Raw genomic sequence first — 72,089 nt, 5'->3', positions numbered from 1 at the left:
TTCTTGTGCGTAAAAAAAAGTAAAATAATATTGATTGTTCAAAAGCTTGTGCCTGCCCTTTCTGGGTAGCAAGTCCTATTAAAAACCCCTAATATCAGTTGCCATACATTCATTTTGAGGCTATAAGTCTTAATATTCCATTATGCACATTTTTTGTGATTTCTAAAAATAAAGTCATATATATATGTGTATATATACATAAGACTTAGAAGTCTGTAGTCTAAACTCCATCTACTCAAGCCCTTAAAATTTAAGCAGATAGGCTACTAAAGAAAAGAAATTTTAAAAACCTCACTGTTAGAGAGAATTCATAGATGGTAATTACTATGCTATGTTTTAATAAAGGTACCATGCATATCACGTTAATTGTATATCAGGCACTTTCAGTACTGATAGGAACAGGCAAGAATTGTACAGAGCTAAGTCTCATCTCCTGTATGTCTATAGTTCTTAATTGGTATCAGTGACCAAAGGTCCATAAGAATCTCTGATGAGTACAACATGAAAAGGAAAAAAAACTACAAAGCTCATTGTTACAGAGATTTTTACATTATTAAAGGGTTAGTACTACTTGGGATAGTTAATAATATACATAATAGGAGCAGGCAATATAACTGATTTAGAATTTCAAGAGCCTTTTGAATAAATTCTTCTTTTGAGGATGTTAAGCAATGAGAGAGGATGATGCACAGTCATGTTATGGATTAAAAACTAATTAGGAGAGAGAAAACAGAGTAGGAATGTATTTCAGCTCACAACCCAGAAGTGAGTGTCTTTACACAGCAGTGCTAGATCAAGGCTTACTTGCACCAAACTGCATTTATTCCTCTTCAGTATCCTTACAAATTTAAGGAAAAACAAATCAAAATGCTATGTCAACACTTTCTTCTTTCCTTTTTCACTGGGACTGGGTATACAATGATGTTCTGGTCTGAAGGATACAGTGTGTTATAGTTTTGTCCTTGACTGTTTACCTGGAAGAAGTGATAAGGAAATGACAACATTCACATAGTCTTTCTACCTGAAGAAAACTGATGGAAACCAAAGGGATGTGTTCAGCTCTGAAGTGGCTTTTTTCTCTGCAGAGGCCACAGTTTTCATTGACTGTAGTTGGCATGCAGGATGATCACTTGCCTAATTTAGCATTTATGTCAGGTGCCTACATTTGGTAGGTTGACAATCTCAGGCAAATCAAAGAAGAAGACTGGAGAGCAATTCAGAGATTTAGACCACCATAGATCCATGGGGACCCTCCAGGGCAAAATGTGCTCATTACATCCATTTCTAGTGCTTCATGGGGCTCTCTTCAGTAATGATAATTTGCTGTTAACCAGAACCTCTGGTACCCATTTGCATATAGACATGATGAAGGGATAGGTGATCCCCATAACTCTGTGCCAGCTGCAGAGTACACCCCCATGAGAACTCATAAACTCAGTTTAGTTCACAAGTCTTAATCTGCTGGGCCCTTGAGGATACCAACTGCAGTTAGTCTCCCAATGAAGTCAGGAGCCTAAGGTAACTAACTTCTCTACAAAGTAAAAAGCCTTCTACTGCAAAGGAATTGACTACCCTCCATCTTTTTTAAATTGAATAGAGCCTGATAAGAGATACAGTGAATATAGACTCAAACGGCATCACATTAGGAATATAATTAAAGATTTAGTATCAACTTCAGTCATATTTTTACAGAGAAGGGGCTTCACTGATTACCACTTTTGCAGTAGCATTTTAATCTTTGGACAGTATCTATAAGATACATCAAAAATCATCCAAATGAAACACAAACCAAAATGTTAAGAAGGTTTTTGAGGTTGGTTTAGTTTTAAACCCAGAATAAATAAATGGTTTGAGTGAGAGGATTAGCATACTCAGAAAGTTACACTGTGTTATAATCCTCAGGTAGAGAAATAAAACATCAGAGAAGTAAAATCGTAACATGGATGCAAATTAGTTGACTGAAAATAAGATGATGGATAATAGAGGTGATGATGGTTTTAGGGAATGAAAAACAGCTAAGGGCTGGAGTTTCCTTGCACACACTCTTATTCCTTGAGCATCCTTTACATGATTATGACTGTTATGGCAGCCCACGTGTTCACTCATTTGCCTCTGTGTGTAACCGTGAAAACTTATTCTTCAACCATCTCTACCTGAAGAACTTAGCTTTTTTGCACACAAGATATCAAGTATTAGATTTTTTTATATTGAGACATATTGAGGTATTGCATGCTTGGGGGTGAATCTCTGCTTGCAAACAAAAAAAGGTCAAGTGGGGACAGACTGTATGCTATGGAGTGCCTATGGAGAGGGCTCCAGTACTTTAAAGGATTTGACAACACCCACTTTCTCAGAGAGATACTCAGCTCAGAATAGGCTTTGGATCTGAATCAGGATTGCAATTGTCATGTAATAATAGAATAAGGCAGTCACAAAACTAGTTGTAACTTCACGAGAACATTTCTAAGCGTATATAGCAGGAACTTAGTGTCACTTCTTTACCTTTCAGGAGCAATCCAATGATGAGTTCTTTCACACAAGTTTTGCCCAAGAAGGAAGGCTGTATCAATTACTGAACAATTTAAAATGATATACTGTGAAAGTAGGAAATAGCTAGAGGAGTTACATTATACTATGGTAAAAATATGTCTCCTTCTATGTAACAATGTGCTTCCCGAAAGCACTTTATAAGCTTGAACTAATTATTACTTACTCAACGGAATATACATTATTTTTCACTTGTGAATTACCCTTAACTCTTTTACTTGAACAATCAAGACAAACCAATACTAAAAATTCCTTATAAAATTTAATTTATTGTTTTCTGATTCATTTCTGATGGAACAATACCACCGGCGTATTGAAATAAAAGGATTTCACTGTTGTTGAATTTAAATGCAGTTCTTAACCAGCAGCTGAAATGGTACACTCACCAGTCTAAAATCTGACACTCGTATTATTTTTATTCTTATATTTTCTTTATTCTTCTTTCTGATTGATCGTATTTTGAGATTTACCTATTCTGTCTTTATATATGTATGTTCATGCATCTCTGTGTGCATGTGTGTGTATATATATATTTATATTTATTCATGTGAATAGGTCCTTCACTACTTATTCAGACAAAACTTTCACTGAATACAAGAAGAATTGTACTAGCCATAAAGGGAAGATTTAGGATACAGATGCCTCTCCAAGATAAAGTGTTCCATAAAGTAATATTCCACAACTCCTCTAGGCTACTTAAGCTTGAAGATATGCCACAGGATTAAATATATATAAAACCCAAAACCAAACAAATGAGAACAAGCTCCTTTTGAGTCCAGAAGTTTTCATTAGTATAATAATCTACATTCAGTATATTTTGACCTCGCCACTTGATCTGCTACTTCTTTTGGTGTTATTCAAGTTAAAAAAAAAAAAAAAAAAAAAGAGGGGAATTAAAAAAAAACCAAAACCAAAAAGAAGCTGTAGGATAACTTGAGACTAAGCCATCCTGAGAGCACACACTTCTTAAAATTCTTGAAATACAATTTTGGGCTACTTTTGCTAGTTTCAGTTCAGAGTAAATCACTAAATCATTGTTCCCAGTTTGACTAAACTTCAAGTACCATTGTGATGCTTTTCCATTAAAAGATAGTCACTAAGGTGATATAACTATTTACCTGACTTAGAAGCCTCCAACCTATTTCATGCTTAGAACATTCATTACTTAGAACATTCAAAGGTGTTTGAATGTTCTTTTGAATCACAAATTTATAGATAAATTCCACTTTTAAAGGCAACTCCTATAAAAAATTACAACATAAGGTATATTAAATATTATGTTAATTAACGTGCAAGTTGTTCTGATGTAATAAAAGAAATTTGATAATGTTTATCCCTTTGTAGAATAGCTGAGGGATATACAGCTTGCCTGACCTAAGCATCAGACACAGTAAAACACTCACATAATTACTGCAAAGGAACTCTGCTATATGTTCACATTCAACAGTATTCGGTCCTCAGCAGTACAATTACTTGGTTCAACAGCAGTGCTTATCTTTTTGGGGAAAAAAAAAAAAATAAAGAAAAAGAAAAAAAAGGAGAAGAGAATAAATTAAGTGAAGAGTATATCACAATATAGCAGGACAAACCTACCAAAAAGGAACATACTAAAATCACTTAAAAGACTTAACATATAAAACAAAACCCATGAAACCCTGCATATCCAATAAAATACATTTAAAATAAATTTCAGCTTTCTTTTCCTGAAATTAAACTCTGAATTTGGTTTTGGTCACCCAAGAAATATTTATGAGTATTGTGAAGTCTTTTATATAGAGAGAGGTTAAGAAGATTTCTTTGTATGAAGTAGAGGAATGTAGAGGAGTAAAATGTTTCTGGAGTTCTTCAATTGTTATTTTCCATTGACAAAAAATTCAGCCTTAAAGGATCTAGACAGTATTTTTTCTAGTTGCTTTTTCACATTCAGTAAATACAGCATTCTTAGCACAGAAATGGTCCTGAATAACACACAAACTAAATTTATCATGAATACACAGGGTCATTTTGTCCCAGGCATGATCTCTAATTAGAGAGATTATGACAAAGGGCAGTCTACTACTGCTTGCTACAAGCTGCTTCAAAAGAATACATTTTAAAGAGCATTTCTTCTCAAATGAGAAGAAGAAAGAGCCTACAAAACTGATGTCTGATGAGGTTACTACTTTCCTAGAGACATGAAGGAATTGAGCTGGATATCAAATGCCCTCTATACTTTTGAAAATCATAGTCATCTATCAGACACTGAAATCTATAAAAAGCAATTCAATGCATTCATCTATTTTGCTGTAACATGGCATGACGAAACTTGAGTAAAAATGTATAGTAACACTTTAAAGAGATAAAAGAATATTTTAACGCAGTATACAAATAGCCAACAGGAATCTGTGTTTGCAAGAAAAAAAAAAAAACAACACCGATTTAGGAAAAAAAAAAAAGGAAAGAGAAATAAAAGAGAATCCAGAGGGAATGCTTCTTTGTTTACTGTGTAGAAATCAAACTCCTTAATCGCTACTGTGAATTTTTAATTCCCTGGGTATAAAGTAATTATCAGTGTAAACTGGGAAGACAATACACCTCTCATCCTCATGGCTGGCTGGAAAGAACATTATAGCATGGACCTGAAACTGTGTGCAATGATTATTGTTAATAAAACTAATTTTAACTATGTGGAACACTGAGCTGATTTGTTAAGCCTGAATATATATTTTGTCTCTAGCAAAGCCATTCATACTTGGATGAGCTAGCTGACAGTAAGAATGCCAATGCTGTAAGATTTACAGGTTTGTGAAGTTGCAGATGGAACTTTACTTATTAAAATAAAATACCTTCATTGTTTTACCTTTAGTTCTTAAAGTAGATTCAATGTATCTGTGAGATAGATTATGAACATTGCTATCAAAACTAGAATGTAAGTATGCACTGAAAATAAGAAGTGCAAGAACATGACAAATGGAGTTAGTTGCTTGGTTTATCTAATATTGATCAGTAGTTCTGAGATGTAATCAGAAACCAAAATATAAATTCACTTTTCAAGTCAATTCACTTAGTTTGGAGGAAAACAATGCATCAGAATAATCTGCTGGGACATTACAAGTTAAATCAATAAAACCACACTATAGAATTACTGTAGATGCTGTATCAACAGAAGCTCTATGAAGATGAGTGTTAAATGGTTACATTAGAATATAGTACAAAATGCATTCAGTAGTCTGCATATATAGATTTTCAAATGACTTAGTGATATGCAATTCATATAGGTAAACAACTGCAAATAAAGCAAGTCCTCTGAAATCAAGCTATTCTTAATTGTAGATCCTCTAAACTTAGACACTGAAGGTTTTAAATTTTGTTACACTTCGGTACATTATCTTCTCTTTCCTGTTTGGAGAGATCCTGTAGTTCACTCTGAATAGTTGTCCTTATAACTGATGAACAATCTCTCAAAACTTAAAATGTTCTGCTGGGCAGACATCCCAGGTAAGGGAACAGCAATTGAAAGATCCGATGACTGACAGAACTATATTTCAAGTCATCCATAGGGTCAGCTGTCTGTGGCACAACAGTGAAGATTGATACAAAGAATGTTTTGTCCAGCCAGCCCTCATTTGCTCAAGCCTGGGAATCAGGCTTGCAACTCCATAAATTTATTGAATTTTTTCTTTAAAAAGGATTGCATAAGCCGCATTTAACCTGGCCTTGGTTTTCTTTAGAGATCACTCAATAACTGATTTGCCCTCAACTTTAGCTTTGACCTCTACTTTTGTGTTGATTTGGGGGCGTTCGCAGCCACACTTTTTTTGCAGCAGCAGCAGCATGTGCTGTATCTGAGCTTAGTGCAGAGACTGCACAAGGTATAGGACCAGGGCTGATATCCTTGCTCTGTTTAAGAGGATATAATCTGCTTTGAAATGTATTTAAATCCCTTGGCAGAATTTCTTGGATTCCTTAACCAGGACCACCCTTTCTTTTGGGAAATATCAATGATCAGGAAACAAAAATTTGCCAAGAAATAGGCAGAATGTAATCTGCTTTTGTTTCCACCATACCGTCAAAAGAGATTCCATGGGATACAAGGCAGGGAAAGCCTACCTGTGTTTCAATAGTTACTTTTGAAGTTCGTGAGGTTCCTCTGGTTTGTGATGCATTTAAACCACTTTGGGTAGCCATCAGACCTCATTCTGTTGAAAAAAAAAACCAAAGAGAAGTTGTAGGAAATCATAACTAAAGAGGCCTGAGAACCTTCCTCCACACCATAAAAATCAATTGAGTTTAACTGGGTGGGTCTAGCAGTGAGATACTGATGTGGAGTTGTTGGTCCCAGAGAAAGCATTTCAAACTATAAAAATCATTGATCATAAGCTTGTATCTTAGCAACTTTGTTTAAAATCAAGCATGTACCTGAGGGGTTGTCTTCTCCTGGCTGTCAAACATATTGTTATGCTTCTCCCTTAAAAATCTTTTCCATTGAGTATGTGCTTAACCCCAGAAAACTTGACACAGTGATTCTCTAACTCATATAAATAGTAAAAGGATGACTGGCCTTTTTCCCACAAGTGTAGTTTTTCAGACACAGTACTGATGGCTAAAGGCTTGTCAGAGGGGACTCTTCAATAGTGATCTCCAAACGTTTAATGAGATACTTGAAATCAGTACTGCTTAAAAAAAAACTGAGCAAGTTCTCCTTAATATTAATTATATTAGCATGATTTTATTCAGTAATTGTTCCCACATAAAAATTTCTATAATTCAATTAGTTATACTTGAAACAGACAACTTCCACAACAGAAATTACCTTCTTGTCTTAAGCAGGACCATGTGAACTATTTTGCCTCAGAGAATTGCTTTTCACAAGCTTGCTCTGAGCTGCAGATTCATTTATAGACTTCAGAAAATAAAGAGACAGTTTCTGCTAGTGTGAAACTTTCCATCTGAGGCTCAAAAAGCACTTTCTGACACTTTTATTAAGCTTCACAATCTTCGTGATACAGAACAGTACCATTATGATCTTACATATAGGGAAAAAAAGCTTAGTTAATTTATACGATAATAGAAGTCCTTAGCAGAAATATAGACTGAAAAATGGAATAGATGATTAATGTAAGCTAGGTGACCATACAAGCAGATTTCCATATAGTTAGCAACAAAAAATATAGGGTTTTTTACATCTGTACGGACAATTCAGACGTATCTTTGAGTACACAAAAAATACCTGCCAGATACATCTTGCAGTCAGTGTTACAGCTAAGGCTACAGAATTATTCCCTCTCCATCTTCCCAGAGACATAGAAGCAAGGCAGGGTCCCAGGGGGACCAGTGGGCGTCTCCTGGGAGTTCAGCCCATCCACTTTATATCCAAGAAGCAGCCAGCTAGTGCATTGGTTCCTCAGTTGCTGTACCTTCTAAAACAACAGCAACTTTGTTGCTTACAACATGTTGTGATCAAGTTTTTCGGAACTTCAGTGAGAAACTGGATGGAGAAAAGGCATCTCAAGCTTTGTGTTGACAGTGTTCAGAGGATTGCACAATGAGTCATAACGGATCAGTCAGAGCATGCTAACACATGTGCCCTAATCCAGGTAATTTATTTAGTTCCGTGGGTTTAAGTGTAATTTGGACATTATTTTGAAATATGTGTCCTAGATCAATGGATTAACAGGTTGCTGTTTTTTTTTTTTTTTCCTTCAATAAAGGAAATATTGTAGTGAAGGCACTCCAAAGGAAATAAATTTGGGCTAGCATTAGATTTCAAAGATGTTTGTGTTTATTCAGTAAAATTCCAGTGAAGTCAATAACCTTACTCTGGTTTCACACAGTCTAATTAAGTCCAATATAATTCTTAAATTTCCCTGTATCATCTCGAACAAAAGGAAGTTGAAAATATTTGAAAGTGTTCTGTAAAAGAAAAATATTACAGTGTATTTTTTCCTACTACAGAAAAGATTAATTCACATGCAATGCACCATCACACCATATTTTATATTCCCACACAGAAATATACACATGTACTGATTCTCACAAGCGTATACACTAGCTACAATCAGATTTATGTCTCTGTGGAGCAATTTGAAAGAGTGTGATCCAGAAACTAAGCTGAACATTAAGCCTGGAGGAGCTGTTAAGCAACAAGACTTTGCTGATTAAAACATGAACTTTATTTTAGTTTATTTAATTAATTTTGCATTTGGCTGTTTTATGTTAATTAACTCTTATGCATTTTTTATTAAATTTACTTTAGGCCCTAAATGAATATTTCAAATTTTTATTGACAATTGTTTATTGACTATCGAACCCACATTGACTGTATTGCAACATTTAATTCCCAAATCATTTATAAAGAAGCAGATTTTTTCAGTGGTCAAAGACAAGGATGCAAAGTCAGGAGGTATAAATCCAGATGGGAATCTACAGTATACTCACAGCGTTGGCTGGAAAGCTACAACTAATTGAGACAGGGATCATGACTGATTCTTGGAAGAGACACAACTCACAGACTACCAATGCTTGGAAGAAGATACCTTTGGAGACCTAGTTAGAGTATCCTCCAGTCAATATCAACTGAATTAATTTGACTCTGTTTTGTACTGTAGCAGTGGATAGTGAGAGTTACCTGAAGGAAAATCCCAAACTTGTATTTCAGCCTCTTCATTTGTACATGGTCATGGTTACCCAGAAGTGCTTCAGATTTTGTAATGCCTTATGAAACAGATTCAGCTCTGGTATAAGCAGATACAGTGTGACTGGCAGTTGTACTACACCACTGGGCAATTTTTTAAGTAATAAGTACTATCAGTAATGACATGATCAAAAAAACCCAACATTATTATCTTAGCTTGGAAGTACAAGACAGCATGAAAAAATGATCTTGCTGCTACAGAAGTTATGAGTTTGATATCCAGCACCCAGCTGTACTATACACTTTCTTGGAGAGCCAGGGGTAGTGTCTCCGTATTTCAGTCATCCCCTTTTCTGTTGAGTTTAGTTTTTTCTGTTTCTGTGTTCAGCACCACCAGAACAGGACAATTAAAAGGTATTCTAAGACAGTAGCAGAGGTTTGTTTGTTTGTTTGTTTACTGCACTAGTATTTTCTGAAACACTCTGTGCAGTCCAAGCACTGTTATCTGTGACTGTGCTTGTTTTCCTTACTTTAATTTCTAATATATTGAAAAATGTGAAGCTGGCAACAATGGAGAATGAAGTTCATTTACCCACAGGCTAAGAGCATTAAGAAAGTGATGTGCATTAGACCTTTTCACATCTGGAAATTTCTGCAAGGTAGTTCAGCTCTCCAGTGTCTTCTCTTCTAAAGCTACTAATAGATAGCAACATCTCTTCTAATGTTTTTTGCTTATTGTTATGCCTGATGCACAGGAAACCAGGTGAAATCAGCAGTTCATTTTGTAGACCAAGCACTGAAAGTAGAAATATGTCCAAGTGGACAGTTCCTCTAAAAAGAGTGAGGTGAAATAGTCCTGGGGGCAGGAGGACTTGCAGCATTGGCAGATGCTAATAGACATGTTTGTAGAAAGAAAGCTAGTTGTGAAGTCAGTGAAAAATGGTGCTAGCCATGGAGTTAAATGACTCAGGAAATATAATGACTTTTATCACCTTGCTTTGGACTTTTTGCTGAAAATAGGATATGATGTTCTTTTCTCTCTCCAGAAAATGATACTGTATTATAAGCTGTCCTGTCCACTAATCCTGTGACGCAAGTGATATTAGCTACTGAGTTCATAAATGTGAGAGGTCTTCTAGAGTTATAGATAGATACAGTCATGAAGAAGTAGGAAGATGAAGAGGAAAGAAAAAAAAAGGTCCTCTGAAGTCCTTCTCTAAAGAGAAAGGGCAACACTCTATCTTGGAGTTAGTGCTTGGACAACTGCATGCAGATCAGTTCCTTTAGCTAATTTTGAAAATGGCAGTTGTGTTACAAACATGATAGCGATTCTTTATTTATTTTCTGATCACTCTTCAGGAATAAATCTGGGAAAAAATGTTAGAAATGTCTGTAATACTTCCTCCCTTCTTCCCTATGTCTTCCTTTTTGAAGACTTGCTGAAATCAGGCCAACAGTTTTCCTTCCCATAGAAAAAATTTGAAAAGAAAAGCAGTTCCATACGAAGAAATCTCTTCAAGGGCTTCAAGCAGAGCAAACACATTATGGCAGAAAACAGATCACAGATACGAGTATGGGTAAAAGAATATACAAGAAGTTAAGTTCATGCACAGGGCAATTGCTCAGCTACTGGCTTCTCTCCTATATTTCTGATACAGTCCATGCTCTCATTAGTGTGGCAAACTACATGAGAAAAAAAATGTTGTTTTGCACTAAAATCAAGTTAATCATTAAAAATACATAGATTTTATTTTAGGATCTCAAGCTAGTAAACTGAGAAATAGGACAAATTCAATCTGTTAAAATATTACACTCAATAAAAAAAGTGATAAATTTCTATTTAATATAAAGCTAAGGCTTTCCTCATCTGACTATGCTGCAGAAAGGCAAAAGATAAATAGTATGTGCTTTAGATGCTTGCAGTCTCTGGAAGAAAGGCCCTTTGCCATTCTACAGTGGGGGTTTAAGTGTTTCTTTTATGTGTGAGTGTAAATCCCTCCTGGAAAAAGCACTGTGGATGATGAAAGATTATAGGGTATGATTTACTCACATCTATATCCTGAGAGACAAGATGCCTTGAAATGGTCACCTGTGTAATCTGATGTAGATTATTGTGGAAGTTATAAAATTAATGACAAATGCATGCTGTTTCACATGTAGAAATTGTTATTTTACATATTTGAGAAACTTCTGGTCACCCTAAAGAGTAGTGCTTTTGCTTCCGACATCATCCACGTTTTGGCTATTTTTTTTTTTTTTAAATGATGTGCACTTTTGCCCCACCCAGTGGCCATTAGCTAAATTGCCAGCTCTGCTTGTTTTTAAGAGCAGTTATCCCCTCTCCACCCCAGTCTGCAGGGTAGATCTGCTACTGAAAACCGAACCAAAGCAGCATCTGTCCCCTGTTGCTGCCGTGAGTATATTAGGCTATCATTATCTGCAATGACACTACCATCTGTAATGTGCTCTGGGGCAAACACAGGCACTGCCAGTAGCTTCGGCACCACAGGCAGATGCTTCATCATGCAAGAAGATGCATGAAGGCAAAATATGCTATACATGAATCCAAGTGCTTGAGAAGAGAGAGAAAAGGAGAGGGCAGCCAGGAAATAAATGCTGTTCATGTATCTCATCAACAAAGATGGAAACCAGGAAGCATAGGCTAGGTCAGGTGCATTACTCACTCTAAAGGAATAACAGGTATAAAAGAGAGACTCATTTTATTGCACTAGGAAATCTGAGAGTCTATAACTTTTTATGGGCATTTATATCTTCCCTTCTTCACAAGTAACTTACAAAAAATGGTTTCAAATTAAAACAATAAATAGAAGTTGTTTTTCTCAAAATTCCTGCCTTTACTTATTTGTAACAGAAAGCAAAACACACACGCACACACAGAGATGGGAAATAAAGACAGAGAAAATATTTTTTTTTCCCCTTGCTATGATTTTCTTCTCTCTAAATCGCAGAACTCTTATCTAGAACTCTGTCTTCCTCTCCTTGAACCAGTTTCTCTGTCATTAAGTTCTCAAGGAAACAGAACTCTCTTCCTGGATATCATTGTCACACAGGAAGTCACAACTGCAAAAACAGAGAAAAATAAATATTTTCAGAAACCACAAACATTTTGGCCAATTTTGTTTTGTTTTGTTTTGTTTATTTTTTTACACTGTCTTTAGAGGTATGAATGAAAACACGTATTTCCACCAATCTCCTGATTTCTTTGCCTGCAAAACATACATGCAAAGAACATAGTTCTGTTCTTGTTATAAAACAGATGCTTACTGAATATATGCTTTATATTATACGTTTATTAAAACACTAGCTAGGTGTCTTAGCCAAGACTGGGGCTTCAGCATCACCTATTCTGTATTCATACAGCAAAAGAGAGCCACTATCAATAAAAATATACTTTCCTTCCAGAATGAAATGCCTCTACAAAAGCTACTTCAGCACTTCGTCTGCAAGGATGTTAACAACATCAATTTCCAGAAGTCCCCTAACATATGAATAGCTGCAGGTCTGCATTTTCATGTAATTTCTTCCCCACTTTCTTTCTCTTTTCCCCATGTATGGTCTCAGGAATTTATTCTGTACTTTCCAGAAATGGATTGCATTGCTGCAGGCAAAGTTCATCTCCTGAAATATGCAAAATGCGTACCCTCTTACATGACTGTAGATAGCACACGTATATACTAGCAACATTTTCCTCACTGTTTCATTTGCTTAATCAAGAAATTGGTCATTAAGGCCTGCACTATTTTCACAAAAGTAGAGAAAGATATTGTTCTATAAATACATTGAATTACACAACCAGCTTTAATCACAGTTAGGTATGGAAAAGAGGACTGTAATAATTTTATATTTTAATGCACAGATGATGACTGAAGGATTCTGGCTTCCTGATCCCCAAATTGTTGTACGTTACCCTCCAGTCACTCTTTTGCTGCACTACAAGGACGTCTCTTATTCCAGGAGAGGTGGAGGTATCAAATGATGCCTTTGTATTAAGTGGTTCAGCACTGCCTCCATCAAGATTAAGTAGGTCATTTATAAGAGCCCTCACACACACTGCATTTTGCTTCAGGAGTTTGAAGTTTAGCAGACAAACAGCCATCCAGACAGCAGCTGTGATCACACTGCACATGAGATAATTATTTTTCTCAAAGACTTCCCTTCCAAATAAGCACAATGTATCTTTAACATGCATAGAGAGAGGAAAAAAAAGGTGCTTTCACTATGCTTTCTCATATGGTAAAGGTTTTGTAAGCATTGTTTACACAGCATCAAAAGAAGTGCATGATGACTTTCTGGGCATTTGTACAGGCTTTTTATAGTTTTCTATATGTTGTTGCTACTCTTCTAAAAATGACTGCATGAAAATACAACCTAAAATAGTTAAACCAGTTCAAGCTATTCTAAACTTCCCACATTTGTCTAAGGGAAGTTTCAGGGGGTTTGTCACATTTAATTAGAAATACCACACTGATTGTGCACAATGTAGCAGATTATCAGGGCTACTTGTTAAATTATAAAAGGTTGGCTAAGCTTCAGAGTGAAGCTAGTGTCCAAATGAGCAAATTTGATAGTTTATGCTCACAAAAATAATTGCTTTTTCCTCCTTTCTTTTGCAGAATATGTTCTTTATCTGAGAAAAATATCAAGCCTATAGATCTCTAGTTAATGTCTGCAAATTAAATCTGGGTTCACAACAATACAACCAAGTAAAATTCCATGCCCTTTTATATGCCTTATCTGGTTTTAACATTTCTTATTTTTATGTTAAATTAATAATATACCCCTTGCTGGAGTATAGTATGTTTTCACCTCAGAAGGTCATTTATTGTGTATTCTGAGAACAAATGTTGAGATAAAGAAAAATAGAAATCTGCAAGAGGTGATATGCATGGATGGAAAGAGGAAGGATAGTATACCATATACCTTTTTCATCAGGACTGTCTGACATGAAAGACAGCTCCTCCTGCTCCAGCACCAAGACAGAAATCATGTCTCCCTGTACCAATGTGTCCTGCAGAAAACTAATCTGGTACTGGACACACATGAGGCTGAAACATGAGCTCCTGCACCATCCTCCATCATCCTTGGTGTCTCAACTCCATCAGTGCTGTCTGATTTTGACTTGTGGGACAACTCTGATTTCATGCCCAAGGTTATATGCTGATTTTCTTGGCTGCAGAGTCAACTCTGGAGGCAACACACAATCTTTACGAAAGCTAAAGAAAAGAAAGATGAGGATTAAACTTCTCAATTGCACAAGTCTTGAATGATAATTCATGAAGCATCAGTCATCTACTAACACTGCTGATGGTCACTGGAAAGTTATATTTCCTCTTTTAATTTCCAAGTATTATCTTATATTCAAAGACAGTTAAGAATACATTGATAGGGAGCAAAGTATATTTGCAAATAAGCAAAATAGATTTCAGGGAAATCCATCATCACTGAATAATGTGAAGCTTGATCAGTAGTTCTTAAGGTGATGTAAGCAGTTATATCTATCTTGCATCTTGGACTCACTGATTTCTCAAAGGTCTTCCTAGTTGCATAATTGCATGTAACCTCAAGCTCAATAGAGAGTGTAAAAAAAAAAAAAAAGTTCAAGTCATATACTCTGAAGCAGATAGAAACAAGTGAAGTAATGACTCTGATTCTGCACAATAAAAATAAAAATTGGCAGAAGACTCCTGCGTGGAAATACCCACCTGAAAACCTCTAAGGGTTGAAATAGGAAAAGGAGTCAAAATCCAGTTCCTCTGTATCAAGTCCAATCTCTCTATAGATTATCTGATTTATGTTGACACCTGTGGGCACAATAAAGACAGCTCAAGAATATCTCAAACCTGATGCACTGAAAGACACATCTTCACTCTTTGCAGTCATGTAGTCATCTCCCATCTATCACATAACCAACAACTGGATGGTTTGCAGGGGTCAAATGACTCCCAGTACATTAGAGACTGAGAAGAAGGGACGATAAAGGGGTTATTTCTTCTTCTCTCCCTCTCTTTCCTCCCTCCCCCCCTCTTTTTTCTCTCCTGCTCTCTGTCTTTTTCATATACTGTGGCAACTGTCAAAACAGCATATCTGCACTAATAAATTCCATCTCGAAATAATCTCTTTTAAAATTAAGTACCTTATTAAAGAGTAAACCTGTACAATGATTAATTTCATTAGGCAACATTCTTCCCTGAAGGCTCCTGTTTGTAATGAAACCTTCAGATAATCTCCATCTAGGGAAGCAATATGTCTGCTAAGTGCATTGCAAAATAATTATCAAATGACAAAATACAACATACCAAAATTTTTAGATGATTGAGTAATAATACTCTAAAAAATACGTGAACACCCCTTGGGTTTTTGTTTTTGTTTCATACTTTCAAGCTGTTTACACTGCATGGTGTAAAATTACCATGAACTTAACTAAAACTTTACACTACCAAGCCACCAGACCACTCTCACTAGAGCATACTTACAACATTCAGAACAAACATCCTGAACTAGAGAACTCTTAATTTAAAAAGATTGCCACATTTTGTATTACAGAAATCAGTATGTTCAATAGTCACATTCGTTTACAGTGTCTCTGTATGCCACTGTAATTTAATTAAATCCTGAATGTTTTGTTTACAAATTTTATCAAACATAAGCATTGAGGAAACTGCCCAACACACGCACAGAACAAGGCTTTTCTTAAAAACTTCATTTAGAGACCTGAATAGAGCCCTTTGCGGAATCTGTAATAAGGAGCTTGTTTATACATATTTATTGCCTGAAAATATCTGATGCCAAGACTCAAAAAAGACTTGTTTCAAATTAAGGTAACCTTCATCTTGGAGGAAGGGCTTAAGCTTATAGTTGAGAATGTGTTTTTTTTTTGTTTTCTCTACACAGACAGCTATCTTGTGTGGACAAAGGGCTGTACTGAAGAGGCCTTGCTGTGGAGGAATAAAGAATGTCTGCATTGAGCACAAATTCTTGTGCTGAATATTTACATTTGCATACAAAAGTTTAGACTCCAGTAAACAGGGATTATGCAGTGGATCTGCTCTTAGAAAGGTCTGGTTACTATGTGAAAAACTAGTTCCTTCTATTGTTCCCTTTATTGCTGATTTTATTTCCACCCATCAAGAATTCAGAGATAAAACATGTTCTGAACCCTTTTCAGATAAAGTTGCCTCATGACCACAATTCTTTCTGTATCTCAACCTCTGCAATTTGCTAGTTTGCTCTGATTTATTTAAATGTAAGCGTCTTTCAGCATAGTTATGCTCTGTTCTATATTAAAATTATTGCAAAGATATTCAATTTTCAGAACAGTGTAGTAGCTTAGACTACAGAATTGGCATTCTAGGAGAAAAATTCTGATTATTCAGCAATACAACTTGTACTTTTGAGTGTTCTACACAGGTCAGATGATGTCATCCCAATTGTCCTACTACTGTGACTATCTGAGCAAGGAGCTGAGGAGAAGGTAGAAGATAAGCAAGAGGAAATCATGGCTATCATATATGATTTTTCCAATTCTCTTGTTTGTTTTGAATTAAATGGTTGTCTACTTTAGGAAAGTACTGTTTTCCTTTGATTTTTGCATGCTTTTGAAAAAACAGGATTCTTTTCCTCATCTATAGTTATTTTGTTTTTAGGATTTAAAAAGTCACAACACACTTGCAAGTGTATTGTCTATTATATGCAGCATAATTTACTCAGTGATTGCCATTGCAAGTTCAATATTTGCTCACAATTTTTGCATGTTGATATCAGAGTCAATTTGAAATTACACCTTCCTTACCATTGGAAGGTAGGGCCTGATTCATTTCACATGCAGAACAATGCATTAACCACCACTGACACTCTCATTAACTCGTGGAACTCTGCTTTAAAGCTATATTTGGTTTGCTGTGCAGTATCGTATTTCATGTTTACTCGCACCATTCTGTGTAGGTGCATTCGTCTTTTACCTTTCATTTCCCCTTTTTCATCATCTCCAAATGAAAACCATTTCAATTAGGAGTATAGTTAGCATTCGTCAACACTGCCTTAGGCACTTGAGACTTCCAGATGATTTCTGTAATCTTTGGATGAACACAGAGAAGCTTTGTTTCTAGATTCAGACAAGATCAAGTCTACTCCTGCCATTACAGTAGATGCAGTGTTTAAGTGCTCTGGAATTTTATTTCATCATTTTTAGCATAGCGTATTACAATCAAAAGATTAATACCCAAACTAAAAATCTTCCTTAATGTGTTTTGGGTCCTATTTTCTGATTCAAAAATGTGTCTCCCAGTGTATCCTGCCTGGGGTTTCAGAGGTCTGCCAGTTCCTGGTGATGATCTGACTCCAGCCCAGGTGAGCCCTCTGGGATGGGAAAGCCCTTGGAACTGGCTGGTCTCACAGACCCTGCAGCAGCACCAGCTTCTCCAGCACAGTGAGGCTACAGGCTTGCTGGGGCTGCTGACCACAACTGCAGCGCTGCAGCACTGGGAAGGAGAGAAGGTGGCCTTCCAAGCAGGTCTTATAAGTCTTCTTCCTCACTTTCTAAGGTAAAAGGCAGTTAAAACAACTTTTGTTAAAATAATACTTTAAGCTGATGCTGGTGAATTGTACCGTATAAAAGGCAATGGGTCTTGCAGTGCACTGATTTAGGTACTTGGCATTTTCTGACTGCATCCTGGAAATAGTGTATTGCAATAGTCTGCATACAGCATGGAAAGGGAAACCCAGGTGCTACAATGTGAATCCTACCATACACAGTCACACTGCACACCCCGAACCCATGGTGCTTGGGCTCTCTCTGCCCAATCACCCTCCTCTTTGCTCCAGTAAATTGAATTTCAACCTATTAAGCTCAGGAGTTGAGAAAAAGAGTTTTAAAGAAAGTTACTTAATATTAATTTGAACGTCAAAGTATTCCATTAAAGGAAAAAAAAGTCAATAATGTTAAGATGTGCAATAGATTACATAAAAAGGGCTGGAGGAATAATGAAAAAAATGTTCGATATGTTATTCAGAAAAATTGTAGAATCTATCAAATTAATAGCTTGGTAAATATATTCAAAGATTTTCCAACCAAGGCCACAGTACTACAAGATATTTTAAAATACTATATAGGAAATGTAAGAAAATACATTACATCTCTAATTTGATGAGCAATGTAACAACACATCAACAGAAGCTATTTTTTTGAATGCACATTGAGAATTATAGCATATGAATGGATTGATACTAGTTAGATTTCCATGGTTAACATAGAGTTTCTCTCCTTCTCTGGATACTACTAAGTGAGCTTTAGTAGCTGTTTGTTGTTCAAGGTATTTTAAAAGGGGATTATTTATTTTTTTTTTAAACTAATGAATTCTGACATGTTTTAAAAATACCCATTTCCATATCCACCATACAAATATATGAGAAACTCAATAGCCAAATTCTCCACTAAAGTATCCTCTCTAATTTCCATCATGTTACACCAGGAGAAAATATCCAAGGATATCATGCATAGTGTAATCAACTCTGGATTCCATGAGATCAAAGGCAGAAATCACTCAATGTGAGCCAAAGAAATCTGTGGTATTTCTTCTCACAAACACCTTTCCTGGATCCTTAGAGATTGCAGAGCATCACTTGTAATTTGGGAATAATTCTGACTCTTTGAGTCATGAAGAAGGATGGTGTACAATTAGACAGTATAAAGTAGGGAAGACAGATTTCAGTAGATTTGGATGCAGTATTCAATTGACTAAGGCCTTTTTGTGTGTTACAAATGAGTGGACAGTTTCATTGTGATTATTGCTGAAACAGAAAGAAAGATTTGTTCCAAAATTATCCCATTTTCAAAAATATCTACCCATATAATGAAGTAATTGAGGTTGGAATTCCAGCCAGTTGGTTAGTTGGTTGTCTGGTATTGTACTCTGTAGGTCTTTGTTACAAGGTTACAGATAAAACTGCCTGAGAAGTAGGTTGTTTCCTACGTAAAGCATTTCAACTACAAAATCTCTGATTTTTTTTTTTTTTTTCAGTAATACTTCTAAATTTTAGCAAATAGACATATTTTTCCCATAGGAGTTGAAAACTCAGTACATTAAAAAATAGTCATGTTATATGTTGGCCAAAAGTGCATCAAGAGGAAAAATCTTTGCTAATGAACCAAATCTACTGAGAGCAGAGGCATGAGATTTTTGAATGCCCACGGGGAATTATTAACAACAGATGTGAATAAAATTTCAACTGAGTATTTTTTACATTCAGGTGTTTTGTTTGTGTTGAATAAATGTGATTTTGTGTGGAGGGCAGATACATCCTTCTAATTTTATTTTTGTCAAAATTTATTAATTATGTTTTGATAAAATATTTTATGAGGTATTTGTGAATGTGTAGTTCTTTCTTCTACCCTACCTAAAAATCAAGGCTTATTTCATTATCACCATATTTCTTTTGCTTCCTTGCTCTCACACAGAGAATGTGCTGCAGAGAGAAACCATCTTTTCAAATACTAGATGCACTTCGATATTAACAAAAATGGTAAGAAAATAGGATAAAAACAAAAATGTAATTGCTTTTTGCTGCGTGACTGATTGCTTCGACAATACAATTAAGCAAAAGGGAAAAAATATTGCGTCTTTGGCAGAAAATTCAGGGTGTAGCACACCACTAATCCTCATAGGACTTAATTTTCCACCAAAACTAAACAAAGTCCATTAAAAATATATCTGATCACCAGAAGAGAAAAAGACAATTCAAAAAAAGAAGATAAACAAACTACACCTCACACATCAGTGTTAGACCACAAACTGATTGTTTTAACTAAAGCTACTCTGCCTTGAAGTGCTTGACTTACAGAAAATATTTTTGCCTTCAACAGAGGGTTTTTTCTGCTAACAAAACTATCACTAAATAGTACTGCAACACATTATTTATTTATTTTTGTGGAAGAACAGCTTCAATGGATCCAAGTGTTTAATCTTGCTGCAAAACAAGAAGAATGGTATTGGTTTTATAAAATAGGTAAACTCATCTTCATGAGTAAATGCATATGTGTATTTTCGTGTTTTTTTTTTTTAATATATATATACGAAAGTGAATGTATATAAATATATACATACATAGATACATATATACATTTTACAAACTCATTTGGCTCCTGCCAATCTACTGTCACTTCTTAGGTGGCAACAGTTTTATTCACCTATGGAGTCAATGTTGCCTAGACGCACTCTACAGGGATTTTATTCATTATCCGGTGTTATCTAATACATCTTCAGAAGGTACAGTGGACTAGCATTTTCCTGATGAACGATCTCCAGTTTATTATGAGGCTATAAGATGATCAAATAAAAGCACCTCTGAATCTTAGTTACAGAGCTGATTGTTTATTTATGCTGCACAGTTAGAGAAAACAGCATCAGAGTGGTGATATTTTAACGGACTAACCACTGATATTTTAAATTCAGTTAATTTCCTTGTCTTCACTTCAAATTAGGTGGTCTGTTTCAGCAGCATATGATTAAAGTTTGTATTGTCTATGAAAGATGTAATTATCCCTTTCATTTTTAAAATCGCGTCTTAATTTTTTAGAGATCTATGTACAGCATGATACTTCACTTTAACAAATCTGCTTAATAGTAGTAGTTGAAAAAGAAGTAATAATAATGGTAACAACAGCAATTACAAAACCATGTAAAAGCAGTTTTCTATCAAAGTATTAGGATTCTCCTGAAAAAAATGATAATTCTCACAAAACCACACACAAAAACCAACCCCAAAACAAAAATCAAAAGAAATGAACAAACTAAACCAAAACAAAAACAAACAAAAAATTCAATCAAAAAGCCTTCTTTTTCAGGCACCAGCCCTAACCAAACTTCCCTTCCCAGTATGCTGTCATATACTGAAGAAATTTAGTGGCAGGCGTTATAAAGAGAAACTGAGCTCTGCTTCCTCCAGGTGGCAGAGGTGAAATTAAATTGGCATTTGAGTATGCTCAGAGCAATAAAACTTTTGTGTTATGATATCTTTTCTGTATCTTATTCTCTTATTTTGTTAAACAAAAGTCTGTTTTAAAGCCATTACAAAGTACAACTGAGGAAAACATTGCGCACTTCTGCAGGTAAAGCCCCAGCATTGCAAGCGTGAATGCATGGCGAAAAGTCACAGACATCAAGTGAAGAAAAGATGTAATTATAGTTTGGTTTCAACCCCAATTACTCTATCTATCTGTCTGTCTATCTATCTATCTATCTATCTATCTATCTATCTATCTATCTATCTATTAATTACTGGCTAATGCAGACTTTTGAAAGAAAGTGCTTCGCATGTTCGTTGGTTTAGCTAATTGAAAGTTACTTATAGAGGCCAGGCAGCAGATGTTTGAACAATTGATAAAGGCATTATAAGGGTCTTACCTGATCTGCTCTGTATTTCCTCTGGTAAAGGAGAAAATACAAATTTAATCTCAATTACATATATTTATTTTTTCTTGAGAAAGTAGGATCTGCTACACAAATAATTAAAAAAAAAAAAAAGTCTGTCTGATTTTCTTCGACACAGTTTACACCAACATCTCTCCACTAACCATGTCATGCTCCTAGTCTCTTTTTAATAAGAAAGTGACTCATAGCTCAATTTATTCTTGAACTATAATAATGACTAGTAGTAGGTGAATTATTTTGTTCAATTCTCTGCACTGTTTCAGCTGGAGAGAAGATGTGAACTTGTGTCTGCAGTCTACTGTGAGAGGATCCTTCTCACCACAGCAAGAGAAGATGGTATGTTGCAGGATCTCAATCTCTCCTCCTGAACACATTGTGTAAGAAATATAAATTAAGATAGAACAGGAATAGAAAATGTAACCAGCTGCCTTCTTTTCTTTCTTTCATTTCATTTTTTTACTCTTTAATTTGTGTTTGTTATCCAAAGAAAAAATATCTAAGTTTTGATTGTACCTAAAAAATACCCAAATAGTTCTATATAAAAGTTGATCTCGGTGACAAAAGAATTTTGATGCAATTGCCAAATAAAAGAACTCCATTATCAGAATTTTGCTCCTTTTAAAACCACTTATATTGATAAAAGACTGAGTTCATATTTAATACATTTTATGTCAAGAATTTATGCAAAGTCACCAGTAAATTCTCTCAAAATTTCCAACATAAAATTTCAGGTAATTACATTCTCTGAGGTACCATTACAGATATGCTCCTGTGGTCCAGTATGCTGATGAATTGCACAAAAGAACAAAGTAGCTAGACATAACAAATGATAGTAGGCTGTGGTAGCAAAAGAGGTGTGTTAGAACAAGACATGTTAATTCATAATTATGTGCGGATGTCTGAATATAGGGATGAGCTATAAGGCAGAGACATACATATAGGGTCAAACCAATCTATGTAACTGAGCAGGCAGTTAAACATTGGTATAGTTAATAGATACGATAGGAGATGAATAGATGGGATGGATAAGGAATCCAGCTTCCTGTAAAAAATAACACTGAAAGTTACTATGAAATAATATTTTTATCTTGGCATCTTTTTTCCTCTACTCTTTGTCAAATGAAACATACATGGAAACCTACATCTTCTTAAGAGAATAGCTATTATTAAAATAGTAAAAACAACAAAGTTTTAAACATACCAGTGGAAGGTGACTTGCTGAAAACATATTTTCTGTCTAGAAAGAACAAGTTAATGTCACTGAAATAACTTAATAAATATATGTATTTTTAACAACACATTAACTATCTTCCTGAAAAAAAAAAAATAAAAGCAAAACTTAAACTTATTTCTATCTGTATTTGTGTTTTTATTTTAAATAATCTAAGTCTATCAGCATCTGCAGTGCAACTCTGAATAGCTGGAATTCCTCACTGAGGGTACATGAAAATATTAGAAATCTCAAAGAAGTCTCACAATTTTCAAAACTGGTATAATTTTAAATATTTCAGCACCTGCACAGGTCTCATCTCTAATGTATTCAAATGATAAATTAAATTTTCACTAGATAATGGTGACAATAGGTTAACATACACTAGCAGAACACATCAGCAGTTTGTACACACGGACTGAGATTTTCTACAGGATGGGCACAGGATAGAAAAGGATTATGAAGACATTTGTAGCAACATACTGAACATCCTCAATATGCAAATGCACACAAACACACAGTGAGACCCAGCACTCCCAGTGAGCTTCAGATTCAAATTTTATTTAAGTCTATTATCTTTTGATCAGGAGTTTTGGTGAGGATCACTCTCTAACACTGTATAAAAGAAGACTGTGCTTTGAAAGTTTTTTCTAGTAACCAGACATAGGTGAATTCAGTCTTTTTTTTTTTTTTGAGTGCGTGTGTGTTTGTGTGCATGCATGTTGGTATTCATTCTGATTTTGCAAAAAACACCACATTTTACAGCCTGAAAATGAGCACAAAACTATTTGCATAACATCTGCACTGCTCGGAGGGCTGAAACACTACAGCAATTAGATCCATGCTCTATAAGATTCACATGCAATTTAGGAAACTACTATAGTTGAGCTAATTTAATGTTTAGTTAAAAGAAATTATTTTTATTTTCCCTTTATCATTAATCCTGTATCAGAAACCATTTAATAAACCATTTTATTTTTAAGCACATAGACATAAAAATATTTGCCACATGTATTTTTAAAGTGAAGAAACTTTGAAGGATACTGATTTAATCTGTTTAATGTGACTGCATCTATAGTGTGTGTTCTAATTTGACTGATTTTACACAGCTGTCATTCTACAGCCTATAATCTGTACGCATGTGATATAAGCACAACCTTTAATGAACAATATGTACATGCAAAAGTTGCTAATATAATGCTAGCATAGCAGCACCTGCCAACACCTCTACAATTAGAAGTCGGTGTCAGCATTTCAATTATAAAGCACCTCCTAATTTAGAGGATTATAACTTGACAGTAAAAATTCACTCTGTGTTGCAACTTGACATGTAAGGTCTCAGTTCAAAGCATTTTTATTAAAACAGGTTTCAATTAGTTTAGATATTATGACGTTATAGGAGACTACAGTGAAAATGGAAGACAGTCTGTGGATGTTTTTTCATCACTACTGTAGCTGAAATGCTTTGAAAGGGAAATCCACAAATATTACAGTTGTTTATGTGTAATTAGGACCACTGACTGAATTTTTTTCTATTAACATAGCAGTAAGATCTGAGCTTTAAAACTTCCCAGTGTTATGTTTGTTTCTTTCTCTTGTTTTTAGGAGGCATATATATCATTAATGTTACATATAATACATTGATTGTTTAGTATATTCATTTTTAAATGCACCAATTCACTGATGAAACAGACCATGGCAATACATGTGTGAACTTGTGGACTGAAGGTCCCTCCATAATGACATATCCCTTACTGATAGCATATCCATCAATTACAAACTTCTGAAGTGTGTATCGACACAATTGTTCCAGCTGGGAAATTACCATCTACTGTGTCAATAATCTGCTTATCAAAGTCGCCTATTGCTTTGCAGCAGCACAGTAACTGCTAGCTGCTGCTCAGATACAGTACTATTTATTGTGGAAAGGAAATAATTTTCAGATTGTGACAGGGTTAGGATCCACTGAGGGAGATAAATGACAGGGACTTGATTCTATTCTTAGAGGGGTGGTTGTAAGAGGAAAAAATATCAGTAACAACCAGATCAGTCCTGTGACCTTGTGGAAAATATTCCCCTCCACCACGATTTCTAGACCCTTTCATGCTGTTTTCAAAGCCCATAAGGACTGCAAAGCATTATGAGGAACTCCTAGAGTTCAACAGTTACATGGAATGATGTGCAAAGGTTCATGCTGCCTTCTTTTGTTGCCTGATGGAAAAAAGCATTGGTACTTGATGGGGAAAGTAAAGAGAACCACCTCTGAGTAAAGCCAGAATACTCTGGGCAACCTGAGGTGCTGGAGGATGGGCAGCTCACATACTGCAGCAGCAGGGGAAGCTTCTCAGTAGTAGTCAGATGTTAACTCCTGGGGCCAGAGCTGCACACACAGCTGCTCTTCATCTTGGTCATGCTAGTGCACGAGCATATCCAGGTCATATCTACCCCATGGCAGAATATGGGCCAAGTGAACCCACATTTGCCTGCAAATACTGTGCAGTCAAAAAGACAGTTCCTGAAATTGTCTTCTAAGGAACACATCAAACCTGTGCAGTTTACAACCACGTCAGCACTCCTGTGGACAAGGCAGTTCTTTCCTTGCTGAGAGACATGTCTGGGGCTTTGCTCCCACAGATGGAAACATTTGCATCACAATTTCAGCAGTGCATGTCAGAGCTCTAGTGTTGCAAGCAGGTGCAGTAGCTTGCATGTTGTGCCAGCAGTAGGTCCTGAGGGTTCAAGAGATCTTCAACTACATTACGGCATCTTGTACTAGTCCTCTTAAATTTAAAATCAAGATCAACAAACTTAGTTTGTTATCAGGCAATGTCATAAGTGGTTTGGAAATGGTTTGGAAATTAACGTTAATAAAACTATTACAAGCAAGAGCAAACTATTTACTGGTGGAACACAGCTTGCCAAAAAAAGCAAGATGTAAATTAAAAAGATGGACTTCCTTTATAATCTTTCACCTCCGTGCACTGCTATCACCCCTGAAAAGCTTTTGGTTGAAAATGATCCCAGCCACACTAGTATGTGAAACACATATCCTCTGGTACTACTCTTCAGTGCTCATTATTTTACAGGGGATTTTTAATTGGTAGCTGATTTCTCTTTTGCATCCGTTTTTTCACAGTATCTTAAAATGTCAGAAGTCCATATATTCTAAGTGCCCCTCACTGTAATTTAGTGAAGTCACCATGTTTTCCACCATCTTTGAGAAGTCATGAGTAGAGACCATAGCTCAGAAGTAGTGTAGGCTGTGATTTATGTGATTTATGTACACTTCAGCCAACATCATACCACACACTAATTCTTCTGCTGTTCTGTTGTTTCATTTAGAAATCTATGCAACAACAACAAAAACAACAAAAGGTCTGGTCCTCCATATTATATTAAAGTCATAAGTTTTTGCTTCAGTCTTTCTAGAAAGGTAGTTTTTACTTTGTTAATATTTTTGACTCAACATAGTGGCATGCTAATCGTCAGAAGACATGATTAACATGAACTAGTAGATGGCTGTGCAAAGGTATTCTAATCCAGACCCTTTGGTGTGCATATAAAGAAAGACCAAAAGATACTCATTAAGATTAATTTAACTCATGTAACTCATCCTTTGTATCTGTCATTGAAACGTTAATATTTTTCTCTCTTTTCTGATTATGACATTGAAGTCTATCAGTTGATGATAGTTCATCAGTGCTTCAAAAAGACAGTAAAAGTTATACCCTAAAATTTAGATGTGCATCTTCTACAAACATTAAAATAAATACTTCTATTATCTGTATAATACATTTGAACACAACTTTGCAGCACCCTCTAGTGATGCATTGACAAAGCAGAATGTTCTGGAAAATGAAGCGATCAAAGAAACTACCTTGATGTGGAGAAAACCACTTTTGACATTGCCATGATGGCAGAAGGTGTTCACCTTCACTGTTCCATCTTCTTAAGGTAAATTAGAAAGACCTGATTTCTCCAAGGCTCTTGGAAACAAAAATGCATTTAATTGACTTGAAATTATTCCAGTAGAGGAAATGGATTTATTTTGTATTTGAAGCCACGCTGTTAATATAGAATCAAAGACCTATTATATCTGTTAAGACCCTAAATTGACACCTGTGGAATTCCTAATTTCTCTTTATTCCTTATGACTTAGATCTATCATTGTTCAATGCTTCCTGTGTCAGTGTGTTCCTGCAGCACAATGATGTGATAGCAGACACCTGGCAGCTGACAGATTTGCTTCACTGTAGGGAAGTATATGAACATGATTTTTGGAGTTTGGCATAGTTTGGCTCCTAATAATTTAAACTCTGCTTCAGAGCATCTCATATCCTAAGGTTATGAACAATTTTTCTTCCCTTTCAACAACCATAGTTCACCTGCTAATACTAAACCATGGATGTGTATGCAAAAATTAGGTTGTATTACTGATTTACGTCTAAAATCATTATAATCTAGCTTAGAAAATGGTTAATGGAAGGGCAAAGTTGTCTGGCAAGGTATTGGTGGGGTTTGGTGATTTTGCTATTGCATAAATGTTTATGTTGCCATAAATGGAAATGATGCACATGATAGAGTAATCTGTTTAACAGGATAGCTCTGGATATACCATAGTGTGTAAATCAAAGTTTGAGTTACGGGGTTTTCAGTTTTTTTCTCTTCAATAAAACAGCATACACGTCTAACAAGTTAATAGGAGCATGACTTTGTGTGTGTGTGTGATTCTTGACATACAGCTGCTCATTCTGTTAAGTGATGCTTTGCCCTGTGAAATATGACACTTCTTTCTTTCCTAGATCTGCATATATATATACCCAAAGAGATATAACTAAGTATAATGACCTAGCAGAAATCTTAAGATGTGATACTTTTGAGTTGTTTTGCTGCATTCAGAGGTGTGACACTTTAGCTGGTATTGGAAAATTGGTAATGTAGTTTCCTCAGAAAAAGAAACATTACTACTGTCTTTCATCTTTTCAGCTCTCTTCTCTAAAATAAAGGTTGTCATACTGTTATACACACAGACAAAAATGGCAACGTAGAATAATGACAGTTGATTTGGTGTTGATACATCCTGTGAAATCTAACATCCTCCTTTCTTGTTTCATCCACTCATAAATGCTGCATATGTTTATTTGTCCCTCCCCTTTCCCAGTCTGATCATAAAACAATTATAAGAAAGGTTATCTTTGTAAAGCTTCCTTGAATTCAGTTGTTCTTCCACCATATATACTGTCTTCATAAATAATCACCCATTAGAATAATGTCTCATAAAGCTTCTTAGAGCAACGTATTTTCCAGGTGTTATGGTTTATTCATTGTCCCCTGCACTCTCACATACAGATGGTTTAAAAACATTTTCAGTACTCACTGTTGCTACATGGTTTTGAAATGTCTAGAAATAAATGATATGGACAGAAGATAAATAAACCTTCTTTTAATGCACACACCTATGGTTTAAAATGCTAGTGTTGTACAACAAATTTGCACAGAAACATATTAAAAGAGCATTACTTGTAAAATTTCATAGAATAACTAATAACTGACATATATTGCACATAGTTAATAAAAGTAACTTTCTTGGGGAAAGAACACTAAAAATTAAAAAAAAAAAAAATCAGAAAAGCAGTCAAATATGCACCACCTGCAAGAGCAACAGAGATACCTTTTCAGGATGAAAAGAAATACTATTTTCTCCAACAGAATATATTTTCTCTCTGAGGGCCTAGAAATAAAGTCTAAACCAAAGCTTGCTTAAATCCCCATCACTTCAGGTTTTGTTGCAAATACTACATATTGACTGTGTTAGAGACTGATTTCTGTACCTAAAATCAAACTTAAGGCAATCTGTCATGTAAAATAGTGATTGTTACAAAAACAATTTACAGCAATAGTAGTAGAAAGTGTAGGAAAATCAACTATATCTAATGCAAGTCTCTGTCCCCTTTATGGCCCAACACAGAGTGGTGCTTTTTATAGTGTGACCATACCAGATCTCTACACAACTCCACTTATTTTGTAGTTGGCTCAGATAATAATTTCTCCTTGCTTTTCGTATTCTGCTGTTCTCTCTCTTGAGCAAGTTAACACTGTAAAGAAAGTGTCTAGACGTAACTTCAAAAGATATTTATTCACTATGTACAATCAACCACTAAAGGTGTATATGTGTAGGAATGACAGATTACATGAATCTTTAAAATTATTTGATCTACTGATGGACACACTTCCTTACATATTCTGTAGGGTCATTATTATACCACAACTTATTTCTTACTTCTGATAATTCACCTCAAGAAGCTTCTTTGCAACTATCTGCACCTTACTCCTAGACTATGAAAAAAAATCCTATTCCATCTCTTGCATTCATTTCCTCCTCCATTAAAAGTGTATTTTTTCTAGACGTTTCAATAAACTCACTGAGGTGTCTGAACATTGTTTTTATTTAACTTACCTAAAAAACTTTCTATACTCTTACAGGCACACATGGATCTAAAATTTGTTAATTATTAATGCTTCTTCCGGTTCAGGTGATGCCAATTCATTCAATTCTAGGAATTTTGCAAAGATCAGATCTCCTCAAACATCACACTACAGATCATATAATTTCCTTTGCTCTTGCTTAAGAATACTAGGGAAAGTAAGCCTTTTTGCATTAATTCAATTTTAATTCATCATCGCAGATTACTTAAGTCCTTCATTACAATACCAACGTAATGTCAAGACTGTATATTTCATTGATTTGAAAAAGATAAATTCAAATTTTATTTCAATGTATTAGAGGAGACTACTGAGATAGAAATGTTTGCTTCATGTTAAAACTGTGTGTGTATCTTAGTAGACACAGTATCTTTGTATCTTGATTTTACTCTACTATGGCTGCAGCCTAGTTAGTCTCTGTACAGTGATCAGAGGTAGGACTTCATAAATTACAAACAGTAAGAAGTAGTACAATATATTTCATTCCATTTAATTTCATTTCCACTTCTGAAGAAATTACAGAAATCACCAACCCACATGATAATGTGGTAATGTCTGACAAATTCTTTCTTTCTGGGTAATAATTCAGTGGGTATCTTGGTATTACTTAGTGATACATTGTTCCCATGCAAGCAGTTGTTTTTGGTTGGTTGGTTGGTTGGTTCGTTTTTTTAAATTTCTTTGGGGTTTGGCTCTCTGACAAAAACAGTGGCTAATATTTTCTATTCAGTAAAGTATTACTTTTATAAATTGATCTGAAATTCTTAGAATCACATTCTGTTCTATGATTTCTGGAAATGTAAAAATACTGTATTTTTGTGTTATGTCATACGAGTGTTATCATTTTCTTCAGCATGTGATTGAATTTGTTCTATGAGATATGATCTCACCAATTAATATGTTTCTAATTGCCTGTGATCCCCAAATATTTTTCATCAGTTACCATTAAACAGTCTTAAATATTTTGTTTTATTTTTCGTGTTCATGCTTCTAAAATTGCCTTTACTTTACTTAAGAAAGGATTTTCCTTCCTACTGTATTCTTCCACGTTCTTCACAAAACAGTATCTCAAAGCCTCATGTCTGCTCCAAACACCTGGGATCTGTTTCCATATTTAGTATTGCTCAAAAATTCTATAGTGTGTCTTGAGTATTAGTGGTTTAATTCAGTTATGTACTGTAACATTTTTAAAAGGATGTTCCTATTTCCACTACAATTTTCATATTAATATATCACAGGTTATAATATGTTTTATTCTAGCTTAGGTGTCTTCACTGCCTTACATCACAGCCAGTCAGAAGAACAGTTTTTATGTTCTTTGGGAGTCTATACTGTATTTGTTCCAGTTTTTGGTAAGAAGTTTTTTCATCCTTTGTTTCCTCTTTGTGAGCAAATGTCTTGATATAGACAATTTTGTACCTGTTGTTTTACTCTTATATCATAGATGAGCTCAATGGCAGAAGTTAACTGTTGCTAATATCATGTCACTTCTAATAAAGTGCTTTCCCATTTCAAGCTTTGTAGCACCTCTCTCCTCCTGTGTAAAACCAGTGTGATTATTTTTAAAGATAACAAATCCACACTTCTATGAAGGTGTAGAAGAAGTACAAAGATTGATTTCCTGTCTTCATTTCTGTATAGAATTTATGAAAATACCATATCAAACCACCTGCTGAACCCTGTTGTGTATTCCACAAGTAAATATGAATGTATAGACTTTAAAGCGCTATTAAAAATACAAAGTAGCCTTGTTTGTGTGAAGGTTTTACTGAATTTACAGACATGTTATTCTTAATTTATCCTTGTATATCTAACCCTGGCATGAATTCAAGTGTAAAGAAAGCACTGTGTAATGCAGTCCAAATTACTATCATAATAGTTTTTGCCATAACCATAAAGAAAATTTCACTTATCACTTGCCTTGTAGTGAAAATATACCAAGCTCCCAGTATATCACGTCATGTATTCCATGGAATGTTGTTACAAAACATTTACAAGACACATACAGAAAAACCAGCTGATCAGGCCCAGTCAGAATGGGTTAATGAAAGGCATATCCTGTTTGACAAACCTGATCTCCTCTTATGACAAGATGTCGTCTACCTAGACTTTAGTAAAGCCTTTGACACTATTGCCCACAGCATTCTCCTGGAGAAACTGGCTGCTCGGTGCTTAGATGTGCACACTCTTTGCTGGGTAAAAAACTGGCTGTATGGCCGGGCCCAAAGAGTTGTGGTGAATGGAGTCAAATCCCGTTGGTGGCCAGTCACAAGTGGTGTTCCCCAAGGCTCAGCACTGGGGCCAGTTCTCTTTAATATCTTTATCAATGGTCTGGATGAGGGGATCAAGTGCACCCTTGGTAAGTTTGCAGACAACACCAAGTTTGGTGGGAGTGTTGATCTGCTTGAGTGTAGGAAGGGTCTACAGAGGGATCTGGACAAGCTGGATTGATGGGCTGAGGACAACTGTATGAAGCTCAACAAGGCCAAGTGCTGGATCCTGCACTTGGGTCACAACAACCCCAGGCAGTGCTACAGGCTCAGGGAGGAGTGGCTGGAAATCTGCCTGGAGGAAAAGGATCTGGGGGTGTTGGTCAGCAGCTGGCTGAATATGAGCCAGCGGTGTGCCCAAGCAGACAAAAAAGGTCTCCAGCTTGTATCAAGAATAGTGTGGCCAGCAGGACCAGGGAAGTAAGGCCCAACCTTGAATTCTGTGTTCAGTTTTGGACCCCTCACTACAAGAAAGACATTGAGGTGCTGGAGAGAGATCAGAGAAGGGCAACAAAGCTGGTGAAGGGTCTAGAGCACAAGTCTGATGAGAAGTAGCTGAAGGAACTGGGGCTATTTAGCCTTGAGGCTGAGGGGAGACCTTATCGCTCCCTACAACTAGCTCAAAAGAGGTTGCAGGAAGCTGTGTGTCAGTCTCTTCTCCGAAGTAGCAAGCAATAGGACAAGAGGAAATGGTCTCAAGTTGTGCCAGGGAAGGTTTAGTTTGAATATTAGGAAAAACTTCTTCACAGAAAGGGTTGTTCAGTTATTGGAACAGGCTGGTCAGGGAAGTTGTTGAGTAACCATCCCTGGAAGTATTTAAAAGACATGTAGATGTGGTACTTAGGGACATGGTTTAGTGGTGGACTTGGCAGGTTTAGGTTGACAGTTGGACTCAATGATCTTTTCCAACCTAAATGAGTCTATGATTCTATCACAATAATGACAGCTTGGGTGAATGGATCCAGAAGTCCCTATAATATATGTAGTATAAAGATGTTTAATTGTTTTAATTTGCATTGCTTTTCTTTCCTACATTTTATTTACCTCTTTTTGTTACTTTCCTTTTCATTACTATTATTTTTATTATCCATTATTAAACTGCTTTAATCTCAACCTACAAGTCTTCTCACTTTTACCCTTCCAATTCTCTGCCCCTACCCCCCTGGAAGGGAGTGAATGAGCAACGGTATGGTGCTCAGTTGCCAGCTGGGGTTAGATCATGACAATGCCATGAATGCAGTATTTTCTTTTCTGGCTGAACAGCCAGCTGCTGACCTACACTCAAGCAGATCAACACTCCCACCAAGTATTTGTCAATGATAGGAAGACTTCAGTAATTGCTTCACTTTGTTGTGTTATCCATGACGGCATTTATGGACCAGGAATCCAGCACACTGGGCACTTTACAAACTTGCAACAAGGATCCCACAAAACTTTCAGTTTAAGCCTTAAATCCTTTTTCTTTGTAGTTGATCTTGCTCAAAGTTCCAAATTATGCCAGTTAAAAAATACACATAATCAGGTTTTCCTCATTAGTCATTTTTGTTGTCATCATCTCTTGTAACCTAGAAAATGGATTGAAGTCTGCAGAGATTTTTGCTTCAACTTTCTTAGATCACTTTGTGTTCTGGCTGACTTGTATTTTTATGTGCATCAAAGGGAGGGAAAAAGAAGAAATATGTATTTACTGCTTCCATATAACTCACGCATAAGGAAAGAAAATACTTGAATAATAAGCATTCACAGCATCTTATTCTTGCACTGAATTGTTACTGATGCATCCCCAAAGACTCCTCAGTGTGGTCTGATTTAAAATGGTCTTTGAAGCAGCTACAAGATTGTTTTGAGCTAATTATCAAGTAACAACACACTATCAATTTGACAAGTTGCATCATTTCTAAGTGAAGTAAGGCTCACTCCTAAGTTTTGTTTTGCTTTTTGATGGTAAAACTAATTCTGACCTTAAGGCATGTGAATAAATCTCATGTCCGACAGCTTGCTGAAGCAACTTCTGAAATGACACCCAGCTATTCATTATCTTATTAGCTGATAATATGTCATGTGAAATGATATCAATTAAAGACAGGTAAATAAAACAGTGTGGTGAGAAAGCCTTTTAGTATTTCAGTATAATTAAGAAATGGGGAGGAGAAAGAAAATACTAAGGGAAAGCCTGAACAACTTGTTTGTATGTAAAGAAAAATAAATTAAAGTCTTGTAAAATTTAAAGAAAATTTGGTTGGTGCTGATGAGGGTCAGATTAGCATGTCCACTGTTTTTGGTGGGGTTAGTACATGAATTAAGGTTTTACTCAGTAAGAACGAAGGTTGATAGCACTATACAACCAGTTAATGGCTGTAACCAACTATGACTTGTGTCTCACTCTCTAATGTATGAGTATTTCCCTCATAGATCATCCTTTTGGATAGATCCTATAGGATCTATCTTTTGAGGTTTGGTGGGGGAATATACATTTCACTTTTTTCCTGGAGTTGCTGCTTCTTCTGCTTGCAAAGAGCGGAAGAACTCTGTTTCCCTTTAAAAAGTGGCAAAATTCTCCAGCCCATTTCCCCTGAAGTTATTCAGCAATTTGACTGACATAAGGTTTAGTCACAGACTTTGAGATCTTGGATTGCAAGTAACAGATACTGAATTCCAGGGCACTAGAAATAATTACAGGTCAATTCAAAGTAATGTTCCAAACAAATAAATGGAACTGCTCATAGCTATTCAGCAATTTTATCATATTTGTAAATACTGAGGCTGGTTTTGATGCAGCTCAAGCACTCAAATGTGTTTTACTCTTCACCTTCATCAGAGAACATAATATACAAGAGAATAAGGTCTCATTTAACAATTTATCTTTCAAAACTTAGTCTTTATGAGGAGACAAACAGACTTCCGCCTTAATTTATCATTGTCTAAATGAATGTAATGTAGCATAAAAAGAGTCTAAAAGTTTTAGTAGTTCCTAGCCAGCTTAAGATACAGAGTCAGACCATATTGATCCAGGGCCTAACAGAACATGGTGAAGAGAGGGTCTTGACTACTTCCAGCACAGGAGAGCAATGGAAATTTTAAACAGCATAGGTGAAAATTCATCCTTTCTAGGCTTGTGCTTCCATTGCTGCTGAAGCAACATAACCAGAAAGTAGACAGGGAGTTGTTTTAGCTGTTTGCTTTAATCAAATGCACCTGTGAGATTACATTTCCCTAACTCTCAAAGCTGGCATTAAAATGGATTTAGCTAGCTAGCCAGAGTTCAAGTTCACCTTTAAGAAGCTATATTAGCTTTGCCTAGTAGCCTGTTTAGTAATGCAGCATACAGCATGCCTGGCTTTAGACAAGACTAGAGATCAAATCTAACCTCATAAATCTCCCAGTTCGTGACTACAAGAAGCTGTCAAAAACTAGATGTTGTTTCATTCTCCAGGGGCTGGTGCACTGCTATGGATCTCTCTTAAGTGCCCTCTAGCAGCTGATCACCAAAATGTATAATAGCCTTGGGAAGGACTACACCACACTTTTGACCCCTGAGGTAATATTTTGATAGGGTTTGACCTTAATAAGTCTGCCAGCATTAAAGCCTAAGAGTAAGAGTAAAGGAAAACCTTTTCTGAATAACAAATAGCTGAAGAAAACATTTTCTGCACAGTCCATAAATTATTACATTTACCTCTGGCAAGTACATTTAGAGAAAATCGTGTTCTGAATCACAGTTTGGAATACTCAGATTCAACACCAGTGCTAACCCAAAAAGACTAGCTTGCAAACAAATGCTGTGCAAAATTTTACCACTTTCACTCAATTTGATCATTATTTAACCAACAAATCCTACTGAAAACAAATGGCTGGACTTCCCTCCCTTTCTGATTTACATTTATTCTACTGTTCAACTAATTTCATTCCAATGTAGGTCAAAGGATAAGGAATTCAGATATCTTAGGGTGTTGTTTTGTTTTGTTTTTCCTTTTCACTATAATGAAAGAGAAAAACCCTTGCCACTCTTACTGACAACAGATTCTGAATCAGGATTTGTAACCCTAATACTTGACCACTACAACTACATTCTGACAAATCACTTTCTTCTTCCAGTCCCTTTAAAACCATGTGTCACAGATAGTGTTTTCTTTTCTTTGAGCCTTACCACTAATATAGTTCCCTGCTGTACCTTGTGGGAAAGTGGTGTCATCTGGGCCACTGGGTCCATGATGAGCTTAATTTCTGTAGGATGCCAGTGAAGTTAAATGGTTTACATAGTGTGAAGAAACAATTAAGCTGTCTAGAAGCTACATGATGCATAGCAAAATAATAGGTAAGAGGAAGACAGAAGCTTCAGAGTGAGCTAGTTTTGCTGTCCAGACAAGCAATTTGGAGTGGCTGAATTGATGATGAAGGGCACACTGGCATCAAATTTAACTGCAGCAAAACCTTTTCAGCAATTACACTTCCATGCTGCTTTTTCAGTGCTGATTTTTTTTTTTTTTTTTTAATCATCACTGTACTCTAAAAGTACTTGCACGTATATAAGTAAATATTGCTTCATGCAGATTTACCTCATATTGTTCTGTGGGAGTTTGTAAACCAAATGCAGATTTCACTCTATGTGAAAAAGTTCAGGGAAATTTGCTTGGACTTTGCAGCCTGTGGGGAACACAGCTTGAGAGGCTAAGTGTCCTTGAAAACAACTAAGGCACTTTCTGGAAATTCTGTCCCTGATCTAAGAGTAGAGTTTTCTCTTCCTACTAAAAGCTATGACACAAAAGCCACAAAGATGATCTTCAGCTACTTTGACAGCTGCTGAGAGTGGTTTTATGAGTAAATTCCATCAAAACTTACATAACTGGTAGGAGTGGAAATTAGATTCTAGTTGTTAGAAGTTTGACAATTATTTTAAGAGGTTGAATATATTTTCTCTTCACAGAAACAATGACACTGTGTAAATTGTGTATGGATGACATTAAGGTTCATAAATCAATTCTGCTAATTTTTTTATGACAAGAAATATTCAGGCCATGGTATGCTTATTTACAGGTGAACCTTTAGAAAAGAATTGTGTATGTTCTGCTTATTGCTCATGTAAATCATAAGCAAAAGAATAGTGAAATGTCTGCATAACCTTTTTTTGTGGCTGAAATGTAAGTCTAGCTTTTCAGAGGTTTTATTGACTCCAGTTCCATAGTATCTGAGCATTTCCCAGGCTAATTAGATTAGCATACCAAGGCTCCTAATGGAATCTTCAGCTCTGCTCCCTCAGTCATTGTGTGAAACTAATTGGGGAAGGTTTGTTTGTTTATGTTTGTAGCGAAAATGGTAGCTACCACTGTGAATGTCATTCTAATTATGGTGGAAAATATTTTTAAAAGAGAATATGTAGAGATGGGGACAGACTTTGAATTACTCCAGTCTTCCCCAAAAACTCATTCTACACCAAGATCTGCTCCGACTACTCAGCTGTCATAAATGTATCTCTCTTGTACTGTGATCTGAAGTATCAATGACAAAGATAAGATGTTTCCTAATGAAGACTCTGCAAGAAGAACCAAGATTTAGAAGTCTTTGGGAAGTTAATTTCTAATAAAGAGTTTGCTTTGTTTGCTTATGGCAAGCTGCACCTGTAAACCAAGGCTCTTGAGACAGTAAGGAAACAACGCACAACCTTCCAATATAAAAATAATAGTAATTACATTCTGGTCCATAGATCACTGTGCACAGATCCTCAGCAGATGCAAAGAATATTGTAGAAAATGGTAAAGTCATCCTTGAAATGAGAAAGGTTATTTATCAAGTTGTCCAATCAGAAGCAAAAATAATTAAACCTAGTTTCACATGGGTTTTTACATTTACAGTCCTAGTGCTTCTCTGTGACATGTTCATCTGAGGAGAAATAGTTCTAAAAGGTTCGGTAGGGACCTACACCTATGTGGATTGATTGACCAACTCACATACACTTACTAGCAATATGGCTACTGTCAAAAGAAAGCGATGAGGCTGAGTTCTTCCTAATTTCTTCTCAATAGGTGTGCTACTTTAATTCTCTTATGCATAGTTAAAAAATAGTTTATTGAACATAATGGTCTTTATACCTCTCTTTCATATCTGGTTGAAATTTATGAAAGGGCTTACAGGTAGTTCTGGAGAAAACTGGGTGACAGATAAGAAAAAAGACAAATGGGAATGGACAAACAATAGGCAAATAGATGATGTAACTGCATAAGGCTTAGTTCCATAGGAAACCAGGCCAAAAAACAGTAACCTATTTCTACTCAAAGAAAATGTTATCTCATCATTTAAGCTTGATAACAAAGCAACCTTTGAAGCCTTGCATCTCTTTGATGAAAAGGAGCTGCCACTTCCAGTGGAAATATGTGACACTGCTTTGGAGAAACCTGCTCTTCACAGAAGAATTTTGCCTGAACCTTCCTGGCAATTTGGTATGAATATTGGATGCTAAAGTTACTGATATATAGGACATAATCCATTAGAAAAAACAAAAAAAACCAAACAAACAAAAAAAAAAAAAAAAAAAAAAAACACAAAAAAACCCCAACAGATGTTTAAATCTGTGTGTTATAAATACTGTTTAAATGCAGATGAAGAGCAAGCTATTTATTTAAAATCAGTCAGTTGCTTATACCTGTACAGCACATTTGAAGGTATCTGAGAAGATAGGTATCACTATTCTATTTTACAATTTAGAGAACTCATACACAGAGATACTAAATAGCTTAGATAGCTGTTATCTGAACAGGCACTGTGGAAAAGTCTCTAAGTCCTCCTGGAAGGATAGCCTGTTCACCAGTGTGGGGTGACTGAATTCTGTAATATCATCTGATCATCTAGATTACTCTAGAAAAAGTCTGTCCATTATCCTAATAATCCTGTCTGGGTGGAGAGAACAAGAAGGACCAAGGAGAGCATCTTCCCTGTGGGAAAGACTGGAAGGAGCATCTTTCGGTGTTTGTACCACATCATTACAATAGGGGAAAAGCACCCAAAATCATAGGCTACCACCACACACCTGACCTCTGTAAAGCCCCATAGAGACCTCTTTCTCAGAACCATGAACAAACTGTTAAGCCAAATAACAGACAGCAATACAGGAGAGAAGTAATGAAGCCTATCCCTTAGGATTGGGGATGTGTGTGTACATGTGCTCCTGCATGTGTGTGCATGCATGTCTAGATGTTAATGTGTAAAACCTCACATATTAATATGATATAAATCCTTCAGGTAATGACCAGCTTTGAAGATTTTTCACTAGACCTGTAATGTGGAAGACTTCACTACAAATGGAATTCTGCAAGGCTCAGAAACAAAAAAGTTTCATTGCAAAAACTGCAGAAAATAGCTCATTAGAGAAAATAGTAACAAGAAAGGACTCAGCAGTCTAGAAGCAAAGATGGTTTCTTTATCTCTCCTGAGATGTCAAGACCAATCAGGCAAATGGTTATGTGATAATATTTATCAACAAGCAGGGGGACATCAGAAGAAATGAGATGATCAAAGAATGTAAATGTTTCTTCTTACAGCTAAAGAGAATTCTTCAAGGTGTCTCAGACTTGTGAAGAGGCAAAATGCCATCACAAGATGTGCAGAATACAATTACACATGTAGTCATGGTGGCATATTATGAAGATATACTACCTATAAAGTAAGGTGAGATCTAGAGGTATCTCATGGCTTTGGCAGTCTTACAGAGTACCTATATCATTATCCCTGGAAGGTGTTTATTTTCACAGAGCAAGGTGAGTTGCATAAAGGTGTCTGAGGATGATAGAAAAACTTGCAGTAAGTGGAGAGGAAAGGATGTAATTACACATTCATCCACTGTATAATTTCAGCGTGTGTCAGCATCTTGAATGTTATATGCAGCTCTAGTCCCTTCATCTCACAAAGAATATAGCAGAATGGGAAAAACACTCAAAGACAGCAACAAGAAAGACAAAAGTTTTGTAACATCTTCTGAACAAGCAAAGATTGAATAGACTTCTCAGCCAGGGAAAGAAATTACTTGAGGGGTTATGTCACAGAGGCACCTCAAAAATCATTTTAGACAGGTGATAAACTCCAAACAGACTTTATTCTAACCAGAACTATTTAGTGGAAAACCAACTAGAAACAGGGTTAATCCAAAATTATTCAGCATTCTGACAACCTTATAAAACACAGATTCAGATACCGGTTAGGAGTTTAATTATTATGTAGCCAATTCAACCTCAAGATATCCCAAAACTCTAGAACGATGATTCAAAATGCACATCTTCCCACTCATATAAAGTGAGGACTCTCAAGGATTCCCAGAAAATCACTTACCAGTAAGGCAAAGTGTATCAGCCCTTGAGGTGCTTCCCTTAGATGGCATCCCGGTCTGAGGAGGAGAGAGCCTTCCACTGCAGAGCCACTGTTCCAAGGATGACCAACTCAATGAGAATCAAAGTTGAATCTGAGCTATGGTCATTTATGGTAGTAGTCTAGAAACTTCTCAAACCAAGGTGTTCCATTGGTCAAGGGCCCTGTCTGTCAATCAAGGGGCAGGTACATGACCATATTGGTCTATCAGTCTAGAATCTTCTAGTGCTTTGGGGATGGAGGGGGAGGTGCATCTGCCACAGTCGTATGATGGAGCTGTATAAATATTGTGGTTGGGATAGAGTCAAAGAAGAGGAATATTTTTTTGTTCTGTCTTGCAAAAAGATCTAGAGACCATAATGAAAGTAGCAAGTACTATTTTTGAAACAAAGAAGCAGCAAAGAAAAAAATTTACGCGATGTGCATGTTGAAGTTTCACAATTAGCCAGGATAGTGTAGCACTAAAAATTTGTGTAGGTTCAGAAAAGGACTGATCAATCGCATGGAAGAAAACTTGAACCTTTGGATCAGGAAAGCCAGAAGCTAGGGAATGCTGGATAATGGTAATTAGGAGAACTTTTTTTTTTTATATGCTTGTCCTTCCCTTTTGCTCTTCTATGGGCAACTGGTGCTTGTGACAGTTCGAAACAGAGCTCTGCACTTTGCTCACTGGCTCCCTGCAGCCACTCCTACACCCTTGGCGTTAGATGCTGAGATCTCTGCCTTATCCTGCAGCTGACAAGTGCATCAGACTAGGTGAAGATGCAGTCACAAATGGTTCACCTTAGAACTAGTCTTCCCATACAAGGTAAGACAAATAATGTTGGAAAATGCAGTTGTGTTTACTAATTTCTGGCATTACAGTAAGTAATAATGCATCTTCCTTAAAGTTCAATGAAATGCCAACAGCATTAAGATGATTTTAAAGGTATGTGGAACTAAATTTTGCCTCCCTCCCCAGTCAGCACAATGCAGCAGAATGCAGCAGGGCAGAAAAAGGCTTAGATTTTTTTCTGTTATTACTTCACAGACCACTAAATATGTATTTATCAAATATTTTGTTTCCTAACCTCATGTTTTCTCTGCCAAGGCTAAGGCATGCAGATGAAAAATATGTCATGGAAATTACAAATGAGTGTATAGGCTATGGGGAAATGATGTATGTAATGAATTAAATCTGCAGATTAGATGGAGAATACTAATGAGTTCAAACAATATCAGATCAGGGTACTCCGATTCACCAGAATCACTGAGCCAGAGCAGGCAAGTTTGTGCTCTCTTGTTCTTTTTCTCTCTCTTTCTTCTTCCTTTGCAGCCTGAACAGATTAATTGCTGGTTCAGTGCAAGGTTAATAATCACTACCAGCTGCCAGATTCACTCAAGAGTTTACAGAAGAGATATTAACAATGCACTGATATAGCAAATCTTGGGAGTTCTGAGAAGTCATCTCTGCCAGGAAAAGAGGGAACTGAAACTCAGAGAGTATTTCATACAGACAGATCCAGATCCACTACAGCAGTTTAGCTACTAATAGTTTACAGGAAAAAAAAAAAAAAAAGCTACTTCCCTATCCTAATGGAACTGAGCAGAGAAAGAGGGTTTAGAGAAGACAGGAAGGGTGACATAGAGAGTTCATTCTTTATTCTGAAATATTTTAGTGAAGGTATTAATATCCTGGAATATTTTAGCAAAGGTATTAATATTAAGAGTGGTTAATTTTGTGGAGGAGCACGAACTAGGAAAATTGTAGGAATCAAGTCACAGAAAAAAGAATTCTCTGTGTGTATGTGTGTTGAAGCGGGGTGCAGAAGCATAAGGGATATTATGGACTGTTGGACTGTCATTAGAGGAAGCAGCCTAAACAATACTGCAGCAGTAAATCAGGCCTAAGATGCACTTTCTAACAGCTAAAACACTATTTACTTTTCTTGTTTAGAATGTAATATAGCAGATCCTTTAAAGCAGTTAATTGAGAATCTGTCAGTTCTGAGGATAATGCCCTGCAGTGATTAAGACAGACCTCCACTTCTTCCAGACACATATCAGGAAATCTGAAATGACTCACTGAAGGGAAAAACAAACAAATAGACCTTATTGTCTTCTTACTGATGCACCCCTGCTTACTGGGACAACCGCTGAGGTGATGAAGATTGATGCACCTTTGAATACTAACACCTTGTTTGGCTGACTGGAGTTTATTGAAGAACCAAGAAGATGACAGTATTTACCCTACCTTATTGTCTTGCACACCATCTCACTTGACTTTCCATGGAGAGGGGTCTACTGCGCTGGGCCAGTTGTGGAGAAAGTCATGTTGGTTCCTGCTGTGCCACCACTCACCATTGTCCATCTCTGGCATTAGTGGTCATGGCCCCTGGCCTGCTCCAGCATTGGTCTCTGCTCATCTCCCACATCTCTAGGAGATTTCCCTACTTGCAGGGACCAAACCTCCAATCAGGAGCTTCAGCTTCCTCTTTCTGAAACCAGATCTGCTTTTGGGGAACCCTTCTCTTGGGCACCAGCTCTTCTTTCCAGGCCCCTGAAAGCCCCATTCTTCCCAGTCTAATAGTCCATGTGCAGAAGTATAACATGTGATGATCTATGATACAGTGACTTGCAAGTGCTTATTATAACCAGGGCATCTGGAGCTGTATAAAGAAAAAGGCACAAATTTCTAAAGTCACAAAGTGAAAATCACAACAAAAATGTGACATGATATTTCTTGGAATACTTTTTCTGTAGACTTTTTTGTTTTAGGAACAGGTTCACAGTGAAGTTGAAAAGGCATACTTGAATATAGATCTCTGCCTTCATATCTAAAATGATACACCAGGCATAAAACTAAGAGAGGTGTTTTGTTCTGGAAACAATCCCTTTCTGTTGTTTATGTTACTTTATCTATTATTCCCGAGTTTATAATCTGTTGAATACTGACACTTTGAACAGAATTGTTAGAAAACTATGTGAGACCCTGCATGAGCATAGACAGGTTTAACATAAAGCTAGATATTATTTACACCCTGATCCTGCAAGCCTTTATCCACAAAATGAACTATAAAGTCTACACAAGACCGAATTGGATGGCTGTGGATTTTAATGTAATCTCTTTGATTTTCCTGGCCATTTGCGAATTTCAGTCCCCAGCACTGAAAGCTGGGAATAGAATAGCTAGATGCATCATCAACCCAGAAAAAGATACACCTCTTTGTACTATGTATATACAAACTATATATACAGAGTATATATATGTGTATATATATATATAAAGTAAACATAATCAAAGGTTCATCCTAAAGAAGCCTGAGCACCATAGACTGTCACAGAAGAATAATGAAAAAGCTGTTTTCAAATCAGGCAGTAGGCTCTGGTTAGTAAACATCTCTTTGGTCTAATCGCTGCCATTGATCACTCATCTGACTGAGTAATCATATGTAGTGAAGAGAACTTTATTAGGCTTTAATCCAGTAAGAAGCACAAACAAACAAACAAACAAATCAACCTCAACCATTCAGCAAAGATACTTACCAATGACTGCAGTGAAAATAGTGCAAACACTTTCTTGAGTCATATCCTCAACAGGAATCTGAACTGCTGCTCTTGTTTTGAGGTAATTCTAATTATCAAGTTCCAAAATACTATAACTAATACATGTTACAATATGAGAAAACTTAGACTCTATAATCTAGATGTTTCTACACTGGATCTATTTGATGATACCTTGTTTCTATAGCTATGCCACTGATTGACCAAAACTGAATGAATTTGGTACAATAGGGACTCCTAAAAACAATCCTCAAATCCTCAAAAGTTTGCTTTACCTCCTGATTCACTATGAGATTAGTGTTAAAAATAAGACATTAGTTTTCTCATATTGTTTGGCTTTCTGTAGAAGGATTAGATGTTCCACTTGTTCTCAGTTCTTATATTTTTAATATGGCCTGTAAGTTATTCAATAATGTAATATTTCATGTCAATATCAATTTGGATTCTATCCAAAATGAACATGAAAAGATCTTACACTCTCTTTTTGGTTTGGAGTGTTACATACTTATATTTTGCACTGTCTTAGTCACTCCTGGTTACCTCACCCTACCTCATCATTGAAGCAGCATTTGTCTAGGAGGAAGGATGGTTTGTTACTTTTGAGGGTAATTTCCAGCCAGATTGCCTCTCCGTAGAGTTATCAGTGTGCTGCCTTAGAGACAAATGGGACTGGCAGACTGTTGCTTGTAAGCAGCATATAGGTGGCCCTACTGCTACTACAGAGAGTTAAGAACACTCTGAATGCAGTTATGATTGATGCTGGTACATCGTTGGTAAACATGCCCCATAGGCAGAAAGCTTCAACAAACGTGCTTTAGAATCACAGCCCCTGTTAGGCAGGACAGGGTCTCTTAAACAAGATAAAAATCAATATTTCAAGTAACTTTATACTGTGAATTGCAGGTTCTCATTAACCTTTTCAGCTCCACCATGACAGAAAAAGGACTAATTTAGCAATGAAATGTCAAATCAGTATAAAATGAATCTGTTTCTGAAACCTAATTTAAGAACTCTAGGTCTCACCTTATCAAAACAGCTTCATTTAAATGCATACTCTGACTTTTGTTGCTACATCAGTATAATTTGAAAAGCAAGCTTTCAGCTGCAGTGTGAAGGGGTAGTAGAAGGTGTGCAGTGGGAGCAAGAGGGGAAAAGAAGGGGAAGGTTAGCTTTTCCATTAAATTCTGCACTAGTATAGTTGTATTACTTTAACTCTTTGGTTAATTATTCATCAAATAATGCAATACATATTTCAATGTGTTTCAAGCAGGAAGCTAGATTTCAAAATCACATTGAACCTGATATTCTGAATAATTATAAGTACTTTCATCTGTGACACTTGAAAATGATGATTTATTTAGAAATTTCTGTTCAGAATTTATGTAAAACTAAGAACATCTAATAATCTGGTGGTTGGTAAGTGAGCATTACAGTCCTAGTGACAAAGCCAGTGGATTAAGCTTGATAAAATAAACAAATAACTAAATAAATAAGTTCAGCAATTCCTTTGCAGCTGTCATCCCCTCCTGAATGTGTTCCTACTGAGTTTGTTATTATGAAGTCTGGCAGATGTTGCTATACTGATTGCAGATTTCTTATTTATACCACTTAAAATGTGCAGTTTCAGGTCAGTTAACTAGGGTCTCAACTGAGCCAGATTTCTAAGCATGTGCTTAGCCTCAGACTGACTTAGAACAATGAAAATGAGACTGCCATAAATAGTAAATAGAAGCAGCAAGGCACCCGAGTAAACTGGGGCCTTGAAAGGTGCTAGAATTCAGCACAACAAGTAGCATACTGCATTAAAGTTTCTTATGTGATCCTGACTGGGTGGCAGAACATCATCTGTATAAGTTCTCCACAGGAGTCTAATTCTGCCTATAAAGATGCACCAGCAAGTGAACATCCAGATTAAGGAAGCAAAAAAAATGGCCCTTATTTCATTGCTAGTATCTGAAGTCTGTGGATGGAGGACAGACATTATAGACATCAACTAAACCAGTGATAACATACAGTTACAGGGCATTAGGAAAAATGGATTGTACTTTGTTATATGTGTAGTTTCATCCTACATAAAGTTAGTGCATAGTATTTATCTTCTATGATACATCGATGATACTCAACTCATTCTCTTTTCTGCCAGGCTACTTTATTTTTGCTGGTTTTGTTGGATTGTTTTTTTCCTTATTTTTTTTCTTTTTTTTCCTGAAGTCCTTAGTGTTATAGCAGCTATCATGTTGGGACCTTTCTAAAAAAAGCATTCAAAATGCCTAGAATATACACAGTGTAATTGTAATTGTATTTTTCTGGCTCACTCTCTGTTAATTTTTTTATTATACTTTTCCTTAGTGTTACTTTAGAAATGAAGCTCTTTCCTAGGACTAAATACAAAGTATTTGACATTGCATTTTAAACTAGGCTGCAAGATTGACTAACCAAGCAATATTTTTGATTCTACAAAAGTTTTTCATTCAAAACCATGAAAACCTTTGTCGCAGTTTATTACGCTCTTGACAGTACAGTGAAGCATATTAAAAGAAAGTCCCTACATAAATTGTTCTGCAGTTTGGTGAGTACCAAACTCTCCTTCTATGATAAAATTCCTAATGGCTCAGTACAGGCATGGCAAAGAAGGTTATATTTCACCTCCTCGGTTACCACTGTCATGGTAGGTGATTATACAGAAGTTGATAGTATCTCCATAGCTTTTTAAGAATAAAACACTGCCTAGCTGTTAGATCCACAAAGAACTTTCAGAATCAGCTTTAAGATATTCCTATATACAACCTAACAGTAACTCTAGAAAAGAGACAAAATTTCAGATACAGACATGCCTTTGTCTTTTTCTTGGGTCTGGTTAAATGCTTCTGCTTCCACCTGCAACTCTTAAAAAAACCACCACCACCACCAACAACAACAAAATAAAGGTGATTCTGCATGCTTATGGGAAAGGTCTTCAGGTTTGTAGGACATGCAGTGAATGAGAAGTTAGAACATAGAACTGACAAGTTCTGTGTAGAAGTGACAAGTCAGAAGGTCAGCTCCAGACATGAATCCATTATACCAAGCTAGTCTACTAAGTCCTATTAGTAAGATTATGCAGATATATTTGAAAATGTATCCCCAACTCATCTTTAGGAAAACTTTCAAACCAGTGTTTACTTAGGACAGCACCTAAGTAATCAGCTGTGAACATATGTCTGAATGCCAGATCACACAACTCATAATACCTTGTATATGCTAACAGCAGTTCCTGATTCAGGTGTCAGAATAAAATTTATAATAGCTTTATATCTACTTGGCAGCTCCCTCTAATAGGTATGAGGGAAGGTGTACAGGTTGCTTAGAGGGATAAAGTCAATTGAAATACAAGACACACAGCAGGAAATGAAAAACGAAGCAATTCCTTTCAAGTCGTGCAAGGAGAAACAGTCCTAGGAAGTCCATGGAATAGATAGGGATTTCCTGATCTGCTATCTTTCACTAGCATGATAGCTGCTACCTTAAAAAGAAAAAACTGTCAAGGAAACAAAAGTGTTAAGACTATAAGTAAGCACGAAACAATAAAGAGGAACATCATTTACATTTCTCTGACAATTCAGCCTTGTGTATTTGTAAGTGTAAGAAGAGTAGAAGGGTTTCTGTGTCTTTGTGCATTCCTTTATAAAAATTGTACGTTACCATATTTTAAGTTTGCTTCCTTTGTATTGATTATGCTTAAGAATAGAGATTAGTATGGATAATATGAGAAGATATTTTACCAAAAGCTTCTATTAGCTGGAAGTCATACTCTATGCGTTAAAGTGTTTATCTTTACTATCATACTACTATCAAATTATTTGAAGCACAATAGAAAAAAAAAAAGTGTTTTGCAAGGCAGAATGTTGGAATTACATAAGCCGTTATACTGTGTAAGGTAATTAGCTATGTCACATTAGCTAATTAGGTTGGGCAAACTAATTTAGTGACCTAAGAACCTCCTTTCTAGTCAATTTTAGTGAATCTGGGCCTTTTTGAGAATGTAAGAATGTCTTTTTAATATGTGTTTATTTGGGAGTATAAATTGAAAACAGTATTCTAGTTGTGTCACCTGCTGCCTTAGGAGGCACCCTGATCTGTGGCTGGCGTTGCATCACCTGTTTTTTTTCTAATGGGAAGCTGGTGGATTTTTGCAGAGAAGAAGTTTCCAAAAAACTGACAGCTGAAGCTGACCTTCTGCAAACTTCCAATAAGTGCTTCCCAGTCCTTAGAGTCTGTAAGTACATCTCTGAAAAGTAAGTATTTTCAGCTGACTGACTGTCTACAGCAAACCACTTCTATGTTAGCAATGAACATTTTGTTCACTGATTTCACCCATTCACTCTTTATCATTTTACATTGAGTATCCTTTCTAATGAAACAAAGTAAGGACTTACTATCAGCTACTACACGGCAAAATAATTAATAGGATAGGATAGGAAAGGGTACATGGAGTATAGAAAAAGCTTATAAAAGAAATAAACCATGTAATGCATGCTGAACATACATATTGAACATTTTGCATAAAAGCATTGATTCAAAAAAAAAAAAAAAGCAGGAAATATTATGCTAGAAATATTATAGACAGAATAGTTTATGGAGACAAAGATCCAAATTTAATGGAAAAAACTATTTCTCATATAACTCCTTCAAGTTCTTATCATCTTCGTCTGTTACTTCTCCCAGATATAATAGATTTGGCTTCCATCATTCATTCAAGGCAAATGCATTATTAGAAGATAGTTTGAGGTTAATGCTTCTCTTATTTAAAGGCTTTTCTTCTGTTTCATTCCCCACACTCCCTTCACAGCTCCAAGAACAGGTCTACTAGACCCTATTACCAGCCAGTCATTCAAAATGTCAAAAGTGAATACTTTAATTTTTTATGATTTATAATGTTTCATGTAATTTAATAAAATATTAAATTTTACATATTTTATTAAGTCTTTTAACACGGTTTCATTCACAAACCTTACAGACATACATATTCTATTAAAAGCAACAAGCCTAAAACTATTCTGTGGTCATAAGACTGAGTGGTATGGACTGGGCTCATCTATTATATACAACACTTGATGCCTCAGACCCTATATAGTGTCTTTCTATCCCTAAAAATGTATAATCTTGTGTGTGTCCCATCTAAAATGTGTAAAATAAGACAGTGGCTGTGTGGGTTATGTGCACTGGAATCCCCTGGATGGCCCATCCCTGGAGACACTCAAGGCCAGCCTGGATGGGGCTCTGAGCAACCTGATCTAGTTGAAGATGTCCCTGCTCATTACAGCGGGGTTGGACTAGATGATCTTTGAAGGTCCCTTCCAACCCAAACTGCTCTATGATTCTATGGAGTGTAACATCTGAATGTTTGAGGGCACAAATTTTGCTGAATAATGCTGGAGGAATTTGGAGGGAGTGATCTTGTACAATCTATTATAAATCATTTATTTGTAGTGATTCCCACCACGTGCTACTTACTGTCTGGACGTTGTTTCATACAACACTAATTAGGATCAGGCAAGACTGTCACAATAAGCAGCAGTGAAGCCTTAGGACACCCTGTTAAAAAGATTGTCACCTACAAGATTAAAAGCTTTACCCATACGTTTCTCCACTGAAACCTGTAGTCTTTAAGGATATCTGTATCTTGAGAAATAAGGACAATATTTGGGATATGTCTTAGTTACTTGTAGTGTTGTATCGCTAAGAGATCCCCAGATAGAACTGTCTCAAACAGGCATCAGTACTGACCAGCTATACAAGGGAAAGCATTATTCTGAATGAATGTGACAGATAGAGGCAGATATCATCTTAAAAAAATGTAAACCTTAACAAACAATATTTTCATACTAATATAGTCAAAAGGAGGGAATATTATGTGAAAATTTAACTATATGGTTCAAAAAGATATGAGACTTTATTTTTTCTTTAAAAACACATAGATTTTGTTGGCAGACTTCAGTTCATGTTTTTGATTTTTAGAAATTTGCTTACAAAACTACAGCCAAATAGAAGTCAAAATTCCTACACCACCTCTTTAATTTTTTTTTCCCAAAAAATCTGAGTTTTGAAATAAGACATTTTATAGCAAAGCTTTGAAATAAAACCTCAGCATTTTCAAATATGTGCAAAATCCTGTGGAGACTGATTTTCAGAATTTTTATGAGATCCAGGACACTTGTAATAATCTTTAATAAAATTGTCAAAATTTAGGAGTCTGTCTAGAAAAACACAGATTCACACTGTTCCACTGGCATTCTGGGCACGAAATACTATATTTTCTCATTTGTTTTGTGGGATGAAATCCTTTTCCACAGCAGATTCAAGCCCACAGGTCATACTCCTGAGGGAGTCAGTAGTAGGAATTCAGATGCTCCAGAAGCAGCTAACAGAGGCTTGGCAAAAAAGCTCAGATGATGTGTAGATTTCTATAAACCCATTCCGTTTTTTATCTATGACCTTCCACGACAATTGTTTTTGTTTGTTTGTGGTTTTGTTTTGTTTTTAATTTTCTCTTCCAAGTGCTGCCTGTGTCTTATTCTCTGGTGTCAGTTTGGAAGAGCTCTGGGACTAGGCACCACTCTGAGAGCATCATTCCAAACCTATACAAAAAATGTAAAGGAGGAGCATCTAAAGAAGTGTTAAAGAGCTTGGTTCTAGGTGGGATCAAACTCCAAAAGAAGCTAATGGAACTCCAATTTGCTACATTCATTTTAAATGTGCCTCCAGCAGTAACTAGAAATCAGGTTTCTTGAGGCCATGTAACAAGGTTGGCAAGGCTAATTTCCCATCAATAAAAGAGGTGGACATTGTAGGAAGTCTAATACACTATATATTTAAATGGATGGAGCACAAATAGTAAATCTCTCTTTTTTCCTCTTGGATATTTTGGCGTAGCTTATTTGTAGGTGTAACTCCAAATAAAGACTGACAAAGAAGCATTGGTAGCTATAGCTTTTGTTTTAATTTGCAGTGGAGTCTTTGCACAGTGCATTCATTACACCTTTTTCAAGGTCGTCTTTTCTCTTTTATTTATGGCTTTTGTTTGTAATTACTCAGATCACAATGACCACCAAGTAAAACAGGAACTTAACACAAGAAGACAGCTGAATAGATGAAATCCGGTACTTTTTTTGCTGACTCCTTTGCCATTAAAAATGAAGCTTGCAAGAAATAAATTTTTTAGTGAGAATCACATCTAGGAATGTGATACTTAAATTTGCATTCTAAAAATGAAAAGTTTTTGGCCAAATTTCCTTTTCCATCTTTGGTTTTAAATCCTGATGAATAAGTTAAATGAATTACATGTATCTGAATTAAGGGCAGACAGTTCAAGTACTTAATTAAAATAGCATAGTTTATGATATTGGGGTTTTTTTTGTTTATATAGGAGTTTTCTTAGCTCTCTGGAATCCAATGGAATTGTCTCCACTTACAAATACATGGAAGTTTTTATTTTGTTATGTCCTCATACACACATGCATATGTGACTAGTTACTATGAAAGGAACATAAGTGCACGTAAGAAGAAAGGAGGTTTTAGTCTGCAGGTGCACTGAAAATTCATAGTCACCTCTTTAAGCTGTTCCTTACATATTTTAAGGAGTTGTGTACTTAATTCATGTAATGAACAGTCCATCAAGCTGACATTATTATTGCTACTTGCTTTTACATAAAAAGAACATTAAACATAAGTTCCATGAAAAGTGTCTGTTTCCGTTTTTGTGAAGAAATTGCACATGAACAGTTGCAAAGTATATAATACCAAACATAGTCTATTTTTTTTCCTGTTGACAGGATTACTCCACCAAATGATACAGAATTCACTGGCATAGTATTTGCAAACTCAAAACAACTTTGGCATTATGAATGTGGGAATTTGACAGCATAGTAAGGCACTGCATCACAGATCCAAATCTAGAATGTTTTCAGCTGTTTTTTATTTTAGCTCCTAAACACACAAATTCTTCTTAGAGAGAACTTTGAAAAGAATACACAGGACACTGAAGGAGTAGCCACAGCATTAGATTTCAACAATTTTCAGTCATTGGGAATCCTGATGTTTGGTCTGAGGTAGAAATGCCAAGTCTAAGCACAATATAAATACACACATCAAGTGAGATGTGAACTTTTATTTTAAATAAAGGAAATCTAAATATGTGCTATCACTGTCACTTATTTTCATTCTACAGACCTAAACCTTTAAACTGTGTGTTGTTCTTCCATGTTTTGTGCCAATATATTTGAAACGATCATATATTTGCAAAAAACATAATATAGGACTTAGAAAAAACCCTTATGTTATGTAAAAAGGACACAAAATTATTCAAAAAATTTAGCTAAGTACTGTATTCAGAGCAGAGACCAGTCACAAGCAGATTAATGTATTTATTATCAAGGTAGGATTGTCTCCAAGCCATCTGATCATTTAACAGGTTGTGACTTTTGAGAAAACTCAAGATAAGTCTCTGATATTGTGGTCTAACACAAACCAAACTGCTTTGAAAGTAGGACTTCAGAAAAAGTTGGTAACATTCTATGCCTTATCTGCTGTGAGTAGGATAAAATTTAATCCACTTGAACAGCTAAATGCTATGTACACATTGGCTTTATCAATCACCATACATCTAAGAAAAATGAGACAGAAAAAATAATGAAGTCAAAATGGCATTTAAAGCAGCATAAGAAAAGTGTTTACATTTATGTTATGTGTTTTTAACCTTTCTTGCATTGAAAGGTAAGGGGGATGAGAGGAGAGGGGCAGGGAGGAAAAAGGAGAAAAGGGGGAAGGAAGGAGGGGAAAAAGCAGAATTCTTTTCTAGAAATTCTTTTCTATAAATTTTTTGCAACCTGTAAACCTACATATTTCACTGAACCACTATGTAGTGCCACCGTCCCATTTACTGGTGAGGAGTTGGCGTTTTGGGTTATGTTTTGGGGTGTTGGTTTTTTAATATATCTAATTTTTAAAAAAATAGATATGTAACTACCCACAATAATAGTAAAATCAGGGCTGCCTGGGTCCTTAAAGACCGGATAAGGCAAAAAAATAGTGTGAGACGTATCTTTAATATTATCTTAAGTCACACGAACAACTGGGACTAGAAAGCTTTGTATAACTTCAAATTTTGTTAAAAATCATCTTACAATTATTACTTGTGGTTATCTGAATAAAATAATATACCTGTCCATCTTGGAATGTTACTATCGATTATAGGGATAATTCAACATAATAATTTTATTTTCAACACACCCTCGATTGTACCTTTGTGATTACTTGGAATTCAGTGAGGAAAAGGGGGACAACATATTTAAACCTCGGAAAACACCAAGTAAGCTTCTGTCAGTTTGAATCAATCAGATATTGAGTTGTGCTACATTTAAAATATGAGGAGAAAATTCATACCTTCATATCTTGCATTTTGATAGTGCTGTATATTTCTAAATCAATTTTTGTAATTTCAGTTATTTATTGAGAAGATCAGATAGTGTACTAATCTCACTACAATTTTGTAAACTGAAATTAAAAAAATAAAAGGGGGGAAAATAGTTAAGCTGTCAAAAAACAAAACAAAAACAAAAAACACAAAAAACACGAAAACTAAACAAAATGAATGCTTCCCTTCCCCAAAAAGACATTATGTGTCTGATGGCCTAAGTTCAATCTAGGACCAACAGATGCATCAATATTTCTAACAACTGAACTAATGATTAGACAATTTATAAAAAGGAACTTGAATAGATAACCAATAAATTTTACTCTGAGGTCAGCTAGGCTAAACAGAAGCTCATCCACAACATATACCCAATAGCAATACATAACAGATAATAGATATACATGTACAGGTCAGAAATTAAAAAAAAAAAATCCCATCAGAGAGTCCTTATGCAGTCTTCACATTTTCTGGACAGTTGTAATAAAATGCATTATCCACACATTTCGTTATTCACCTTTCCCTACATCTCCTTTCCAGGTTTCCATCATTAGTATCTCTCTTCTAAAAGACAAATCCATAACATTATTAAATGTCAGCTCTTCCTCTTCTTTTGAACCTAAATTTGGCCTTGAAAGCGCAGTCTGCATCCACTATTTATAGCTCATATATTGGCATTTATTCATGACTAGGATGATTTAACAAAATGTACGTAGTTTTCTTCTCATATTTATTGCATTTAATTGTTTTAACAAGTAATTACTCAATAATGGTTTTTCTTCTGATTCATACCTAGGATTTCTCTGAGGGGTTTTGTAGTTTATTTTAATTCTATTTCTGTTGTGTTGTGTTGTTTGTTTGTTTGTTTTTCCTCTTTAAAGAGTTCCAAATGGATATTATTAAGGAACAGTTTATATGTCTGGTATCCTCATATTTTTTTACTGCTTTTGGAGGAGCAGATGGAGATTAGGTAATTCTGTACAGCAAGGGTGTCAAACTCATTTTCACTGGGGGCCACATTAGCCTTACGGTTGTCTTCAAAGGGCCGAATGTAATGTAGGAGTAGTTACATTTATAGAGTCCTAAAATTACATTCGGCCCTTTGAAGGCAACCGTGAGGCTGATGTGGCCCCCGGTGAAAATGAGTTTGACACCCTTGCTATATAGCTACAAATTGTAATTAAGTTGATCTGAAATATAAATATCACTGTTTAAAATCATATGTTTGAGCTGTCCTCTCTTCCTAAATGTTGCAACAGCCAGAGTTTTCACAGCATATAGTGTTGTTGATCTTAATCCCTAATCAATAAAGTAATTGAACAATGGCCTTTCAGAATTGCTTTTCCAATGTTTATTTCATATTCAGACTAATAATCAGCTGTTCATAAAAGTTTCAATTTTTATCTGTAGCATTGCCCTTGTAAAAACTGGTCTTCTAGTCAGCTAAGATTAATAATAATTGTCCCATTATAGTTTTTACTCAGCATAGGACCTTTCCAGATTTTGATAAATCTGCTCATTACATTTGTTCACTGATAATTTTAATGCACATTTTGGCTTTCCTATGTAATTTCTCAGTTAAGTTCTGAATAATTAAACATACTTCCAAGATTCTTATTCAAATTGATTTATTTACATATTTATTCACTTATGATTTTAAAGTACATCTTGGGAAATTCTTGGAGTATATGAAATACTCATTTGGAAAACAACTATCTTAAAAGATCTCTATTTGATTTTTTCATCACTTGCGGCCATAAGCAAAAGCCTTCAAAAGGCAACAGCGTTAAGCAGTGCTTTTAGAGAGAAAATAACTTCTGGATTTCTAACACCGATGACTGGGGAAGTAAGATTCTGTGTGAAATCCCATGGTGCCCTCCCACAAGGCCCTCTGTCTTACAAAAGTTACTCCACATAAATGGAATTGATACACCTGATCTCTGATGCTGCAGGGCATGGAGAATAACAACAGCCACAGCTTAAAATTATAAGGATTAAGGCAATAGTTGTGCCTTGTGTTACACCATTTGACTTCACTGAAACAAGCACATGCATTGCTTATTCTAATTTCTGAATCATCCTTATAGGATCATAGAAATGTTTTGGTAGGGAGAGACCCTTAAGATCATCAAGTCAAACCACAACCTAAATCTAGTACTAAACCATGTCCCTAAGAGCCTCATCCATATGTCTCTTTAACACTTCCAGGGACGGTGACTCCACCACTTCCCTGAGCAGCCTGTTCCACTTCATCACAACCCTTTCCATGAAAAAATGTTTACTAACATCCAATCGAAACCTTCCCTGGTGCGACTTGAGGCCATTTCCTCTCGTCCGATTGCTTGCTTCTCAGAAGAAGAAAAGGACACCCTCCATGCTACAACCTCCTTTCAGGTAGTTGTAGACAGCGATAAGGTCTCCCCTCAGCTGTGGGAGATTTGAGGGATTTTCTTGAGGTTGTTGTGTGGATGGGTTTCTATTAGATGGAGATTTATTTCTGAACTAGCCAAAGGAATCTCAAGGCCAGCACGAAGACTGAAAAACAACACCTGTTATGGGAGTGAGGCAATTCTATAATAACAGGGCCTCAACAAGATGTAAATTAACAAGACCTATTAGCAGTGAGACTCGGGCACGTGCACAGCCCGTGAACATGGAAAATATCCAATCAGCTAATGCATGCTTGGAGCTTGGATGCGTGATCAGGAAATAACTGCATATATAAGGAGGCTTGTCTCTGTAATAAATGGCTTCGCTTGAATTCATATTGGATTGTGTGGAGTCCATGATTTTTCACCCTTGCACTCAGCCTCCTTTTCTCCAGGCTAAACAGCCTCAGTTCTCTCAGCCGCTCCTCATCAGACTTGTGCTCCAGACCCCTCAACAGTTTTGGCACCCTCCTCTGAACTCACTCCAGCACCTCAGTGTCTTTCTTATAGTGAAGGGCCCAAAACTGAACACAAGATTCAACGTGGGGTCTTACCAGTGCCAACTACAAAGGGACAATCACTTCTCTAGTCCTGCTGGCCACACTTTTCCTGATACAAGCCAGGATGTTGTTGGCCTTTCTGCCAGGCACCTTTCCACTCTTCCTCAAGCCTACAGTTGCATGGGGTTGTTGAGACTCAAATGCAGAACCCAGCATTGGCATTGTTGAACCTCATACAACTGACCTCAGCCCAGCGACCCAGCCCTTCAGCAGAACAACAGTCCCACCCAACTTGGTGTCGTCTGCAAACTTACTAAGGGTGCACTCAATCCCGTCATCCGGATCATTGATAAAAAGATTAAACAGAACTGACCCCAATACTGAACGCCAGGGAACACCACTCATGACCAGCTGCCACCTAGACTGCATTCACCATAGCTCTTTGGTCCTGGTCATCCAGCCAGTTCTTTACCCAGGAAAGAGTACACCTGTCCAACCCATGAGCAGCCAATCTCTCCAAGAGAATGCTGTGTGAAATGGTGTCAAAGGCTTTACTGAAGTTTAGATAGACAACATCCACAGCCTTTCTCTCATCCACCACGCATGTCACCTTGCCATAGAAGGAGATCAGGTTGGTCAAGCAGGACCTGCCTTTCATAAACTCACACTGACTGGGCCTGATCATTTGTTTTTCTTGTATGTGCCATGTGATGTTACTCAAGATCATCTGTTCCATGACCTGTCCTGGCACCAAGGTCAAACTGACAGGCCTGTAATTTTCCAGATCCTCCTTCTGACCCTTCTTGTAGATAGGTGCCTTGTTTGCCAACTTCCAGTCAACTGGAATCTCCCCTATTAGCGAGGATTGTTGATAAATAATTGAAAGTTGCTCACTGATCACCTCTGCCACCTCTCTCAGAACCCTTGGATTAATCCCATCCAACCCCTAGACTTGTATGTGTCTAACTGGTGTAGCAAGTTGCCAACCATTTCCCCTTGGATTATTGGGGCTTCATTCTGCTACCTGTCCTTGTCTTCCGGGTCAGGGGGGCTGAGTACCTGGAGCACAACTGTTTTGACTATTAAAGATTGAGGCAAAGAACGCATTTAGTACCTCAGCCTTTCCGTCATCTTCTGTCACTATGTTTCCCCCCGCATCCACCAGAGGGTGCAGATTCTCCTTAGCCCTCCTTTTGTTGCAGAAGTGTTTGTAGAAACATTTTTTGTTTCCTTTAAGAGCAATAGCCAGGCCAGCTCTAGTTGAGCTTTGGCCCTTCTAATTTTCTCCCTGCATAACGTCATAGCATCCTTATAGTCCTCTTTAGTAGCCAGCCCGTCCTTCCAAAAGTTATAAATTCTCCTTTTATTCCTAAATTCCAGCCTCAGCTCTCTATTAAGCCAGGCCAGGCTTCTTCCCCACCAGCTCACCTTTCAGCACACAGGGACAGCCTGCTCCTGCACCTCTAAGTTTTCCTTCTTAAGAAGTGGCAGGCCTTCTTAGACTCTTTTCCCCTTCAGGACTGTCTCCCAAGGAACTCGGCCAACCAGCCCCCTAAACAGATCGAAGTCTGCCCTTCGGAAGTCCAAAGGAGCAGTTCTGTTGAGCCCCCTCCTTCTCCAAGAATAGAATACTCGAAGTTTTCATGATCACTATGCCCAATATGACCTCCAACAAACACATTACCCACAAGTACTTATCCGTTTACAAACAATAGGTCCAGTGGGGTACCCTCCCTAGATGGCTTACTGACCAGCTGTTTCAGGAAATTGTCTTCCATATACTTCAGGAGCCTCCTAGACTGCTTCGTCTCTGCTGTGTTGTATTTCCAGCAGACATCTGGTAGGTTGAAGTCCCCCCTGAGAACAACAGCTAGTAATTGGGAGATTTCTCCCTGCTGCCTCCTCTTCATCCTAATCGGGTGGTCTGTACCAGGCCCACAGGAGGATATCTGCCTTGCGGGCCTCCCCCTTGATTCTTACCCATAGACACTCAACCCTATCATCACCCTCATCAAGCTCCAGACAATCAAAACACTCTCTAACATACATGGCTACCACACCTCCTCTCTTTCCTCACCTGTCCCTTCTGAAGGGCTTATAGCCATCTAATGCAGCATTCCAGTTGAGGGAGTCATCTCACCATGTTTCTGTGACGGCAACAACATCAAAGTTTTTCTGCCTCAAAATGGCTTCCAGCTCCTCCTGTTTGTTGCCCATGCTGCATGGATTTGTATAGATGCACTTCAGCTGGGCTATTGATTCCACTACCTTTTCCTGGTGAGAAGCCCTAATTCCTCTGTGGCCATCATCAAGTGCTTCCAGAGTTTCTAACACATCAATAACTCTTGTGTTTCTCTTACTGCTTGACTCTCCATCCCTACCTCCACTGGGACAGCAGACCAAAGGATCTTGCTAGCACCTCATCCCTGAAATGCCAGCATGTTGCCCTTACGTTTGCCTCTGCCCTTCCCCCTTCAAATCTAGTTTAAAGTCCCCTCAATGAGCCCTGCTAACTCCTGCCCCAGGATTCTTTTCCCCTTTTGAGGCAGGTGCAACCCATTCATCATTAGCAGGCCAGGTGTCAGGTAAACTGACCCATGATCAAAAGCCTCAAAATTCTGCCAATTACACTGGTCTTCCAGACAGGTATTGATCTGCTGGGTCTTCCTGTATCTTTCCTCATCATACCCTGCAACTGGGGCGTCAGAGGAGAACACTACTTGTGCTCCTGATCCCTTAACCAGTCATCCCAAGGACCTGAAGTCACCCTTGGATTTCCCTTTTTCAGTCTCATTGCTGCCTACTTGAAAAATTAGTAGAGAATAATAATTGGAGGGCCTAACCAGTGCAGGAAGTTTTCTCTTCACGTCTTTAACCCTGGTCCCAGGGAGGCCAGCAGACTTCTTTACTAAGTGGGTCTGGTCTACATATAGAGCCTTCTGTTCTCTTCAGAGTGAGTCTCCTATGACTGTGACCTGCATTTTTTTCTTGGTAGCAGCTGTTTTGATGGAGGATGCAGGCAGACTTCCCCTCAGTGGCACCTCCAATTTAGTTGAAACACCTTCCTCAATATTGTTGTTTGGTTCTATTTGCAAAACCTCATTCCTGTTGTGCAAGGGAACCTGAGAAGATGGGGTAGTCACAGCAGAGACCCTCCTCCTTCTGTGCCGAGCACAGACACACTGCCATTGTCCCCTATCCCTTGAGTCACTACGTTCCACTGTGAAGAGGGAGGGTAGGGAGTCCTCTGTACCATGTCTACCTGCTGGGCCAGCCTGAGGGAAGGTGGGATGTGACTCCACTGATTTATCTCCCTCTTGCATTCCCTGATACTCCTCAACATACTCACCTTCTCTTTCAGTACCATCACTAAGCAGAAGAGTTCTTCTACCTGGGCACACCTCCCACTTGCTGCTGCCCTCCAGTATTGGTGTAAGAGCAGGGCACACCCTGCAGCCTGACAGCTGGGTGACAGCATCTCCCCACCAGGTGTTGGTTCAGGCAGCTGCATTAGTAATGGTGGGAGCTGAGTTTACTAACACCATGGCTTTCTATCAGGTGGACACCACACTCCCTGGTTGAGCTGGCAGAACTTCCCAACCCTTCCGGTGCGCCCTTCTGTGTGAAATGCCATGCAAACTGCCTTGTCCTGCTCCTGGTGACTAGCACCCCCTAGGCTGCTTTTTATAGGCATGGTCACCGTTGTTCCAGCAATTCACAGGTCTCATCAGTGACTCTCGTGAGAGCTGGCAGCTTCTAGCACTGCCCTGGTGGTCCCTTGCCTTGGGAAAATCCTGCCTCCACCCAAAATCTGCCACTTTTGTCACAGATTTAGATCATCTCCTCAGCAGCTCCTCTTCCTATGGTGTTTCCTTGTCGCTCTTCAGTTCTGTGTATTTGGCACTCTCAGGTTTTCCCGAATATAAAAGGAGCCTTTTCCATTAACTGGCTGCCTGAAATGACACTCCACTGGAAATGACTTTATTAACAACTGTTCCAAAAGACTGCAAGCTTTTGAAATTAACAAAATAAGTGAATGAAACCAAGATGGTCAACTTCTATTACTTTTATTTTTTGAAAAGAGAAAATTGAAAATAATTGAAGACAGACCAGAAATATAAAGGTTTGTACATCTCACTTCAACCCTGCAGTTTCTCTGCATAAACCAGCGGATCGCTGTTCCTCACTGTTATAACTGTAGGACCCATCATTTTTTCTTCAGTATTTGTATAGTCTATTGAGCCGCCTTCTCTCGAATGTGCTCAGTAACTCTCCAAATGATCCATCTCACCTGTTTTCCATAAAATAGCATAACATAGTCTTGAAAAATACAATGTTGTATTTTTGGACATTATAGTAAGATAAGCTTAAATTAAAAGTGGAAAGAATTTAGCTGAGTCTTGCAAGTAATTTCAACAAAATCCTTTAAACTTGAGCAGGGTTGCTAGGGGAAGCAGTAATGTGAAACAAAAACCAGCAAAACAAAACACTAATAAATGCACAATGAAATACAAAGCTGTGTTGGCAAGGAAATAGGCAAAGGTTTCATTTTTCAAAATGCATAAGGAATGAGCAGGCTGGCTCTCATTTTCAGATATAACATCAAAATCTCAGGGCTTGATCTTCTGGCAAATTATTGAGGTTACAACAATCAAATGAAGTCAGCATTCCTGAAGATAACCTAAAATGACAAATTAAGCATTTTTTCTTTAGACGAGTGTGATAGCATTAATCATGTAGCTGTGGCTTACTCATGATCCTTTCTTTGATGTTCACAATGCACATCTGCTGGGAGAGTTGAAAGCAATAAAGATAATTCTGATTTATTTTTAGAAGGTGTACCATTTAAATGTAAAAAAACCCCTGACAAACAGTAGTGATAGAATATGACTAATACTGAAAAATACAGTCCTTGTTTCCTTCCTAGGTAGAGAATTAGTTTAGGAGTATCTTTTGGGAACTCCTTAAGACTAGAAAGAAATAATACAGTAATATCATAAAAAGAGAGAATAATAATGTTACTAGAAATGGCCATACTATGAAGGGGAGGCTGGGGAGGGAAACAACAACAACAAAAACTACATTAAAAACAAACAAACAAACACAAACAACCAAAAAACCAAACCAACCAACCAAAAAAACCCCCAAAAATGCAAACTAAACAACAACAAAAACCCCAGACCCAAACAAACAAAAAAAACCCAAACACAAACAAACAAACAAAAAACCCAAACAAAACAACCAAACCCAACATACAAGCAAACAAAAAACCCCAAAAATCCTAAAAAAACCCCACACCCAAAAAATCCCATGGGAAGCATAAGAACATTTCTTTAGTAATAGATGCACCAAAGTATAAAAGCAAAATTCAGAATACACTGCATATTCTTCAATGAAAAATTGTTAAAATGGTTCAGTGATTGAATCTGACTGATTCTGTAAAATGGCATAAGAGCATTGTTTAGTACAGCCAAACTGAAAATTCAGAACACATTTCTTTTTCCCAAGCCATAGAATACAAACTGCGATATTGAGTGTAAGTGATTTGCTTAATATCTATGATACAAAAGGGGATCCTAAGTCAACCTCATCGTTCTGCTTCAGTGTCCCAAGCTGATTACAGAAAGGAAATGTACACGGTTACAATCCAATGAATGATCCTCATTCTCCGTCTCTGTGGAAAATATTGTGAATTATTCATTTAAAAAGCTTCATCAGAAGGGAAAAAGAAAGAAGATGGGTTATTTTTTACAACATTTCACTTATGTATTTTCAAAGGAGGAAATGTTATGCTAGGTTTGATTTTTTCAATATTTATGTAGCCAACCCCATACTTATGATTATGCCTGTATATTCTCAGAGACACAGTTTACAATGTAACGTATGCTGTGATCCAACATAATTTAGTCTATCTCAAAAGAATGCATGATTTACGAGCCCTAATGAATGAAGTACTTCAAGTCTTCCTCCATCTGGACTTTTGTTATTCTGCACTACATTTGAGAACAATTTGGGATTTTGCTCTGCTACCACATGGTATTACAAGTAATTTCTAAAGAGATTTTTTTATTTTGAAGTACTCATGATTAATGTCTTTGTTTGCCCAATTCCTTCTGCTGGCTCTTAATTGTTTCCTGTATTAGCATTTTTAATGAATTTACAGCCAAAGTCTATTAAAAAATAAATCTATAATTTCATAGTAGAAGTTTTCAGATTTAGGATTCTTCTAATCCCTTTAGCTACTCAATTCCCAGGATTCCTGGTTGACAGCAATTCTTGGTCCAATTTCCTGTGAGAAAGCACAAATTTCCCTCATTACGACTAGCTAGGACTTTGTATAAAGTGATAATAAAATATTGCACTGCTTATAGAACATTCCACATATTTGAAGCTTTAGGGAAATAGTAACTAATTAAATGAGTTGGACATTTGGGTTGTTAATGCTGTTCACAGAGGATGCTCATTTCTGTCATGATTGATCTTCCAGTGCTAATACCAGAATGACATTTACTGCATGTTGACAGAGCATTTATCAATATTTAAGTAGATGAGAAAACCTTGAAGCTGCCAAACTAAGGGAAAATTTAAGAAATCAAATGTAAATCTCAAGGACTCTCATTAGTGGTGCTAGTCTATTCACATTCACAATTACAGAGCATACACCAGTCTTGCATGAACCTCTTAAATATTATATAACAAAGGTAGCAGTAAATAGCATCCCAAGCATTTACACGGAAGTCTGAACATAACTTTTTTCTTTTCTTTCTCCATCAAATGTCCACCTCAGAACTCCCCTTAGACAAACAAACAATATGTTTACAGGTTTGTTGGTAATTTACAGTACTGCTGAGAGTGGCTGAAAAGGGATTGTTTACCTTGCTGTAGAAATTATTCTTTCTGTCACATGACAATGTTTTCTTAGGACAGGCTTTCCTTTGCCTTCATTTTTTCTTTCCCAGAGCTCTGGGAACACTACGTCCTAAGGGCCCATTTCGTCTACTAGTCTTCTTGGGGTGCTGCGACTGCACCTTCTGCAGACATGTTCTGGGCTTGGCAGGCAGAACTGAGCCACAAAGATACTGAGATGATTTGCTGATGGGGAAAATAAAATGGCTGAGTAGCCACATTTAGCACAGCATCATGGGGAAATGGGAAAAAAAGAGTAGAGCAGAGCATGAAATTCAGGCAGATCTGAAACACAGCTTAGTTTAAAAACAGATCAGCAGTAGACTGAACTTCAGAAAGAGACAACAAAAAGTTTGCCAACAATAAAGATATTGTAGAATTTAGAAAATACTTATATGTTCATGTTATTTGCTTGTAGACAAAGAATCTAATATCAGAACATGTCTCTGATGATATGCCGTTTGCTTACTCTTCAGATGTTGGAGTCCAAATATAACCAACTGAAAAAAAAAACAAACTGGTGGAAGCAGGTATTAAGGATGCTGATAAGATTGGGTACACTAATGGCTTAATATTTATTACCCTTTAGACTTGTATTTGTTGTATCTAAGTGTAATTAATCCCATTGCAAGTAAAAGAAAGACTAAAGTCTTGACACACTAAACAAGTAGGTTGTTCTATTTGGAACTGAAATAAATCATGTAAAGAACATGTGGTTGCTAATTAGGAGTTCTTTCCAAACATATAACCCAAGAATCAAGGCATTATTTTGGAATACTGGGGATTTAAATGCTTGTTCCAAAAATATTATAAAGCATTTAAGTAATAATATTGTGAGACACCTTCAGGAAGTTTGTTTTCATATAGGTTTCAAGTATCAAAAACTATTTTGATTCCAAGTGTCTTTCCAAACCTGTGAGTTTTATTTGTATGGACCTGAGTGTGGGTGCTGCACTGGCATGTGATATCATTACCATTAAACATTTGGATCAATATATATGAAACACTGGAAAAAGAAATAGAGTTAAAAATATAAAAACTAATGTATTTCATATACTTTCTCATTGGGAAAGGAAAATGACAATACACGAAAGTATATAAAAGGATGTTAAAATAGCAAAGTGAAGCACATGAAATGATTACAAATTATTTTGTATGCTTTTGTTACTGTGCATAAAAAGACATAAATTATTACATTAAATCACTGCATTTTCAAGTTACCAACAAATATTCTGCATGGAAATGACAACCTTGCTAATAGAGCTGACAAATTTAGAAGTGACTGTAAGAGTATTATGAAGTAAAACTTTAAACAGCATAACTATAGACATAATTACACTAACTACAGCAGATACACTTCTACATAGGATTGGACAACTGCATACACATAGTACTATTTCGTTTTTCATCAAATGCTGTGTCTACACAAACAAATATAAGTGCCTTATGAGTTAAATAGTCAAACTAATTTCAAGGTGACTTTTTTTTAAAAAAACATAAAATTTGATATCAATAATAGTAATGACTCCTTGCTGAAATGCAAATTTAAAATACCATTTTAAGACATCTAAAAATAAATGACCTTCTGTTTTAAAAGAACTTGACCTCCAAAATTCCAAAACACATTCCATTTTATGATGTTATGATACGATCAGGGAAGCGGTGGGCTCCCCAACATTGGATACTTTTAAGATTTGGCTGAACAGGATGCTGGACCATTTTGTCTAGATGGTGCTTTTGCCCAGAAAGTTTGGACCAGATGATCCTTGTGGCCCCTTGCAACCTGGTATTATACGATTCTATGATTGCTTTTATCCAAAACTGTTTTTTACTGTGATTTAAAATTATTTTTCTTTGTAAATCAATGTTTTGATAACCAGAGATGAGCCTGAATCTGTAAATGTAATTACAGATATCCAAGAAAAAAATATTGTCTTTCACACAGGACAGATATTGTATTTGGTTTGCATGGCAAGGTTTCTTTGGGGGGGAAGAGGGGAGGCGCTACAGGGATGGCTTCTGTGAGAAGCTACTAGAAGCTTTCCCCACTTCTGATAGAGCCAGCCAGTCGGCTCCAAGAAAGACCTGTCACTGGCCAAGGCTGAGCCCCTCAGCGATGGTAGTAGCACCTCTGGGATAACATATTTGAGAAGGGTAACAAACAGCCGCACAACAGAAGCTGGAGAGAAGAGTGAGAATATGTGAGAGAAACAACTCTTCAGACACCAAGATCAAGAAGAAGGAGCGGGAGAAGGTGCTCTAGGTGCCAGAGCAGAGATTCCTCTGCAGCCCATGGTGCAGATCATGATAGGGCAGGCTGTCCCCCAGCAGCACATGGAGGTCCATGGTGAAGCAGATACCCATCTGCAGCCCATGAAGGACCTCATGCTGTAGCAGGGGTATGTACCTGAAGGAGGCTGTTGACCATGGGGGAAGCCCGCACTGGAGCAGGCTCCTGGCAGGAGATGTGGATCTGTGGAGAGAGGAGCCCACGCTGGAGTATGTTTGCTGGCAGGACTTGTGAACCCATGGGGGACCCACACTGGATCAGTCTGTTCCTGAAGGACTGCACCCCATAGAAGGGATCCACAATGGAGCAGTTTGTGAAGAACTGCAGCTTGTGGGAAGGACTTGTGTTGGAGAAGTTCATGGAGGACTCTCTCCCGTGCGAGGGACCCCATGTTGGAGCAGGGGAAGAGCGTAAAGAGGAAGGAGCAGCAGAAACAAGATGTAATGAATTGACTGCAGCCTCCATTGCCTATCCCCCTGCTGTGCATGTGGGGATGAGGTAGAGAATTAGGGAGTAAAATTAATCCCAGGAAGAAACGAAGGGTGAGAGGAAGGTGTTTTGTTGGTTTTATTTCTCATTATCCTACTCTGATTTGATTGGCAATCGATTAAACTGATTTCCCCGAGCTGAATCTGTTTTGCCCATGGTGATCTCTTCCTGTCCTTACCTCAACCCACATGCATCATCTCTTCTCTCCCCTGTCCAGCTGAGGAGAGGAGCGATAAAGTGGCTGCGTGGGCACTTGGTGTCCAGACAGGGTCAACCCACCACCGATGTGTTCTCATTCTCTTCCTGGTATAGTTATGTTATTCTCAGATTACTGAACTATACTTAAAAATAGAAAGAGTACAGTGAACGTGAATTGAAATCTCGTAACTGTTTAGCTCAGTGAAAAACAAACAAGTCTGGTTTGTGTAATTCTCCAAATGGGAGTGAGTCAGTGGCACAGATCACCTTGTCATTTTTCAGACACGATGAATGGACTTTTAAAAGTGAGATCTCTTAATTTATAGCATAGAAATTCATCAGCCACCAGCCTAATGGAAGTAGCCATCCAGCTTTTACTGGTCCATCTGCACACTTGCCACCAGTCTTATTACACCTCTTATATTAATCAAGCAGTAGGTGTAAGTCTGTTCTGCAATGTTTCACCTCTTTCTGATCTCCATGTATCATACTTTCTAATATAAATGGAAAATCCAGACACACTGGGTTTAATCCAGTCACAGACTACATAGAAAACTTCTTACTTTAACATATGAAGTAACTAAACTTGTATTATAAGGCATTAGTCATCACAAATTCTGATTTAGTAGATGCAAGTCATAAAGGCCGAACTGTCCTACCTGCTTTGCACACAGATACTGAGCTTTGACTGTTCTTTACAAGGGGCCTTCTTGAAATGTGCCTAATCCTGGCCTCATCCACATGTCCCCTGACTATCAAAAGGCTTCAGTGTTTCTCGATCTCTCTCCAACTCAAGGAAGGGTTGCAGCCAAATCTGAGACCAAGACATCTGAGACACTTCATGTGTCCAGATGGCTTGCCAGTCAGGCAGCTGAAGTACTCAGCATGGATTCCACTCCCTTCCCTTTCCTATTTCTTTTCCCTGGTTTTACAACACAATAAAGCACAAGCAAATAGTAGGAAAAAGTAAACAAACAAACAAAAAACAAACAAACAAAAAGACAAAGCACCCCAAAACAAAAACAACAACAACAACAAAAACCAAACCAAACCAAAAAACAACCAGCCAACAAAAGCAAACCTCAAACCCCCCAAAATCTCAGACATTATGTCCTTTTTTCAAGTAGCCAACTCAGATACTAAGCTGCTATGATGTACAAAATGGCACAAAAAGCGAACTTAGTTTAGCTGTCTCTGTTACAGATATTCCCTCCTTATGCAGTTTCCTCTCAGCATTAAGATCACCAGAAATGACACCATACCAAAAAGATCCAAATGCAGCAAGCTAATTTAGACATTCTTGGGTATACTGAAATACAAAATCAAGGTGACAATATAAAGAGTAACATGCATTAGTTGCAGTGGCAATGTCTAATGTGTATTTGTATTTTTTCCTAGCAGGAATATGTTTATCATATAAGGAAATTTATCCTTAAGGAAAAATATCCTTCAGTTTCATACATACATAGTTAAAAATTATATATGTGAAGAACTGTGATGGATGATTCACAGCTGTGGGAAGTAAATACATTTCTGAATTTTAAAAATAAATTGAATATTCTCATAATTCATTTCACTAATATACAAAGAATACTAGATGATTTCCAAATATTGATAGAGAACAGCAGTATCACAGTATCAATTCTAGTTCCTACATTAGTGTTGCAGAATTTGGTAAAATTGGTAGAATAAAGGCAAACATTACAGGCATTCTCGTTGTCGATATATACAACATAATCTCCACTAGGAATTTACCTGCTGTGTCAAAGATGTTTCTGTTCACATTGTGAACAGCATTCTTGCCCCCTGGGGTTAAATTAGTGTTTGATTTATTTTTGTTTTCCTGTGTCATTTAAATGTAATGATTAAATCAGCTATTGAGACATTTCACAAAAAGCAATTATCTTTTTTGACTTCTTTAAAAGAAGTGAACAGTGAGGAAAATTGCTGGGGAGAAAACGCTCTCATGAGAGGATTTATGTTGGTCATGGGATATTCCCAAGATGAAACCAATTCCAGCTTCAAAGACCTTGAGAGCAAAGAACTGTCCCATCAAACAATGTTAATCATCACATAGTCTGAAAACAGTCATACAGCCTCTAGCATGTGAGCTGTAGGAATGTCTGGAGTAGCTGCAACATTTTGCAGGCAGTGATAATAAAGTTAGGAGTGAAAGGCATCATGTCTTGTTACAAACATCAATGGTAACAGTGTAAGATGTAGTTCAGCATCATTAATACAGATTTTGAACATCAGCTACATCCTTGTGACAAACAACGAAGTGGGTTGGCCAGGTCAGAGAGTGGCACTCAAACCACACTAACATCTTAGGAACAAAGTTTTAATGCCAAGATAAATGCTGAATGGTAGTTTCAGTAACATGACCTAAAACCTTCAGCCACCCCTCAATTGCCTTCTGGCTTGCTCTGTCCCTGCTTCCTGAGATCTACTCCAGGTAGGATGTAGTGTCTGTCTTTTTCTGTCCCAGCAACCACAGATATCAATAACAAATCTCTGTGTTGGATTTTACAGTGAAAGGATGCTTACAGAAAGGAACTGGTTCCTTCCCCTTGTTTAATTAATCTTTCTTCATTTTGAAGAGCAGCCTGTTTGTAAGACACAGCATAGTTTCAACCATCTAAGCCATTTGGGGTCTCCTCAGCTGCAGTAAGTACTCCCATACTCCCTGTAAGACAGGAGTAGCCATTACTGGTTAGATGCAAATGCTTCCCTCTGCTTTGCACCTCCATCAATCTGCTCCCTAAAGAAAAGGTAAAAAGCTTGAGAATACTTTGTTGGTGTTTCACAGTATAATTCCTGTGACTATTTCCTAACAAACTGGTCTACACCTGCAGTGAAGGAAGGGATTGTAAACTATGACAAAAGGGAAAGTGACACATTTTTCCAAGACAACACAAGCTCTTCATGTTCCAAGCCATGGGCCATCTCTGACCAGAGATTTTTGTACAACCGCAGTCAGCACAGCACAGTGACTGAGCAAATAAGCCTGTTAAGTAGAATTCACTAGCATAATCACAGTACCATGACTATATGTTTCCTGGGTCAGAACAAGTGTGAGTCCTCATGGCTTGCTGCATTAACAGGGTTTACTTGTAACTATAAAAAAAGCCCAAATCCCCCAAAATACTCCAACCCCTTTGTCTTATTGCCATGGGAAATGTGGTTAACCACTTGGCATCAACATAGATGGCTACATACCATAATTCTGGGTCAGATAGTGCAATTAATTTTGTTAAGAATGAAAGTTTAGAGTTGTTCAGCATAGGATTTTCACTTTGAAGTAACTGAAGATTAATTTCCAGGAGTACAGAACATCAACAGACACTGCCTTTTTTTACCTTAAAATCATTACTAATTTTCCTCCTGCAAGCTAAAGCTTGAGCAAGCCAAAATTGAGGCATCCCCATGAGCTGCCATCTTTGAAACAAATAAGTAACTTTGAAAACTCTAAAAGTCTGAAGGTTTTACTATGGTAAATACAATCTGGTTACTAAACCATACGGACCATAAGAATTCCTTGAATTACTTTATCCTTGAAAATATTGTCTTGATTTAAAAAAAAAATGTGGTACTCTAGGACTACTTGTATCGATTCCTGTGGTTCTTCTCTGAACACTTACCAGCCATGGATATAATTTGGTATCCATAGCTGAACACATAGTCAGAGCATACGGTTCATTTGACCCAATGCAGTTTTTTCAGATGAGCTAATAATCTACACAATTTCTACAGTCAGTAAAGACAAATAGGTTGGTGCAAAAGGAATTGTGGTTTTTGCATTGTTGATATTTGCTGTTTGTTATTGGATTACATTCTTAAATAAATGTGGGTTTGTTATGCATTTTTGAATGTGATTTTCTTGCTCTCTGTTTTTTTTTTTTTTTTTTCTACTGAGTTATTACTTGTTGTTTATTTTTGTATTTTAGACTATGGAAATGATGTTAGACAAAAAGCAAATTCAAGTGATTTTCTTGTTCGAGGTCAGCTTTTTGAATTCCAGCGAAACCATTACATCTGAGAAGGATGCTCAGCAAATCAATGAGATGTACCCAAAACTGCAATGCCTGCAGCTGGCATTGGTCAACAGAATGGGCCCAATTCTTATCCATTGACAACACCTGATTGCACATCACACAATGAATGCTTCAAAAGTTAAGCCAATTGAGCTACGAAGTTTTGCCTCATCTGCCATATTGACATGACCTCTTACCAACCAACTAACACTTCTTCAAGCATCTTGACAACTTTTTTGCAGGGAAAATGCTTCCACAACCAGCAGCACACAAAAAGTGCTTTCCAAGAGTTTGTCAAATCCCGAAGCAGGGATTTTTACGCTACAGCAACAAACAAGCTTATTTCTCATTGGGAAAAATTTGTTGACTGTAATGGTTCCTATTTTGATTAATAAAGATGTGCTTGAGCCTAGTTGTTATTACTTAAAATTCACGGTCCAAAACCGCAATTACTTTTGCACCAAACCAACAGGCTGATATTTGTCTCGTGCTTGCATAGATGTTTAAAATATATTATCTAAATCATACCCTAAAATCACTGCTTGTCTCTATTAAATATTTAAGTTACCTTCAAGGGACCTTTTGGGATGCCGATTTCTAGAAAGTAGACTTTTAACTTTAGCTGACGTAAAATGCATACTTTACTATACTTTCTGCCTTACATGTTCCTTCTTTTAATGACAAAACTGACGAATTTTTATGAAAATGTGGTTGTTTTATTCCTGATGATTTCAACTACATAAAGAAAAGCTCAGTAAGAGAAAGAAAGATGTACTCTTGGTGAAAAAACAAACAAACAAGCCTGACAGCAGAATGTAATCACTTCTTTCCAATGTACACAAGGCAATGATGAGGAAAGTACTAAAAGTCAGAGGAAAATTAGCAGGCCAGATGGCTGGTGAAACAGTGACAGCAAAATGAAAAACTTAATAAAAATCAGCAAGTCACTAAAGGAAGTGCATGTAAGACATTAGAAATTAAACCATAAAGAACCAGATAAAATAAAGAATACTACTGGAGGATACAAATGCCAGAAGATTAGAAAACCTTGCCTAGAAGAAGCAAGAGAGGTGACATGTAGCAACAGATGTTTCCCTGTGGCAAATTGATGAAGAGCCATATGAGTAGAGTAAAAAGCTAGTAAATATACATCTTGCTGACATCATTGGTACATGACTTCTAATTGGTTTTTGGTTTTTTGTTTGTTTTTTGTAAGAATGATTGAGAACTGCTAAAGACAAAGAGAATAAACAGTGCAAACTACTGTAAGCAGTAATGGTGGTTATTATGATAAAGGTATTCCACCCTCTATAGTGACCTGGATTATAAACGTCATAGAAACATTAATTAACCCTTACATGTGTCTCTGAGGTGAGATTTTACAGGCTGTTTACAGAGAAGCAGAAGAGCATAGAAAATTGGACATAAGCAAAATTACACAGCAAATTCATAAAAAAGACAGAAATAACATGTTAAAAAATAACTGATGCCAAGTAATCTATTCTAGCTAAGAGAAAATGATTGTAAAATGTTAGTTTTGTCAAGTGACTACAAAGCCTGTTGGCGGGGGGATAAATTCCATTTTCACCAAAGTCAAGAAGAATTTTCACTAGCCTCCAGCCTAGTGGAATATGGACATCTTTACAAAATGTATGCAGAATGTGTAAGTTAAATGAATTGAAATATAGGATGTGAACTGAACTCAGAATATGAATCTGAGACATAACTGCTCACCATTTAAAAAAAAAAAAAAAAAAAAAAAAAAGAAGCCAAAACCCCACGAAAACAAATCCCAAAAATCCCAACCCAAAACTTTGTTACTAACTACAGAATAATGCTTTAGAATGTAGTTCCCCTACTGTATCTCTATTACTCAGCTGAAAAATAAATTAAAAAAAACCACTCACTCAAGTCTGGTTCAAGTGATGATAGCTGGAATCTTTATTCATTCTCACACCAAAATATTGTTAATTTACCAAAATATTCTTACTTTAGATCTGTAGACCTGTGAAGTCCACATAGACTCACAAATCTTTATATGAAAGAAAGGTGTCATGTTAACTAAGGAGCAAAACAAATTTCTAAAGCACCCCTGGTGCACTTCACTTGCTAAGTGAATCCCCCCTATGGAAACAGAATAGAGTTCGTCCCAAGGAGGAGCCAAGAATATGCACAGTGTGGCTATCAGGTCCTCTGCACCACCTGCTATCTGCTACACGTCACCCTCTTGGGTATTGCTTGCTGGTTTGCATTGCTACTACAGGCAAAGCTGGAGCCCAACCTGTTTAATTCTGTATTTGATTCAGCGATATGACTTCAGCAGGTGTTTTG

At 36.8% G+C, this 72,089-nt stretch overlaps 1 long non-coding RNA gene across 1 annotated transcript; it reads right to left on the bottom strand.

The window, feature by feature from the left end:
- Window positions 1-12,299: 12,299 nt before the first annotated feature.
- LOC139827376 (uncharacterized) lies at window positions 12,300-39,973 on the bottom strand. The gene is made up of 3 exons (XR_011737903.1): window positions 39,886-39,973; window positions 14,884-14,982; window positions 12,300-14,394 (listed from the first exon to the last, which is right to left on the bottom strand). It is a non-coding gene; the product is annotated as an uncharacterized lncRNA (long non-coding RNA).
- Between the last annotated feature and the right edge of the window lie 32,116 nt (window positions 39,974-72,089).

Source organism: Patagioenas fasciata, chromosome 2 (genome assembly GCF_037038585.1).
Source record: "Patagioenas fasciata isolate bPatFas1 chromosome 2, bPatFas1.hap1, whole genome shotgun sequence".
NCBI lineage: Eukaryota > Metazoa > Chordata > Aves > Columbiformes > Columbidae > Patagioenas > Patagioenas fasciata.
The sequence above is the reverse complement of the archived record's forward strand: the minus strand, read 5'-3'. Positions and strand labels throughout refer to the sequence as shown.